Source organism: Caretta caretta, chromosome 11 (genome assembly GCF_965140235.1).
Source record: "Caretta caretta isolate rCarCar2 chromosome 11, rCarCar1.hap1, whole genome shotgun sequence".
NCBI lineage: Eukaryota > Metazoa > Chordata > Testudines > Cheloniidae > Caretta > Caretta caretta.
Window position 1 is genome coordinate 69,186,324 of NC_134216.1, and position 60,948 is coordinate 69,247,271.

General features: G+C 45.8%; 5 protein-coding genes across 5 annotated transcripts; all 5 read left to right on the forward strand.

The window, feature by feature from the left end:
- The first annotated feature begins 216 nt into the window (after window positions 1–216).
- LOC142068469 (interferon lambda-3-like) lies at window positions 217–4,724 on the forward strand. The gene is made up of 6 exons (XM_075117623.1): window positions 217–226; window positions 598–758; window positions 1,813–1,890; window positions 2,392–2,535; window positions 3,314–3,394; window positions 4,540–4,724. Exons 1-6 carry the CDS (start codon window positions 217–219, stop codon window positions 4,636–4,638), a joined length of 573 nt encoding a protein of 190 aa, XP_074973724.1. The 3' UTR covers window positions 4,639–4,724.
- A 12,462-nt stretch (window positions 4,725–17,186) lies between these two features.
- On the forward strand, window positions 17,187–19,358 carry LOC142068470 (interferon lambda-3-like). The gene is made up of 5 exons (XM_075117624.1): window positions 17,187–17,348; window positions 17,791–17,868; window positions 18,339–18,482; window positions 18,787–18,864; window positions 19,260–19,358. The coding sequence occupies exons 1-5, from the start codon at window positions 17,187–17,189 to the stop codon at window positions 19,356–19,358; spliced, it is 561 nt and encodes a 186-aa protein (XP_074973725.1).
- Window positions 19,359–24,409: 5,051 nt separating this feature from the next.
- Window positions 24,410–29,544, forward strand: LOC142068471 (interferon lambda-3-like). The gene is made up of 6 exons (XM_075117625.1): window positions 24,410–24,419; window positions 24,791–24,951; window positions 26,006–26,083; window positions 26,585–26,728; window positions 27,507–27,587; window positions 28,733–29,544. The coding sequence occupies exons 1-6, from the start codon at window positions 24,410–24,412 to the stop codon at window positions 28,829–28,831; spliced, it is 573 nt and encodes a 190-aa protein (XP_074973726.1). The 3' UTR covers window positions 28,832–29,544.
- An 11,842-nt stretch (window positions 29,545–41,386) lies between these two features.
- LOC142068472 (interferon lambda-3-like) lies at window positions 41,387–43,558 on the forward strand. Its single transcript, XM_075117626.1, has 5 exons — window positions 41,387–41,548; window positions 41,991–42,068; window positions 42,539–42,682; window positions 42,987–43,064; window positions 43,460–43,558. Exons 1-5 carry the CDS (start codon window positions 41,387–41,389, stop codon window positions 43,556–43,558), a joined length of 561 nt encoding a protein of 186 aa, XP_074973727.1.
- Window positions 43,559–48,606: 5,048 nt separating this feature from the next.
- Window positions 48,607–53,741, forward strand: LOC142068473 (interferon lambda-3-like). The gene is made up of 6 exons (XM_075117627.1): window positions 48,607–48,616; window positions 48,988–49,148; window positions 50,203–50,280; window positions 50,782–50,925; window positions 51,704–51,784; window positions 52,930–53,741. The coding sequence occupies exons 1-6, from the start codon at window positions 48,607–48,609 to the stop codon at window positions 53,026–53,028; spliced, it is 573 nt and encodes a 190-aa protein (XP_074973728.1). The 3' UTR covers window positions 53,029–53,741.
- Window positions 53,742–60,948: the final 7,207 nt, after the last annotated feature.

Here is a 60,948-nt window from a genome sequence, read left to right on the forward strand (position 1 = left end):
ACCTGCCGTACTTTCACTTTCCGGTTTCCATTGATTCCAGCCGTATTAGAGCGTGGGTTTTTCTCCTTCGACAAAAGGAAAACAAGATTTCATTTTATTTTTTCCTAAAGAGTATAAAAGCAAGAGCAATGGAAAAGAGAGGCTACATTCACAGACCAGAGGGAGGCCAAGCAACCCTGAGGAAGAAGACGAGACTAAAGCCATTTCCCAGCAAACATGCTCCAAGGTATGTGCCACGAGGTCTGGGGCGTCTGTCTAGCACATGGGTTTACTAGACTGATCTGCTGTGATCTACTCTAAAGAGTAAGGATCAAACATTATCCGTCCCTCTAAGTCTCTTACCAGTTTATTTTTTATTATTAGTGCTGGGGGCCGTAAATTAAGGGGCCTGATCTGAAAACATTTGTGAATAGAAGAGTTGAGTTTGCTCAGCTGCGATCTTTGGGGTCAAGCCACCAATGTATATATTTGATTGTAGCCCTCATCTTCCTGCACCCCTTCTTTCCCCGCCTTGTCAGACTGTCAAAAATACAGTTTATAATCCTGGTAACCTGGAAATGGAGTGATGTGTGTATTTCCCCTTTCTGATTCAATTAGGAAAAATGATGGCTTGCAAATTGCTCCTTGTCCTGACCCTATGGACAATGTCTACGGAGGCCTTTCCCAAAGGGGCTCAGAGGAAGACGTGCCACCTCTCAAAATACAAGTCCCTGCCACCCTGGGAACTGGAGACCTTCAAGAATGTCAAGGACAGATTTGTAAGTGCAAAGAAGACACATAAGTAGGACAATAATGGCAATGTGGGTGCTAGGCTGTAGTTTCAACCGCAGCCTTCTCGGCATATTACTGTGGGCAGATGAAATATGCTTCGGTAAGTTTGGGGTGTAGGGTTGCAGACGAAATAGAGAGAAGTCTCTCTGTCTGGATCTTCTTTGTTGGTGATCCCCCACCCAGTCTTAGTTAAGAAAGGGCAAAGCTCAGAATGTTCAGCTCCGGCAAGAGTCAGAGAGAGGCAGAGTCATGGACAGGGCAGGAAGGTGGGAACTGATCTAAAGCAGAATCACAGATTAGACAATAGCAAGGGGAGAATGGCATTCTTACTATTAGAAAGGAGCTAGGAGAGAAAGAAGGGGCAACCTGTCTAAGTGGGTGTTCCTGATTTGAGTCAGTCTAAGGAGGCTTGGACCTGGCCAGCTCGGATTTCTTACAGAGTCAACCGTCCTTAATCTTAAATCTCAGAAAGTTTTGAAAGGGGTTCAAACTCTGTCCTGAGTTACAATCAAACCTAGAGAATGAGACCCAGTTTTTAACTATAGGCGATCTTTCCCTTCCAAAGAAAACTGAGTCTAGTCCTTTAAACAGACAATTTGAGGAACCCAAATTCATGTCATGCCATCAAGCAGCATTAGAGAGATCAAGTCATTTATTTTTCAGTCGTGCAAACATTCCACGTTAACCAATGCTGAAGCGGAGGAAGTGCACCACTCAGATGAGTGGTCAAGAGTTAAAGGATGCCGCTTCTCAGTTAAACTCCTGCACAAATGCAGTTCACAACCTGAAACCAGCAAAGCAATATGACAAGCGCGTGTTGTTGACTTCTGTGCCATATTTGGCACCTTCTCGGGAAGAGCCAGGACTCTAGTACAGCAGCATTCTTAGGGGATCGAGGTGTTGAGTCAAATTGTGCCAGGATTTTGTACCTTTGCATGGCTGAATGGGGTTATATGATGTAACTGAGGACCGAATTTGGCACTTTCTCCCCTGCTTTGTTTCCTTTACACATTTCCCTGTGTTCTTATTTTGTGCCTCCAGGAGGACATCATGCTGTTGTCAGACCGAAAATGCAACACCAATATTTTCCACCGGAACTGGGAAGTCAAAGAGCTGTCGGTAAGAAAAACCTCTGCCAAGAGAGACAAAGTTACAAAACAGCACTTGCTTCTTTCCAAGGTTGCCGTACTGTCTCTTTCTAAGCTGGATGCTGATTTCACGTGATCCTTTTGTAGAGTAACGTGGAGAAGGAATTTATTCCCAGATGACACAGGCGTCATCTGAGGTTGGAATCCAGCCCTTTTTCTGTATCTATATATTGTATACCCTTAGGGCTGGGAAGTCAGATATTGAGATTGAGATTGATCTGAAGCACAAAATGTTGTTGGATTCCAAGGAAGGAAGGTGTAAGCAACAGAGTCCAAAGGGTCATGACTAGCAGGCTCTGTGTACTGAGTGGATTCACACCTCCCTTGCGTCGTAGGTCGTTTCCCATTGGCCACGGCTTTGGAAAGTCTCCTTAAGCAGGCCACTCCTACCTGCTGCTAACACAGACATTCCTTATCTCCCTGTCTGCAACTCCCCTGGACACACTGTTTTACCTGCACATTCTCTCCCTAGGTGCACGACAGAGTGATCCTGGTAGAGACGGAGCTGCACCTCGTTATTGACGTGCTGGAGAACTTTGGGGATCCCAGTCTGTCTGAGCAGCTTGTGAAGCCATTAGAAATCCTGAGGCTCATCAGAGAGGACTTGAAGAGCTGGGTGAGTATTGGATTGCAAATGTCTCGTGCCACAGTGGGTCTGGGAATTGTGTATTGAACTCCGAACAGCACTAATTCCTTAAGTGGATCCAGAATCTACTAATCCTTGTGCCAGTAATCGTGGACTTTGGTTTGCACATAACATAGCTGCTGTATGCCTTGCTCAGATACATCATCTAATTAGCTAATTAACTTGATTAACTAGTTAGGGACAGATGATGCTTGGCTGCTCTGCTACTGTGCAAGCAGCTATGTCCCCACTGTCGGCTTCTGGGCTGTAGTTTGGTTCCACTGCAGACACTGTGATCTCTTTCGCACAGCTACTGTTGTTTCCATGTGCCCCCCAGAACATCGCAGAGGAGGTGGGGAGGAACTGGGAGGAGGCAGACCCATGGGTGGCTGCATACACTGAGGGAGTATGCTGCACTCCTGCTCAGCTCCAGGGCATATTCAGTTTCTACTAGGTGGAGTTCCTCCCAGAGCTCCTCTGGGGAGCACAAGGCATACCTCCCCCTACACAGGGCCATTCCCACAGGCCTCAGTAAAGCCCTGAGTTAATGCTTCAAACACTTCTGAAGTTGAACAATGTAATACAAATGCTTGGTATTATTAATAGAACATGGAAGGTTAACATGGAATCCACAAGCGTAGAGAACTAGATAAACTCAATCAAACCAAGATCTGCCTTGGGCTTGTACTGAGAGGAAGGAGGCTCAGCCACTGTTCCTGAAATCTCGACTCATGTGCCAGTCTGCTTCATGGATTGATTTTCTTTTCAGGCTAGACATCAGCCTCACGGCCATCAACGCTCCCAGACACTGACTAAATGGCTCCTAAAATTCCATGCCGCCAAGAAAATGGTGAGTACATTTGGCAAACACACAAGACGAACTTCCATCACATGTTAGTGGGAACAAATCCATACAGGATCATCAGCTCCATTCCGTTCCCATGGGGCCAGTGCAGGATGGTGTCCTGTATATTGTCCAGGACCTTCAGCAGTCTAGGTGTCCTGAGACTGAATTAGTTCAGAAAGCTGGTAAATCTCTCACATCAGGAAGGGTTGTTACATCTGCTGTCAGACAGTAACAGACCAGGCATCCAGAAAACACCCTTTACCTTGTGGCCTAGTTTGGGTCCTCCCATAGGATGCAAATAGCAGAATTTCAGATAAACACGAGGCATCTGATCCTCCATTGCTCAGTACCTTGTACCTTGTGGAATCATTTATATTTGTGCAAAATGCTGCTGACTCTGAAATCCCCCCTCCCCCACACTGCTGGCAGAGCTTTACACCAACTTGCTATTCGCTTTAAAGAGGTGGAGATGCTGGGCTGGGCAATGGGAAAAGAGGCCCAGAGATCATTCATTCGTACAGATCTGCCAAAGCCCAGGCCTTCTTAGGAATCGGATCGAGACAAAGATAATACCTGTCAAGTTGACTGTTACCCCAGATCATTGTGCCTTTTGCTTCATTCAGACTCACTGCTTAATGTAATAGACTACAGCACACATTGTTATATATTTAGAATTACAGAACATTAGAGCACCGTGTAAATGAGTATTTACTTAGGTTCGAGTGTTTGTAAGGTCTTGTCTACGCAGGGACATCCAGGAAAACTAATCTGAATTAACTAAAGATATGAGTTTGAAGGGGATTAGTTAAACTGCATTAAATCCCTGTATGGATGCTGTTATTCAGAGTTAAAGCGATCTCTGGAAGTGAAGTAACCCAATTAAGACCACTTTAATTTTGAATGAGGGTGTTCACACAGGGATCTAATGCCATTAACTAACCCACTTCAAATTCACACAATTTGTTCAGATTAGCTTTCCTGGATGTCCCTGTGTAGACACTGCTCTGTTCACCCTTTTTCTGCATGCTCTGTGCTCCCTATCTATATACACCCCCTTCCATCAGGCCTTTGTGCAGTAACTTTCCCTCGCCCAGTGTGAGCCAGCCATTCTCTGTTACAATGTGTTCACTCCCTCTCTCCTGTCCCAGGAGACTCCGGGGTGCCTGGAAGCATCTGTGATCTTCAATCTCTTCCGACTCCTGAACGAAGACTTGAAGTGCACAGCCTACATGGAGTTCTGCACCTAAACGCAAAGTCTTTACACGGTCTCACCTCATGCGTCTAATCAGACACTGGAGAGCCCAGCAAATGGGAACCCTGAATCCTTCCTACAGGACACTGTATTTTAACGAGGCATGATGTTCTTTCTGACTTGGCATCTTACCACGGATACCCATCACCCATGATCTCTGAACAAAAGATTCTGATACAGCTGATCTTCAGGAAGAGATCTCTCCGACTCCAATTGCCAGTAGCTGATTGGTTGTAGGCCAATTCCTTAAGTGCAGCTAAAGTGTATGGCCTGTTCCCACAGAAATCAATGGGAGATTGGCCATTGATTTCAGTGGGATTAAAATTTGGCCCTAGAGGATAGTATTATTTATTGTATTGGTTGATTGCTACGCAAAAATATTTGCCAATAGTATGTTGTGTTGCTGTTATTTATTTTAATTTAAAGGACTAGTTTTTCCCACCGTTTGTTTGATTTACAGACTAGTGACTATTTCATTATTGTCTTAGAAAGATGCTGGAAAATGCAATAATGTTGATGCATGGAAGGTGTTGCTGTATTAGACAGATTCCGAGAATCTATTTTTGTTTTACTGGCTGACATAATGTTAAGCCATCTGATGCGATCCTTATTTAAACAAATCTGATTTGTATTTAAGTTATTTATTGTATCTATCATTTTTATGTGCATATTTATCAAATGGGCTATTTTTGTAATATTTAATGTAAAAATGGAAGATGTAAAATTAAAACTGAAATGATATAAATTGATGATTGACCCTCTACTTGCTGACTGCATTATGTTCTGATCTCATCACCTCCAAAAAGCAGAAAATAGCAAAAGTCATTAAAGGCAGGGAAGTACTTCCCGATGAGGAGAAATTGATTAGCTGGATGGTGAGAGGGGACATAACAGAGATACTTAAAATAATGAAAAGTCTAAAGTTATAGCTATCTTCCCACGATAGCAAATGCCGGGGAACTCTTGGTGGCAGGACTGACTATTATGGGGCCTTTAAATTGGGCAAAAAGCACGGACTCTAATTACTATCCTATACTTATCACAATATATGTGACACACTCTTCTAGAGTAAAATGCTGCTGTTTTAACTGGAGCCTGATTGTAACATGTATTGCTTTTTGCTTCCTTTTTATTTGTACGCATTGATATCCGTGTGAAGGTCTGGGCAAACTATTCAACTGCTCTTGCAGAGTACATCGTGGCTGCAATTTGCCCTGTTTTTGTCTGAGGGGGATAGATACTGGGGATTGGCACTCGGGAAACCTGGATTCTATTCCCAGCTCTGCCACTGACCTGCTGGAGTGGTGGATGACGTTGGGCAAGTCACGTCTCTGCTCTGTACCATCTGTAAAATGGGAATACTGATACCGAATTCCTTGGTAAAGTGCTTTGAGACCTTCCCGTAAAAACACTCTATAAGAGCTGGGTATTTTTCATATTATTATATGCACTATATAAAAAGCCTGATTCTCCGCTGCCCCAGTGCTGTTACCGCTCGTGACTTTTTCACAGGTTGCAGGATTTTAGCCAGGGCTGGAGTCTGTCTGGTGATGATGTGAGAATCTCCAACCCTCTTGGGAATTGCAGCCTGGCTTCTGATTGGCTGTCTTTCCCACTGTCTCCGGTCGTGGGGAAGAGCAGCCAATCAAGGCTGCTGCAGGAAGCAGTCAGAGGTCTCTGCCCCTTAGGTGCCAACACCATTGTCACAGGAGTGGAGGAGAGAGGAGCTCAGAGAGGCTCCACTCCCTCCTCCACTCCCTGCAACACCCATCCCTGGGAGAGGGCCGGGGAAGGGACACAGCAGCTTCAGGAGGAGCTGCGGTGAAGGAAGGAGGGGTAGAAATGATGGGGACACAGGGGGACGAGCAGAGTTGATGTGGAGAGAGGATTGAGTTGGGGACAGGGTGCCGAATGACTTGCTGGGTATGGGATGGGCAGTGGAGGGGCACAATCACCTTACAGAATAAATATGGAAGTGTTAGCAACACTATCTCACAAACGCACTGGGGGGACAGGGGAATCCAAAAGACCAACCCAAAAAACTACAGGAGAATCTTTTTTAATAAAATCTCATGATTGTTGGTCTAATTGCATGAGATTTAGATTTTGACATGATTTGTGGATCTTTGGGGATGGGCAATATTGCAACCTTGCACTTGGATTTGTTATTTACACTACTGCAAAATGGTACCAAATCAACAGTGATCACTTTTTATACCTATTCTGCATCACTTTGCATATGTGCAAATGACTATATTTATAAATGGTTCAGGAAAGCAAAGAATCAAGCCGGGACTCTTTAAATGTTGGTGAAGTATCATCATCTTCCCCACTAGGGTGAAGTTCTGGAATTAAAAGCAAAAAGTATTTTGGCTCTCAAGGACATAGTCCCAATTTGATTTAAAGTGACACTATTGCCAATCCCAAGAATTCAAAAATCATGAGTCAGGTTGCCACCAAATCACAAGATTGCCTTTAAAGTCATGAGATTGTTTTAAAAATAATACATTATGGGTTCTTTTGTAATTGCCTGCTGGTTATTGAGACTTTGGGGAGTCACATTTATAAACCTTTTCCCCCAATCATGAGGCCTAGAAATGTACTTTTATATTTTAAATCAAAGCTAAGAGGCACACGGAATCACTTGACTCCAGGAGCTGGGGTTTTAAGAATAACACCAAATATGACAAAATTCAGAAAAGACTGCAAGACATCCTGCTTTTTCCCCAGGATAGTCCCATGTTTCACGGGGGATTCATACCAGCATCTCCCAGGCTGGGAGGAGTAAGACCCAGTTGGCAACAGCAGACCAGGAGACAAAGGAGGTAGGTGCAGAGAATGGCCTTGCCATGGGGCTGGATGAGGAGGGAAGGGAGAGGCCCTGGTCCCCTGGCCGGGGCGAGCTATTTGCTGAACATAAACAGCCTACAGGCCAGCAGGGAACAGATCGGGAGACTTCACGTAAGGAATTGGTTGATGCACTTTTCCTTAGGGGTGACAAATGGCAACCTGGTGAAGGATCTGTGAGAGCTGGCGGAGGGGGTAATCACAGTGGCAGGCTGTGTGAGGCCCTGGGGGCAGTATGGGGGTTGAAGAAAGGAAGTGGGGCCCTGGGGGGAAGGGAGTTGGAAATGAGAGTGTCACAGAGGCAGGGGGTGTGGGGCCCTGGGGGCAGCATGGGGGTGGAGCCGGGGGGGGGGGGTCACAGAGGCAGTGGTATGGGGCCCCGGGGCCAGTGGGGGTGGAGCCGGGAGGGGGGGGTGGGTCACAGAGGCAGGTTCTGGAGCCTGGAAGGGAATGTGGAGCTTGAAAATGGTGGCCATCTTGGCTTATGAGAAGCTAAGTTGAGGGGGATGGGAGAGGGACTCAGGATGTTAAAGGGAGCAGGGAAGAGGGGTGAAGTCTGGCTCTGGGGTAGGGAAGGGAGCTGGGCTGTAAGGCAGGGGACTCCTGAGTGCAGTGGAGGAAGCTGCTGCATCAAGTGCTGAGGATTTGGGAGAGGAATGCCCCCACACCCACTCCCCGAAACATGCGTATCCTGCTGCTGGGATGAAGCCACATCAGCCTAGATGGGCTGAGAGTGTGGTCCTTGGAGCTGACTGGGCCTGCCCAAAGTGGCTCTGGCCCCAGCACAACCCACCAGCTCCTTGTTGCAATTCAGCTCGATCCTCTGGGGGCAGGGAGCCCCCCCCCCACATTGGCCACAGGTGCATTGTACTCACAGGGGCATGGCTTACATCCCTTCTGCTATAAGAATTTATGCTGAGCCATATCCAATACCGTGCATTCTAGGCCTAGTACTACTATGCATATGGTAAAGGGACCACGATTCGGAGAATTATGGAACTGGGTCATTGGTAGGTAGCTCACAAGCCTGCCCCCTCTGTCTCCTGGTTGGAGGAAATCAAAAGCATCTGAACACATTCCTTTGGTCTTTGGAGTGAAAACCCCATCCAGAGTCTTTAGCAGCCAATGTTTACAAATGTGATTTTTTTTTTCTCTTGACTATTACAGCTGAGTGATTAGTTCACAGCCAGGGAATTTTGCCTCTATTTCTGTTCGCAAAATTCCTGCAAACCAATAACAAACACACTTGAGAACGTTGTGACTGGAAAACATTCAACATCATTTTGTTCACCCTATGGCTTGTTAGTCAACAAAACATTACGTTTGAGCCATGCGACCTAAAACTGAGTGGCTTCTTAATAATAATACCTAACTGTTCTATCGTGTTTTTCATCAGTAAAGCTTAACATGCTTTACAAAGGACAGCACTATCATTATCCACTTTTTACAGATGGGGAAACTGAGGCACAGAGCAGTGACATGACTTGCCCAAGGTCACCCAGCAGGCCATAAGTCATATGATATGATATAGCTTCTGTCCCTGAGTAGATGAGCATAATTTATGAATCCTAGAATATCAGGGTTGGAATGGACCTCAGGAGGTCATCTAGTCCAACCCCCTGCTCAAAGCAGGACCAATCCCCAATTTTTGCCCCAGATCCCTAAATGGCCCCCTCAAGGATTGAGCTCACAACCCTGGGTTTAGTAGGCCAATGCTGAAACCACTGAGCTATCCCTCCCACATCATCAACCAGCTATCATCTGCAAACACTCTCAGAAAGTAAATTTAATGTTCACTCATTACAAATACCTGCAAGTGTGCCTGCTTAACATTTGCTTTCTCTGATCATTTATGCTATTAATTCTCAATTACACCAGTGTTTGTGGAAAGCAAACACAACAGGAGTGTGAACACAGCCAGTGTAAACGCATTTGCACAATGGCTGTTTTGATTGGCATTTTAAAAATTGATTTCTGTTCTAACAGTGGGTGTCCTTCCATTGACTTTAATGAGAGCTAGACTGGACCTCACATGCTCAGAACTGAAAGATAAAGTGTGAAAAAACAACTCTCAGACTGTTGGACAGACTGACTCAGGAGTACAACTGAGAGCTAAATGTGTATAATTTAGGTGATGGAGACATAGCTCTAGAGAGTGTTGAAGGGTATTGTTTTGTATTGTACAGCTCCGCAAAACTAGGAGCAGAAGGACAAAATTAAGAAAAGGAGAGTCAGATCTAGACAGTGGGATCTATAATACTAGGATGTAATCTGAAAGGGAAGCAGTGGAAGTCTCATACCTTGAAATACTTAGAAGTGGACCGGCCGAAGCACAGCTGATATTTAATATTTGATGAAGAGAAGCAAGCTGAAGGTCTCAATGAAGGGGTGGTTGTGCTCAGAGCAATGGGTACGGAACGTGATCTCCGTGCATGGACTCCACCTCCCCAGCCAAGTGTGGTGAGAAGCAGCAATGGTCCAGGGACTGGTGAGTGCAAATATTGACTCTTTATTGGTTTTAGCTGTATATTGGGATGTGTCTTGTTGCTGTGAGCCCATATTCACCTCCACTTTAGTAGAATGAGTTATTTTAAATGATAAAGCAATTAGTAGTGTCCAGCCATTTTAAATTGGTTGACTGACCATTTCTAACCCTCTACTGTAAACTTAGAGTAGAAATCACAATGAATATTATTGCTGCAGATCATTCGAAAGTCAGCGCAACTCTTCCATTGCTGACACCCATTGTGCATAAATGGTTGGTTCAGATAATATATCCCAACAATGCTTTCCAAGGACAGAACCCTTTGCAGCAATTCTGCAGAAAGGTTTCAAGCTCAGAAGTCATATAAATTGTCAGCAATCCCTCTTTGGACAGAGCTGTGGAAGATCAGCACAGAACCCAGAGTTTGCACAGTCATCCAGCTTTACCCAGTCGTTAGGAGCATGGCAAAGCTGGGGATTTGGCCAGCACAGTACCTTTGAGCAATCATCTGCGTATTCAGATGTATATACAGATACACCTGCGTATATTGGCATGACCAAGCTACACCTTTTGTGGTTTCTTTCCCACCAGCCAGGTCTCCCGTTGCTGGGAACCAAAGACTCAGTCTTAAACTATCTGCTAAATGTGGAATTCTTCTGAATATACCTAACTTCGGTGAGAGTAAACAGATAGAGACTCCAATTTACAATTCCATTGCCAGGTTTGGGGTATAACTTAGGCCACCTCCGCAGGTGCAGAGAGTCCTCTTGGATCGGAATGGTTCTTATTCAGCTGGGCCCGGGCATGGGGTTGGTGGTCACACAGAAAGGTTGGAGGCCCAGCAGAGCAGGGGATGGCTGCGGGATCCACTAGTACCGCCTTTCCCGACATAGAGGGGCCTGGAAGGTGTATGCATTAAGATGGTCCTTCAATAGCATGTGACAGGGTTAAAAGGAGCATCAGCAGGTTGCATTTGTCTGAAGAGGGGCTCAGCTCTCAAGAGTCTGGAAGACGCTGGACTATGGCTGCTAGGGCCGGGCACAGGGGCTCTGCTGGCTGGGTGGCTGGTTGCAGTGGCAGGAGTCGGAGCAGCAATGATTCCATTCCACAGCCGCGGGTCAGCAGGGAAGGGATTCCCTCCCTCTCTACCTCGCCGACTTCCCCAGAGCGCGCCTGTTTGCTCCAAGGCCTTGCCCATTGCCATAAGCTAAACTGCACGAGGCCTGCTTTAAACAAACTACACGTGTCTACGTAGCCTTCTGCACTGACTTCACCACTTGGGTTTAAAAATCACTGGCTAAATTAAGCCAGGACAACTTTTTCATGCAGACAAGGTGTGAATCAGTGAAATAGCGCCTCAGAGCCAAATTCTGCTCCCTTACACCCAGGCAGCCCTTCTGCAGTCAATGGCGTTGGATATCTGTGACCGGGAGCAGAATTTGAACTCAGGTCTAGATTTGGCCCAGAGTCTTTAGAGAAGCCTGACAAACCTGCTGGGCTCTGCTTAGTCTCTGAGCAGCCTGGGGCTCACGAAGACTTTAACTGCACCAGAACCGGCCAAAGATACTCTCCACTCCTACAGCTCAGTGAACTCACCCTGACTCCGTGGAAGCAGCAGTATCGGAGAGTCCCATACTTCTTCTCTACTCTAATAACACAGAAACTGGGATGGATCGTGATCTCATTTACATCGGTAGAAGCAAAATCCGGATCTGTTCCACAATGTGTTAGATCATTGCAAACAATTAAGGGCTTTTACTGTTTTCCTCTGGAGGACGTTTCTTCTAATAATGACATCACTAAGTAACCTTGTCAGTAGCTCCTCCCACACACCCCCTCCAAAAAAACCCCCAAAGACCCATGAGCCCTGTTCCAAAGCCTCTTCTCTCCTAGCCATACTTCCTAAACCAGGGGCCAAAACGAGTAGGAGAGAGACTCAGAGCCGCTACCGCATCTGCACCCCCTCCAAAGCTGTTAGGGAAATTCCAGGTTAGCAGTTATGACAGCTTTGCAGCAAGCTTTGTGCTGCCAAAGTAGGTAAAGCCGCTGAAATGGAACTGAGAATCCCAAATGCTCCAATTCTTCAAGGCAACTACAAAGAACCCAACATTTAATCTCACGATTTTTAAGACAATCGGGTGATTTTCCAAGGCTTGACTCATAATTTATAAACACCTGGGGTTGCAACACTATGAAAAGCGCTTCACTGTATCCCTTTTGAAGGGAAAGTGGGAATGTGTAAAAAGCACCACTCCAGAATCAGTTCCACTCATGGCATTGGCTAAGGCAGCGTTACCGCTTTTCAGATATCTTAAAGCCAAAAAACATGTGTGTCACCTACTATTAATGTAGCCCTTCCTGTCAGCCATAGCAATTATCCATCCTAGTATAAGGGGACTGTTGCCCCCTTACTAACATTCAGTGGGGGTGTTTTAGTTGCTAGCTCCCAGTACTAAAAAGAGGGAAGGGCCGATGGGGAATCAGGACCCTGAGACTGATAGCCCCCAGGAACAATGGGGAGAGGCCCATGCTCCAGGTCAGCCTGAATGACAGGGCGAGCAGGCTAATCAGGGAGTCAGAAGACCAGGGAGGTCCCATCCTCCGTGTGAGCTGGAATTGCCTGGGTCAGACAGAGTGGGGCCGAGCTGAGGAGAAAGCAGGGAAAGTTAGGGGGAATCCTCTGTGTTTTAAATCTTTTTATCACCCTGTAAACTTACCTTCCATCCTGATTTTGCACGTGTGATTCTTTTACTTTTTCTTTATAAATAAAGTGTTTCTTTTAAGAACCTGAATGATTTCAGTTTCCTGAAGACAAAGGGTGTGGTCTGTGCTTCCATTGCTAAGGCAATTGGTTGGTATGTTAGTCTCAAGCTTCCCCAGGAAAGGGGGTGAAGGGAATTGGGGGGATATTTTGGGGGGATAAGGATTCCAAGTGACCCTTCCCTGAATTTTTGTGTAAATCACTTGGTGGAGGCAGCAGTACTGTCCAAGGACAAGGAAAGGAATTTGTACCTGGGGGGAAGTTTTAACCTAAGCTGGTAAAATATAATCTTAGGGGGTCTTTCATGCAGGTCCCCATAGCTGTACCCCAGAGTTCAGAGTTGGGGGGGGAACCTTGACAGGCTCTCTCGCAAACATGCTTTCCAGACTTAGGTTCAGATCCTGTTCGCCTGACTCATGCAACTAGACTTTGATGTGACTTGCATAAGAGGAGCAGAATTTTCCCTTAATGGAAAGTATTAGCGTTCTATAGTGGCCTTAAAATGGAAGTGTTCTTCTCCCACCCCCACTCCTTTGCTATACAGCTGCACGCGTCTGCTTTGTGTCACCTACTGGCTTGGGAACTGAACTAGAACGCAGGAGGTTTGGGTTAATTCCCAGCTCCACCAGTGGGTTGGTGGGTGACCTTAGCCACATCAATTCCCTCACCATGCCTCAGTTTCCCCATCTGTAACATAGAGATGATCCTGACCTCCTCTGTCTAGCGCTTTGAGATCCAAAGATGAAAGTGCTAGATAAGAGCTAGGTACTATTATTGCTAGTTGCTTCTAAAGCTATCATAGCCACAATAGGCAATTAACAATCCTGAATTATTAAACAACACCCCCAAAAAGTTCTTTAAAATGTCTTGTGAAATAATAGCTGCACCCGAATGGGTTGAAAATTTCTTTTGAACATTTCACTTCTTGAATACCATTAATCCATTTCTCCTTCTTGAATAGGTTGCCTGCGTAGCTGGACTTCGGAAGCAATATGTTGATGTAACTCAACCAGTTTCATTTTTGCTTCATTAGCTCCTAACCTGATGGAAGCAAGGCGTACGTCAGAGTCCTGTGTTGATACATGCAGTCGAATTGGATGCAGTGTATTGTTTGGTCTGCTAATAGTGTCCAATGCAGTTTACTTTCGTCGGTGTCAGAAAGCTGCTTTTCAAACATCAGGAAACATCTCTCTTTTGTCAGTTACCTCAAAGGGTGCCACTGGCAGAACCCAGTTACCTTTGAATTATTTGGGCTAAGAATTGTTTCCATATAGTTGTGGATTTTCCTGTTACTCTGAATAAGAAGCCCTGATCTAATACATGGCAAGCAGCACAAATACACACAGGTTTCCTTTTATTCATTAGAAACTTTGTGTGCAAATCATGCACATCCTACAATGGCACAGGTAGCAACAGGAATTTAAACACCTGTGTTGACATAACTGATAACTACGCCTGCCAGTTACCTGGTTATGCTTAACACTTATTCTCTCAGACGAGAGAGAGAGAGAGAGAGAGAGAGAATAATGCATAAAAGATAAACAGGAATCAGGGCTAATAAAAGGAAGTTGACAGAGTATACAGAGACTTAGGCATGGTGGAGCTGGTTAGCTTTGGGTCTGCAGTGCTTTCATAGCCTGAATACCACTGAAGTCAACGGGTGTTTTGTCTGAGTAAGTAGTGGCAGACAGGGCCCTTTAAAGGTGAATCAAAGGGTTTTTCTACCTTCCAAAACCTGAGTGTAGTCATTCAAGAGTCTGTTTCCTAGAAAGGAGTGAGCTGCTTCCTGTGTTACTAGAGCTCTTTCATCTACTCAAATGCAAGCCCCTGATATCAAAGTCTTTTCACAACTAGTATGTTGTACTTCTTTGACTATTGTGGTATACCGGTATGGTTAAAAGGAATGCAGATGTCTTATACCGCCAATAGCTCTGCCTGTTCAGGGAGAGACATAACTATTCCGGTATCAGGCACTGTTATGCTGACATAACTGCACCCACACTTTGTTGAACTGGTATAATGGTATCAATAAGGTGCCACTAGTACTCCTTTTCTTTTTGTATCAATTAAAAAAATCATAGTCGGGCCTGGGCAACACTTGAAAATCATACCATTCTACGTACTGGCAGGTAAGCAAAGGAGAAACAACATTTAAAATATCTTTATTTTATGTGGTGTAGCTTTGTATTTCAGAGACATGTTTGGGTCACATTTAAATGAGGCAAGGGAGCATGAGATCTGTTACTTTAAAAGTTGTCTGGCTCTATTCCTCAGACTATGTCTGAATAATGGAGATCAGCCTTGACCGAGGCAAGGAAACGACAGTAGAATACAGGCATTTTCTACAGCAGAAAGATCAGAACAAAAGGCTGGAAACAGATCATAACACACATACGAGAACAGTGTGAGGTCTAGGGATGGCAGGTGGGGGAAGCGGAGGACTGCAAAGAGCTGCGCCTAGGAAAGGAGACACTCAAACATGTACTCTTCATTAATCCAAGCAAAGCTTTGCTCCTATTACTGCCATCCATGTCTCTCCCCCTCACGTGTGTTCAACAATCCCATTGTGCCAAGGCTCCATTTAAACTGTAAACTTATCGAGGGGACTGCCTTTATTTTGTGTACAAAGGCCCTGATCCTGACTGGGGCCTCTGTGCACGAGTGGAATAAATGCTACTGCAGCTAACTGGTAATGCTAGAGTACAGAAGACCTCCACAGAGACGGTATGTTCTTGGCTTTTGTGGTGAAAAGTAAAACAGATGGGATGGATAAACAAATACCCACCCAGCCCGAAATTACTGCATGTCGGCCTTTACTGTAGTCGTCAGTGCACATCTGTGATGTGTCTAGACATTAAAGGCCAGTCCTGGTTTGCTGTGAGTAACCAGGATCTGCAGGAGATTGGTGAGCAGGTTCCAACCCACCTGCTCACTTTACATTTTCGAGGCTATATCTGCAAGGAAGAGGACTTTAAAAACAAAAGGGGCTGAGATTCTTCTCTACGCTGGACCCCAAAGGGCTTTGCAATTCAGCAAAGGCCACGTCTACATACACACCTACTCTAGGCAGGGAACTCCTGCATAGTTCACTTGTGATGGCACAGTGTTTTCTTCACCTGGAAATCCCTCAGTACTCGAGCTCACCTGTAATAACTGCCTCACTTTTGCTTTCCCTTTCCAAACACTTAGCTGCTCTTTGCTGGGTGACAGCAGAGCTGGGTTTTTCTGCCCTAGACTAAAGCAAAATGAGGTTTCATGTACTTTTTCTTAACCAGAAAGAGCCTTTTGGTATAAAAGCAAGAGCAATGGAGAAGAAAAACCACATTCAGAGCCAAGAGAGAGGCAAAGCAGCCCGGAGACACAAGAGGCAACTAAAGCAACGTCCCAGCAAATACACGGAAAGGTAAGGGTGACTCGCCTGCAGCCTCTCCTTACGACACAATTTCTCTTTATTGAGGGCTTCTGTTGTGCTCTATGGTAGACAGCAAGGAATGAATGTTGTACAAGCAAAGGGCGTTACACCTGTAATGTATTATTAATGGCTGAATATTTAAACAAAAAACGCTCTGATTCATGAATAGTTTCCTGGAGAAAATGGGAGTTCAAGTTGCTATGATTTGTAGCATGTTTTCGTTTTGTGTCTGGAGAATTGTTGGGTACTTGTGAAAAGTGTTTGCCTACCGCCAAAACTTTGACAAATGACATTTCATACAAAAATGTGCATGGATTAAAAATAGTTCAGTCATCAAATTATGGAGCAGAAACAATGTCATGGGATTTAGGAGCCCAGCAACAAAATATACAATGACTATCAAATTGCAAAAAGACAAAAAACGGTCAGTAGCCTGAAAATTATTGATCAGAACTATTTGGCAAGTGGCAGATATATATTTGCATAAAATTAGGATTAGTTCACACTTTGCTGTACTAAAAGAAGTAGGATCAATTTGTAACAAATGCTATCGGATGACGTATCCTGCTCCACTGACTAGCTACTTCATTCTTTGACTACACAGTGTACAAGTATTTACAACAGCTGACATCTGAAGAGTGGTCTGAAAAGAACTGATAATTCTGCTGAATCTCAATATGTTGTTTTCTTCTTTTTCTGAAAACTGTCACGTCTGTCAGCTGTTTAATTTAACAGCCAATCAAATGAACTGGTTGGCTTGAGGAAGACATGAGAAATGGTAACAATTCTTTTACTTCCCAGTCCCCTATAGGAAGCCACCGAACTCAGCTGGGCATTTCACTGATTCTGATGTGTCCCCAGCTGCCTCCTGCAGTAGCTTTAACAATGTTTTAAGAAACAGTAAAAAGAAAATTTAGAGCTAGGTTTGTCTCCAGTGCAGGCCTAGCTTATGAGACACCATCCAACCCGCTGGCTGGTAAGCCAGGCAACCTGGCATGTCAGTCATGTATCTCTCCCGTTCTGTCTCCATTAGGGAAAATGGTGAACGTAGGCTACAAAGTTCTCTTTGCTCTGGCCATCTGGACGATGACTACAGAGGCCTTTCCCAAAGGCGCTGAGAGGACAAAATGCCACCTCACAAAATACAAGTCCCTGCCACCTCGGGAACTGGAGGCCTTCAAGAAAGCCAAGGACAAATTTGTAAGTGTGAAGAACACACCCTGGGCAATAACAGCACTGTGAGCCCTGGGCTGTAATCTGAAGAGCAGCCCTCTCTGCGTGTCCCTTTGGACTCAGGGAAGAAGCTCAAAACCAATTATCAAGAAGGATTTGGTTTTACATTTCTCCCAGCTCTAGCACCCTGCTGGCAAGCTCCAGGGCTCTAGCACAGCGTCTGCTGAACCCAGGTCCTCTCCTCACTGGAGTAGGATGACAAAGCACAGTTTAAAGTTCGTCATGAGTATCTCTGTCATATCCCTTGAGGATACCAGCCCGAGAGATACAAGGGAGACATCTGATACCAGCATCTCTTCTCCCTGCATCACCACTGGGATTGCATGGATAGAACTGAGGGAAGAACTAGTACAGGTTTGTTCCTGCTCCTACATACATATGGGTCTCTGTTCTTTCCTTCTGCCTCCAGGAGGACATGATGCTGTTGTCAGACCGAAAATGCAGCACCAGGATTTTCCACCGGAACTGGGAAGTCCAAGAGCTGTCGGTACGAAAAATCTCAGTCAAGGGGTACAAGAAGGTCACATGCTAGCAGATGCTTCTCTCCTCACATGTGCCCCCTCTGAATCTGATCTCACTTAGCCCTATGCTAATCTGACACGTGGCACTCTGACCATTGACTTGGAAGTCACTGATTGAGTCAGGAGCATGTCTGATCTGACTGTGGCTCTTTCTCAGTGTAAATAAGGGTCACCCCTCACCTTCAGTTCAGGTGTCTTCTCACTGGCTATAAACTGGTGTCAAGAAAGGCGTGTGGAGATGAAGCTGTTTGCAGTCCAGAGTGATTTCAATATTTCATTTACTGACAAATCAATAAAGCCCTGAGTGGCTTCGGAAAATCTCCTGTTTCAACCTAGTCTAACCACCCCTACGCATGAGAATTTCTAGTCCTGTATCTGCACAGCTGTGTATATTTCTCCCACAGACACTGTCTTACCTACGAGTTTCTCTCCCCAGGAGCACGATAGAGTCATCCTGGTAGAGAAGGAGCTGGACTTTACCATTAACGTGCTGGAGAACATTGAGGACACCAGTCTGTCCAAGCTGCTCTCAAGGCCTCTAGAAATCCTGACGCAAATCAGAGGGGACCTGAGGGGCTGCGTGAGTATTCAGTGACAGATTTCTCTTTCAGTGCCAGATGTGAATCTCTTCAAGGAGAACCCTTAGGAATTTCCCAAATGGGTTGCTTTACCTTGTACCCACAAATACTTGCATGTGGCCCTTGCTTTGGGCCCATCCTTACATAGGACATTGAAAGCGGGGGTAGTTGATATGATATGCACAAGGGTAGCCGCCTAGACTATGTCAGGGCAACAACTGCTCTGCGCCTGGAGAGAAAGGGCTTTGGTCCACTGTCGGCTGAAATCTCTGGGCACCAACCAGTCTGTATCAATTTTGTTTTCAGACCAGAGAAACTCATTCTCATCGACACTCCAGGAGGCTGAACAATTGGCTCCAAAATTTCCATGAGAGCAAAGAGACGGTGAGTAGTCAGTCGAGACAATGAGGAAAGGGAACTTCCATACAAATTAGAGAAGGAACTAGGTTCCCATCCCAGAGGCCAGGGTGGATTTCTACAATCTATTCTCTGGTGCCTTGTCCAGCCTGTTTCAATAATCCCAGAACTGTAGCTGTGCACAAATCTAGCAGATCTCAATAAAAAAACCCTGTTGTGTCTGCTGCTACAGTGACTGTCTGTAACAAGATTATACCACCAGGGATTTTGACCCTCTGCAATAAATCAGGCTTTTTAGGAAATGCGGGAGGAGGGGTGAAGCAGGGAGATTTCTATCCTTATTATCTCTTCGTTTTTAAGAATGGTGGCTTTAATTTAGCCGCATTCACACTTCCTGTTGTAAATAGTCTCTCATTTCCCAGGAAACACCTGGCTGCCTGGAAGCATCTGTGATCCTCAATCTCTTCCGACTGCTGAACGAAGACTTGAGATGCGCAGCCTACAGGGAGCTCTGTGTGTAGCCATCTGGTCTCTGCAGTGCCCGTGTCCACATCTACTTAGAGACCGGAGAGTCCCGAGCCTGAGAGCACTGCATACATATTGGGAGAAGACATGGGTCAACCAGGAACATTCATCTTCTCCCTCTGGCTTCTGATCATAGGTCCCCAAGCAAACTGATTCCATCCTTTTATACCAAAGAATTACACAACAGTTGGCCTCCAGGTTGCTCCAACTTCCAGCTGGTGCAGCACTCTAGACTCCTTACAGAAGATTAATTGTAGGACCATTTTTCATCACAGTTGGAATTTAGGATTTCAATAGGATTTGGCCTCTGGGGATATTATTTATTGAATGTAATTGTATTGTCACTATATGAATGCATTTTAGCCAAGGGAACAGATCCAAAAATATTGGAAACATTTCATAAGCTTTAATTTAAAACAACAAAACAACGCACTCCAGTTCTAGGATTTACATACTAGTCACAGCTTCAGATCTCTTAGAAACAACCTCAGGAAATGCATTCTTACTGTAAATATCCTCGGCAGATGTATTTATACAGAGTATATTTTTATCTTGCTGATTCTTTATGTATTATAACCTGACTAAGAAGGGTAATTGATTTGTATAACTTCCAGACTTGAACCAAAGTGTTCTTTATTATGGATCAGCTATTTATTATTTATGTATTTATCTATTACTAAGATTATGCCTTTTTATTTATAATTGTGAACCAATAAAATTGTTTTCCCAGGCTTTGGCATTCCTGTCTTTCAATTAAAAGCATTTTGTTAACAGAAAATTGGGTGCACTGTAGTAATAATACCCAGCTCCTGCAGAGTGCTGTGCAGCAGTAGATCCCACAGTGCTTTACAAAGGAAGTCCTTCTCATTATTCCTGATTTTACAGATGGGGAACTAAGGCACAGAGAGGCAAAGTGACTTGTCCAGATCACTCAGCAGGCCAGTGGCAGAGCCAAGGATGTTGAGAGCCGGTCTTACACTCTAGCCTCTAGGCCACACTGCCTCCCTCTTACATTGCAAAGCTGCTTGCTTTTGGATCACCCTCACTGCATTTCCAAACGGGCAACTAAAGGCCAAAGAGAGCTGTGAATCTTGTCTTTCTCCTTCCTTTTGGCATTACCATTAGAGCTAGACAAATGTTCCCTGGGGAGTCCTGACCACATAGCTGGTACAGGAGAACATGACTTGTTGTCAGGAGTAAACTAAAAACAGAAACAGAAGGAAAACAGCAAGAAAGGTTGCAGACAGAAGGAACACAGCAAGAAAGGTTGCAGGATCTCATCAACATGCCACTCTTCAATGCCCCAGTAAACATCTGCTTTGACAAACCTTCACAATGGACAGGCTGGAAACAATATTTTGCAAGATTTCACATTGCTACCAAGGTCCATAAAGAAACTGGAGATATGCAGGTATCTTCTTTCATGTATGCTGTGGAGACACAGGCAGAGCATATCTCTAAATCCTTTTCATTTTTACTGAAGACAGTCACAAACATGACTATGCAAGCGTTCTAGCTAGCTTTGATACATTCTTTATACATCAGAGATAAGTGGTTTATGAAAACTAGAGAATTCAAGAGCCATGGGAAAATGTTGACTGTTTCATAAGAGTTCTGCATACTCTGGCTGAAAACAATGATTATGGGAATGCAAAACATGAAAATAGACAGGCTAGTTATTGCAGTAACTGATTAAAAACCTTTGGCAGCAGCTACCATTGAAAGATTGAATTTTAGCCACAGCTATTCAAGTAACAAAGCCATCAGAGCTGGTGAGACAGGGAAACCAAGAGCAACTCTCAGAACTTCAAAAGCAAAAACTAGCTTAGAAGCTGTTAACAGATGCAGCATGAATATTAAAAGTTATTCCCAAAGAGCTTCCTGACAGATTCAGCCTACGTCAACAAGGGACAGGGACAGATTCTGCCTACGTCAACAAGGTGTGGAAAAAGTCATAGTCCAAGAGATGATGCATGTCCAACCAGAGATACACGGTGTACTAAATGCACAAAATATAGACATTTTGCACCTGTTTGCTGCACCAAAGCAGTCAGGGAGCTGACTCATTTTACAGACAATTAAGAGCCATTCTTTCTGGGATCTATCACTTGTGATGATATAGAGCCTGCTTGGACAGTGAAAGTGAATATTTATGGCAAGACTGTTGACTTTAAAATTAACTCAGGAACTGACATTGCAATCATCTCAGAGGGGACCTACGAGCACCTTCAACCCCTCACGGAGTTAAAGTCACCAGACACAGCTCTCAACTAGCCCTGGAGGTATTCAGAACTGGATGGGCCAGTTCGCCACAGAAATAACTTACGAAGACCAAAGCTATGCATTCACAGTCCATGTGATCAAAGGATCAAAGACCAGTAACCTCCTCAGCCACAGCATGGCAGCCATGTGGGCCTAGTGAAGAAAAGTAGAAGAACTCAATGAAGGATTTGATAACCCAAGGCAGAAGTGAAGGAAATCTGGGGGAAGTGAGTGCACCCATGATTCTCTATGCTGGTGGAGGTGTTCAGGGGTAGGAAGACTCAGCTGGGTCAGGGACTGCCCTGCCAGGGGCACAGAGAAAATTCCCTTGCAGCAGAACCAGCCAGGTGGCAGGAAGTGCTTAGAAGCTCTGCAGTGAGCCCAGGGAAGAGGCTTAGAGAGAGCAGAGCTGAGACACTGGGAGCCTGGCAAGAGGCTGAGTCAAAGGCCCACGACAGGGCCAGGTAGGAAGCGGTCCAGGGAGGTCACAAGGAGTCTGCGCAGTCAGGCCTTGGCTGCCTATCCAGGGATAGCAGAACCCAGGGCGAGGGAAGGCCTGTGCCCCCCTAGCAGCCCTCTCAGGAAGGTGGAATGGACGAGTCTGGTGTCAGATCGAAGGCCCAAGGTAAGGGTGACAGGGAAGTGTGTGTTTGACCGTTCGTTTATTCCAGAAGGGGTGGGGCTCTATGTTACCCGGGCAGAGGCCATGTCACAGGAAGCAGCAGACCACGGCACCACCAGAGCTGCTATCAGTGGGGGCCCAAAGGAGAGGTGAGCTTGCTGTGCTATGCCTAATGAGTAGGGGGGGGGGTGCACTGGCCAGGAAGTAGTGTTGCCAACCCTCCAGGATTTTCCTGATGTCATCTGATGAATCCTCCAGGAATATGTCCAGTCAAACTTGGCAACCCTACCAGCAAGTCACTCTCTTACACAGGCCTGGTTCCATGAAGCAGCCAGGAGAGCCCATGCCCAGCGGCCCAGCTGGAACTGACAGCAGCAAAAAGCTAACAAGATGGCCGAGCTGGTTCTAGTCACAGCAGCATAAATTCTAGTATCAGTTGAATCAGCTCAGCCTGGCCCTCAGAACTGGGACAGCTGGTCACCTACCTGAGCAGCAGAGACGGCTGGAGAGTTAGTAAAACAACAAAAAGTCAAAGGCAGAAAAGGAGGAAAGATCACTAACTCTTCCACCAGCCCCATGTTCACACAGAGTCTTGGATTCAGAGTTCATATGCCATCAAAGCGTAGGTTGCATCAGGGTTGATCTCAGGCCCACCTCATTGTTAACCTCCGTTCCAGTTATCAGATCTGATGGCCTCCTAGATTTCTCTTTGATCCATTTCATCTACAGCCCCAACTAGATGCAGCCAGAAACAGTCCGAGATGTGACTGGTATGAAAGAACAACAGAAGAGGCTGTAAGGCGGAAGAGAGAAGAATTCTGCAGAGTCTTTGTCAACCAGCTTCTCTACCGAACAGGCCCATGCACTCACAGCTCAGCTGCAACGATTCCTTACGAGGTCTGGACGAAGGAAAGGGTGCGAGTTCCCTCACCACAGTGGTTTGAACGGTTACAACCAAAGATACATGTGCTAGTTCCTAACTACAGCCACTCCTCATGCTGAACGCCAGAGTATCCTTGCCCTAGGGGCGAGTCAGGCCGAGGCCTTGGCCTGCCCTTGGTAAGCCATCCCTTTTTGGAGGGAAATTAATATTGGCTTCTAGGTCCCAGTCCCACTGGCCACAGTTCAGGCTTGTTGCTGGTGCTTTAACTGGGAGTCTCTGTGAGTTGTCTTCCTATTGGCCACCTGTCGGAGCCTCTGTTGCAAGCTACCTGCTTACAAACCCCTCTTGACACACGGTCCTTATTTATGTCGGTGCCTCTGAGAGCACACAGCCCCTCCCCAGTGGCGAAAAGGAGTCCTTCTCTAGACCAGTGCCCTGGGTCTGGAGTACCTTGGAAAGCTGCTACCACCGTGCCTCCCCCCTCCAGTCTCTGCTGTTCCCCCCAGGCTGTATCGCACTATTTCTGCAGCTCCCGCTCACCTCCTGCCAGCCCCAGCCTGCTCCCCTGCCACACTCCCATTCAGCCTGGCCCAGCGCTCAGACAGCCTGTGGCTGGCTCTTCCCCCCTGGACCATCGCCAAAAGTGCTTCCCAGGTTTTCCTTCCCCCAGCCCTTGCTTCCCAGGTAAATCACAAACGTGGATCCTTAACCTGGATGTTATCAAGACTGCGAGGGAAGGCTCCCTCCTGGGAACAGTCCCTCTCTGCCCATTGTGAGAGTACTGAGACCACTGTCCTTTCGCCCTTCGCTCATCAGTGATGACTCGCAGAGTCACTCCTGAGGGCGGGGGAAAAAATGAATGAAAGGGCTGCTCGGTGGATCATTACGGTAACACAGCAAATCCGGAAACTGGGCAATGCTAAGATTAGAAACAGAACTCGCCTACTCTAGGCAGGGAAACCTTGCATCATTTTGTCATGATGTCATGCAGAGTTTCCCTCACCTGGGAATCCCTGGTAGTGGCACACGCAGCTCAGGAGGGCAGAGGGTTATGAGCTAGATGCACCTGCCGTACTTTCATTTTCCGGTTTCCATTGATTCCAGCCGTATTAGAGCGTGGGTTTTTCTCCTTCGACAAAAGGAAAACAAGATTTCATTTTATTTTTTCCTAAAGAGTATAAAAGCAAGAGCAATGGAAAAGAGAGGCTACATTCACAGACCAGAGGGAGGCCAAGCAACCCTGAGGAAGAAGACGAGACTAAAGCCATTTCCCAGCAAACATGCTCCAAGGTATGTGCCACGAGGTCTGGGGCGTCTGTCTAGCACATGGGCTTACTCGACTGATCTGCTGTGATCTACTCTAAAGAGTAAGGATCAAACATTATCCGTCCCCCTAAGTCTCTTACCAGTTTATTTTTTATTATTAGTGCTGGGGGCCGTAAATTAAGGGGCCTGATCTGAAAACATTTGTGAATAGAAGAGTTGAGTTTGCTCAGCTGCGATCTTTGGGGTCAAGCCACCAATGTATATATTTGATTGTAGCCCTCATCTTCCTGCACCCCTTCTTTCCCCGCCTTGTCAGACTGTCAAAAATACAGTTTATAATCCTGGTAACCTGGAAATGGAGTGATGTGTGTATTTCCCCTTTCTGATTCAATTAGGAAAAATGATGGCTTGCAAATTGCTCCTTGTCCTGACCCTATGGACAATGTCTACGGAGGCCTTTCCCAAAGGGGCTCAGAGGAAGACGTGCCACCTCTCAAAATACAAGTCCCTGCCACCCTGGGAACTGGAGACCTTCAAGAATGTCAAGGACAGATTTGTAAGTGCAAAGAAGACACATAAGTAGGGCAATAATGGCAATGTGGGTGCTAGGCTGTAGTTTCAACCGCAGCCTTCTCGGCATATTACTGTGGGCAGATGAAATATGCTTCGGTAAGTTTGGGGTGTAGGGTTGCAGACGAAATAGAGAGAAGTCTCTCTGTCTGGATCTTCTTTGTTGGTGATCCCCCACCCAGTCTTAGTTAAGAAAGGGCAAAGCTCAGAATGTTCAGCTCCGGCAAGAGTCAGAGAGAGGCAGAGTCATGGACAGGGCAGGAAGGTGGGAACTGATCTAAAGCAGAATCACAGATTAGACAATAGCAAGGGGAGAATGGCATTCTTACTATTAGAAAGGAGCTAGGAGAGAAAGAAGGGGCAACCTGTCTAAGTGGGTGTTCCTGATTTGAGTCAGTCTAAGGAGGCTTGGACCTGGCCAGCTCGGATTTCTTACAGAGTCAACCGTCCTTAATCTTAAATCTCAGAAAGTTTTGAAAGGGGTTCAAACTCTGTCCTGAGTTACAATCAAACCTAGAGAATGAGACCCAGTTTTTAACTATAGGCGATCTTTCCCTTCCAAAGAAAACTGAGTCTAGTCCTTTAAACAGACAATTTGAGGAACCCAAATTCATGTCATGCCATCAAGCAGCATTAGAGAGATCAAGTCATTTATTTTTCAGTCGTGCAAACATTCCACGTTAACCAATGCTGAAGCGGAGGAAGTGCACCACTCAGATGAGTGGTCAAGAGTTAAAGGATGCCGCTTCTCAGTTAAACTCCTGCACAAATGCAGTTCACAACCTGAAACCAGCAAAGCAATATGACAAGCGCGTGTTGTTGACTTCTGTGCCATATTTGGCACCTTCTCGGGAAGAGCCAGGACTCTAGTACAGCAGCATTCTTAGGGGATCGAGGTGTTGAGTCAAATTGTGCCAGGATTTTGTACCTTTGCATGGCTGAATGGGGTTATATGATGTAACTGAGGACCGAATTTGGCACTTTCTCCCCTGCTTTGTTTCCTTTACACATTTCCCTGTGTTCTTATTTTGTGCCTCCAGGAGGACATCATGCTGTTGTCAGACCGAAAATGCAACACCAATATTTTCCACCGGAACTGGGAAGTCAAAGAGCTGTCGGTAAGAAAAACCTCTGCCAAGAGAGACAAAGTTACAAAACAGCACTTGCTTCTTTCCAAGGTTGCCGTACTGTCTCTTTCTAAGCTGGATGCTGATTTCACGTGATCCTTTTGTAGAGTAACGTGGAGAAGGAATTTATTCCCAGATGACACAGGCGTCATCTGAGGTTGGAATCCAGCCCTTTTTCTGTATCTATATATTGTATACCCTTAGGGCTGGGAAGTCAGATATTGAGTTTGAGATTGATCTGAAGCACAAAATGTTGTTGGATTCCAAGGAAGGAAGGTGTAAGCAACAGAGTCCAAAGGGTCATGACTAGCAGGCTCTGTGTACTGAGTGGATTCACACCTCCCTTGCGTCGTAGGTCGTTTCCCATTGGCCACGGCTTTGGAAAGTCTCCTTAAGCAGGCCACTCCTACCTGCTGCTAACACAGACATTCCTTATCTCCCTGTCTGCAACTCCCCTGGACACACTGTTTTACCTGCACATTCTCTCCCTAGGTGCACGACAGAGTGATCCTGGTAGAGACGGAGCTGCACCTCGTTATTGACGTACTGGAGAACTTTGGGGATCCCAGTCTGTCTGAGCAGCTTGTGAAGCCATTAGAAATCCTGAGGCTCATCAGAGAGGACTTGAAGAGCTGGGTGAGTATTGGATTGCAAATGTCTCGTGCCACAGTGGGTCTGGGAATTGTGTATTGAACTCCGAACAGCACTAATTCCTTAAGTGGATCCAGAATCTACTAATCCTTGTGCCAGTAATCGTGGACTTTGGTTTGCACATAACATAGCTGCTGTATGCCTTGCTCAGATACATCATCTAATTAGCTAATTAACTTGATTAACTAGTTAGGGACAGATGATGCTTGGCTGCTCTGCTACTGTGCAAGCAGCTATGTCCCCACTGTCGGCTTCTGGGCTGTAGTTTGGTTCCACTGCAGACACTGTGATCTCTTTCGCACAGCTACTGTTGTTTCCATGTGCCCCCCAGAACATCGCAGAGGAGGTGGGGAGGAACTGGGAGGAGGCAGACCCATGGGTGGCTGCATACACTGAGGGAGTATGCTGCACTCCTGCTCAGCTCCAGGGCATATTCAGTTTCTACTAGGTGGAGTTCCTCCCAGAGCTCCTCTGGGGAGCACAAGGCATACCTCCCCCTACACAGGGCCATTCCCACAGGCCTCAGTAAAGCCCTGAGTTAATGCTTCAAACACTTCTGAAGTTGAACAATGTAATACAAATGCTTGGTATTATTAATAGAACATGGAAGGTTAACATGGAATCCACAAGCGTAGAGAACTAGATAAACTCAATCAAACCAAGATCTGCCTTGGGCTTGTACTGAGAGGAAGGAGGCTCAGCCACTGTTCCTGAAATCTCGACTCATGTGCCAGTCTGCTTCATGGATTGATTTTCTTTTCAGGCTAGACATCAGCCTCACGGCCATCAACGCTCCCAGACACTGACTAAATGGCTCCTAAAATTCCATGCCGCCAAGAAAATGGTGAGTACATTTGGCAAACACACAAGACGAACTTCCATCACATGTTAGTGGGAACAAATCCATACAGGATCATCAGCTCCATTCCGTTCCCATGGGGCCAGTGCAGGATGGTGTCCTGTATATTGTCCAGGACCTTCAGCAGTCTAGGTGTCCTGAGACTGAATTAGTTCAGAAAGCTGGTAAATCTCTCACATCAGGAAGGGTTGTTACATCTGCTGTCAGACAGTAACAGACCAGGCATCCAGAAAACACCCTTTACCTTGTGGCCTAGTTTGGGTCCTCCCATAGGATGCAAATAGCAGAATTTCAGATAAACACGAGGCATCTGATCCTCCATTGCTCAGTACCTTGTACCTTGTGGAATCATTTATATTTGTGCAAAATGCTGCTGACTCTGAAATCCCCCCTCCCCCACACTGCTGGCAGAGCTTTACACCAACTTGCTATTCGCTTTAAAGAGGTGGAGATGCTGGGCTGGGCAATGGGAAAAGAGGCCCAGAGATCATTCATTCGTACAGATCTGCCAAAGCCCAGGCCTTCTTAGGAATCGGATCGAGACAAAGATAATACCTGTCAAGTTGACTGTTACCCCAGATCATTGTGCCTTTTGCTTCATTCAGACTCACTGCTTAATGTAATAGACTACAGCACACATTGTTATATATTTAGAATTACAGAACATTAGAGCACCGTGTAAATGAGTATTTACTTAGGTTCGAGTGTTTGTAAGGTCTTGTCTACGCAGGGACATCCAGGAAAACTAATCTGAATTAACTAAAGATGTGAGTTTGAAGGGGATTAGTTAAACTGCATTAAATCCCTGTATGGATGCTGTTATTCAGAGTTAAAGCGATCTCTGGAAGTGAAGTAACCCAATTAAGACCACTTTAATTTTGAATGAGGGTGTTCACACAGGGATCTAATGCCATTAACTAACCCACTTCAAATTCACACAGTTTGTTCAGATTAGCTTTCCTGGATGTCCCTGTGTAGACACTGCTCTGTTCACCCTTTTTCTGCATGCTCTGTGCTCCCTATCTATATACACCCCCTTCCATCAGGCCTTTGTGCAGTAACTTTCCCTCGCCCAGTGTGAGCCAGCCATTCTCTGTTACAATGTGTTCACTCCCTCTCTCCTGTCCCAGGAGACTCCGGGGTGCCTGGAAGCATCTGTGATCTTCAATCTCTTCCGACTCCTGAACGAAGACTTGAAGTGCACAGCCTACATGGAGTTCTGCACCTAAACGCAAAGTCTTTACACGGTCTCACCTCATGCGTCTAATCAGACACTGGAGAGCCCAGCAAATGGGAACCCTGAATCCTTCCTACAGGACACTGTATTTTAACCAGGCATGATGTTCTTTCTGACTTGGCATCTTACCACGGATACCCATCACCCATGATCTCTGAACAAAAGATTCTGATACAGCTGATCTTCAGGAAGAGATCTCTCCGACTCCAATTGCCAGTAGCTGATTGGTTGTAGGCCAATTCCTTAAGTGCAGCTAAAGTGTATGGCCTGTTCCCACAGAAATCAATGGGAGATTGGCCATTGATTTCAGTGGGATTAAAATTTGGCCCTAGAGGATAGTATTATTTATTGTATTGGTTGATTGCTACGCAAAAATATTTGCCAATAGTATGTTGTGTTGCTGTTATTTATTTTAATTTAAAGGACTAGTTTTTCCCACCGTTTGTTTGATTTACAGACTAGTGACTATTTCATTATTGTCTTAGAAAGATGCTGGAAAATGCAATAATGTTGATGCATGGAAGGTGTTGCTGTATTAGACAGATTCCGAGAATCTATTTTTGTTTTACTGGCTGACATAATGTTAAGCCATCTGATGCGATCCTTATTTAAACAAATCTGATTTGTATTTAAGTTATTTATTGTATCTATCATTTTTATGTGCATATTTATCAAATGGGCTATTTTTGTAATATTTAATGTAAAAATGGAAGATGTAAAATTAAAACTGAAATGATATAAATTGATGATTGACCCTCTACTTGCTGACTGCATTATGTTCTGATCTCATCACCTCCAAAAAGCAGAAAATAGCAAAAGTCATTAAAGGCAGGGAAGTACTTCCCGATGAGGAGAAATTGATTAGCTGGATGGTGAGAGGGGACATAACAGAGATACTTAAAATAATGAAAAGTCTAAAGTTATAGCTATCTTCCCACGATAGCAAATCCCGGGGAACTCTTGGTGGCAGGACTGACTATTATGGGGCCTTTAAATTGGGCAAAAAGCACGGACTCTAATTACTATCCTATACTTATCACAATATATGTGACACACTCTTCTAGAGTAAAATGCTGCTGTTTTAACTGGAGCCTGATTGTAACATGTATTGCTTTTTGCTTCCTTTTTATTTGTACGCATTGATATCCGTGTGAAGGTCTGGGCAAACTATTCAACTGCTCTTGCAGAGTACATCGTGGCTGCAATTTGCCCTGTTTTTGTCTGAGGGGGATAGATACTGGGGATTGGCACTCGGGAAACCTGGATTCTATTCCCAGCTCTGCCACTGACCTGCTGGAGTGGTGGATGACGTTGGGCAAGTCACGTCTCTGCTCTGTACCATCTGTAAAATGGGAATACTGATACCGAATTCCTTGGTAAAGTGCTTTGAGACCTTCCCGTAAAAACACTCTATAAGAGCTGGGTATTTTTCATATTATTATATGCACTATATAAAAAGCCTGATTCTCCGCTGCCCCAGTGCTGTTACCGCTCGTGACTTTTTCACAGGTTGCAGGATTTTAGCCAGGGCTGGAGTCTGTCTGGTGATGATGTGAGAATCTCCAACCCTCTTGGGAATTGCAGCCTGGCTTCTGATTGGCTGTCTTTCCCACTGTCTCCGGTCGTGGGGAAGAGCAGCCAATCAAGGCTGCTGCAGGAAGCAGTCAGAGGTCTCTGCCCCTTAGGTGCCAACACCATTGTCACAGGAGTGGAGGAGAGAGGAGCTCAGAGAGGCTCCACTCCCTCCTCCACTCCCTGCAACACCCATCCCTGGGAGAGGGCCGGGGAAGGGACACAGCAGCTTCAGGAGGAGCTGCGGTGAAGGAAGGAGGGGTAGAAATGATGGGGACACAGGGGAACGAGCAGAGTTGATGTGGAGAGAGGATTGAGTTGGGGACAGGGTGCCGAATGACTTGCTGGGTATGGGATGGGCAGTGGAGGGGCACAATCACCTTACAGAATAAATATGGAAGTGTTAGCAACACTATCTCACAAACGCACTGGGGGGACAGGGGAATCCAAAAGACCAACCCAAAAAACTACAGGAGAATCTTTTTTAATAAAATCTCATGATTGTTGGTCTAATTGCATGAGATTTAGATTTTGACATGATTTGTGGATCTTTGGGGATGGGCAATATTGCAACCTTGCACTTGGATTTGTTATTTACACTACTGCAAAATGGTACCAAATCAACAGTGATCACTTTTTATACCTATTCTGCATCACTTTGCATATGTGCAAATGACTATATTTATAAATGGTTCAGGAAAGCAAAGAATCAAGCCGGGACTCTTTAAATGTTGGTGAAGTATCATCATCTTCCCCACTAGGGTGAAGTTCTGGAATTAAAAGCAAAAAGTATTTTGGCTCTCAAGGACATAGTCCCAATTTGATTTAAAGTGACACTATTGCCAATCCCAAGAATTCAAAAATCATGAGTCAGGTTGCCACCAAATCACAAGATTGCCTTTAAAGTCATGAGATTGTTTTAAAAATAATACATTATGGGTTCTTTTGTAATTGCCTGCTGGTTATTGAGACTTTGGGGAGTCACATTTATAAACCTTTTCCCCCAATCATGAGGCCTAGAAATGTACTTTTATATTTTAAATCAAAGCTAAGAGGCACACGGAATCACTTGACTCCAGGAGCTGGGGTTTTAAGAATAACACCAAATATGACAAAATTCAGAAAAGACTGCAAGACATCCTGCTTTTTCCCCAGGATAGTCCCATGTTTCACGGGGGATTCATACCAGCATCTCCCAGGCTGGGAGGAGTAAGACCCAGTTGGCAACAGCAGCCCAGGAGACAAAGGAGGTAGGTGCAGAGAATGGCCTTGCCATGGGGCTGGATGAGGAGGGAAGGGAGAGGCCCTGGTCCCCTGGCCGGGGCGAGCTATTTGCTGAACATAAACAGCCTACAGGCCAGCAGGGAACAGATCGGGAGACTTCACGTAAGGAATTGGTTGATGCACTTTTCCTTAGGGGTGATAAATGGCAACCTGGTGAAGGATCTGTGAGAGCTGGCGGAGGGGGTAATCACAGTGGCAGGCTGTGTGAGGCCCTGGGGGCAGTATGGGGGTTGAAGAAAGGAAGTGGGGCCCTGGGGGGAAGGGAGTTGGAAATGAGAGTGTCACAGAGGCAGGGGGTGTGGGGCCCTGGGGGCAGCATGGGGGTGGAGCCGGGGGGGGGGGGTCACAGAGGCAGTGGTATGGGGCCCCGGGGCCAGTGGGGGTGGAGCCGGGAGGGGGGGGGTGGGTCACAGAGGCAGGTTCTGGAGCCTGGAAGGGAATGTGGAGCTTGAAAATGGTGGCCATCTTGGCTTATGAGAAGCTAAGTTGAGGGGGATGGGAGAGGGACTCAGGATGTTAAAGGGAGCAGGGAAGAGGGGTGAAGTCTGGCTCTGGGGTAGGGAAGGGAGCTGGGCTGTAAGGCAGGGGACTCCTGAGTGCAGTGGAGGAAGCTGCTGCATCAAGTGCTGAGGATTTGGGAGAGGAATGCCCCCACACCCACTCCCCGAAACATGCGTATCCTGCTGCTGGGATGAAGCCACATCAGCCTAGATGGGCTGAGAGTGTGGTCCTTGGAGCTGACTGGGCCTGCCCAAAGTGGCTCTGGCCCCAGCACAACCCACCAGCTCCTTGTTGCAATTCAGCTCGATCCTCTGGGGGCAGGGAGGCCCCCCCCCACACACATTGGCCACAGGTGCATTGTACTCACAGGGGCATGGCTTACATCCCTTCTGCTATAAGAATTTATGCTGAGCCATATCCAATACCGTGCATTCTAGGCCTAGTACTACTATGCATATGGTAAAGGGACCACGATTCGGAGAATTATGGAACTGGGTCATTGGTAGGTAGCTCACAAGCCTGCCCCCTCTGTCTCCTGGTTGGAGGAAATCAAAAGCATCTGAACACATTCCTTTGGTCTTTGGAGTGAAAACCCCATCCAGAGTCTTTAGCAGCCAATGTTTACAAATGTGATTTTTTTTTTCTCTTGACTATTACAGCTGAGTGATTAGTTCACAGCCAGGGAATTTTGCCTCTATTTCTGTTCGCAAAATTCCTGCAAACCAATAACAAACACACTTGAGAACGTTGTGACTGGAAAACATTCAACATCATTTTGTTCACCCTATGGCTTGTTAGTCAACAAAACATTACGTTTGAGCCATGCGACCTAAAACTGAGTGGCTTCTTAATAATAATACCTAACTGTTCTATAGTGTTTTTCATCAGTAAAGCTTAACATGCTTTACAAAGGACAGCACTATCATTATCCACTTTTTACAGATGGGGAAACTGAGGCACAGAGCAGTGACATGACTTGCCCAAGGTCACCCAGCAGGCCATAAGTCATATGATATGATATAGCTTCTGTCCCTGAGTAGATGAGCATAATTTATGAATCCTAGAATATCAGGGTTGGAATGGACCTCAGGAGGTCATCTAGTCCAACCCCCTGCTCAAAGCAGGACCAATCCCCAATTTTTGCCCCAGATCCCTAAATGGCCCCCTCAAGGATTGAGCTCACAACCCTGGGTTTAGTAGGCCAATGCTGAAACCACTGAGCTATCCCTCCCACATCATCAACCAGCTATCATCTGCAAACACTCTCAGAAAGTAAATTTAATGTTCACTCATTACAAATACCTGCAAGTGTGCCTGCTTAACATTTGCTTTCTCTGATCATTTATGCTATTAATTCTCAATTACACCAGTGTTTGTGGAAAGCAAACACAACAGGAGTGTGAACACAGCCAGTGTAAACGCATTTGCACAATGGCTGTTTTGATTGGCATTTTAAAAATTGATTTCTGTTCTAACAGTGGGTGTCCTTCCATTGACTTTAATGAGAACTAGACTGGACCTCACATGCTCAGAACTGAAAGATAAAGTGTGAAAAAACAACTCTCAGACTGTTGGACAGACTGACTCAGGAGTACAACTGAGAGCTAAATGTGTATAATTTAGGTGATGGAGACATAGCTCTAGAGAGTGTTGAAGGGTATTGTTTTGTATTGTACAGCTCCGCAAAACTAGGAGCAGAAGGACAAAATTAAGAAAAGGAGAGTCAGATCTAGACAGTGGGATCTATAATACTAGGATGTAATCTGAAAGGGAAGCAGTGGAAGTCTCATACCTTGAAATACTTAGAAGTGGACCGGCCGAAGCACAGCTGATATTTAATATTTGATGAAGAGAAGCAAGCTGAAGGTCTCAATGAAGGGGTGGTTGTGCTCAGAGCAATGGGTACGGAACGTGATCTCCGTGCATGGACTCCACCTCCCCAGCCAAGTGTGGTGAGAAGCAGCAATGGTCCAGGGACTGGTGAGTGCAAATATTGACTCTTTATTGGTTTTAACTGTATATTGGGATGTGTCTTGTTGCTGTGAGCCCATATTCACCTCCACTTTAGTAGAATGAGTTATTTTAAATGATAAAGCAATTAGTAGTGTCCAGCCATTTTAAATTGGTTGACTGACCATTTCTAACCCTCTACTGTAAACTTAGAGTAGAAATCACAATGAATATTATTGCTGCAGATCATTCGAAAGTCAGCGCAACTCTTCCATTGCTGACACCCATTGTGCATAAATGGTTGGTTCAGATAATATATCCCAACAATGCTTTCCAAGGACAGAACCCTTTGCAGCAATTCTGCAGAAAGGTTTCAAGCTCAGAAGTCATATAAATTGTCAGCAATCCCTCTTTGGACAGAGCTGTGGAAGATCAGCACAGAACCCAGAGTTTGCACAGTCATCCAGCTTTACCCAGTCGTTAGGAGCATGGCAAAGCTGGGGATTTGGCCAGCACAGTACCTTTGAGCAATCATCTGCGTATTCAGATGTATATACAGATACACCTGCGTATATTGGCATGACCAAGCTACACCTTTTGTGGTTTCTTTCCCACCAGCCAGGTCTCCCGTTGCTGGGAACCAAAGACTCAGTCTTAAACTATCTGCTAAATGTGGAATTCTTCTGAATATACCTAACTTCGGTGAGAGTAAACAGATAGAGACTCCAATTTACAATTCCATTGCCAGGTTTGGGGTATAACTTAGGCCACCTCCGCAGGTGCAGAGAGTCCTCTTGGATCGGAATGGTTCTTATTCAGCTGGGCCCGGGCATGGGGTTGGTGGTCACACAGAAAGGTTGGAGGCCCAGCAGAGCAGGGGATGGCTGCGGGATCCACTAGTACCGCCTTTCCCGACATAGAGGGGCCTGGAAGGTGTATGCATTAAGATGGTCCTTCAATAGCATGTGACAGGGTTAAAAGGAGCATCAGCAGGTTGCATTTGTCTGAAGAGGGGCTCAGCTCTCGACAGTCTGGAAGACGCTGGACTATGGCTGCTAGGGCCGGGCACAGGGGCTCTGCTGGCTGGGTGGCTGGTTGCAGTGGCAGGAGTCGGAGCAGCAATGATTCCATTCCACAGCCGCGGGTCAGCAGGGAAGGGATTCCCTCCCTCTCTACCTCGCCGACTTCCCCAGAGCGCGCCTGTTTGCTCCAAGGCCTTGCCCATTGCCATAAGCTAAACTGCACGAGGCCTGCTTTAAACAAACTACACGTGTCTACGTAGCCTTCTGCACTGACTTCACCACTTGGGTTTAAAAATCACTGGCTAAATTAAGCCAGGACAACTTTTTCATGCAGACAAGGTGTGAATCAGTGAAATAGCGCCTCAGAGCCAAATTCTGCTCCCTTACACCCAGGCAGCCCTTCTGCAGTCAATGGCGTTGGATATCTGTGACCGGGAGCAGAATTTGAACTCAGGTCTAGATTTGGCCCAGAGTCTTTAGAGAAGCCTGACAAACCTGCTGGGCTCTGCTTAGTCTCTGAGCAGCCTGGGGCTCACGAAGACTTTAACTGCACCAGAACCGGCCAAAGATACTCTCCACTCCTACAGCTCAGTGAACTCACCCTGACTCCGTGGAAGCAGCAGTATCGGAGAGTCCCATACTTCTTCTCTACTCTAATAACACAGAAACTGGGATGGATCGTGATCTCATTTACATCGGTAGAAGCAAAATCCGGATCTGTTCCACAATGTGTTAGATCATTGCAAACAATTAAGGGCTTTTACTGTTTTCCTCTGGAGGACGTTTCTTCTAATAATGACATCACTAAGTAACCTTGTCAGTAGCTCCTCCCACACACCCCCTCCAAAAAAAACCCCAAAGACCCATGAGCCCTGTTCCAAAGCCTCTTCTCTCCTAGCCATACTTCCTAAACCAGGGGCCAAAATGAGTAGGAGAGAGACTCAGAGCCGCTACCGCATCTGCACCCCCTCCAAAGCTGTTAGGGAAATTCCAGGTTAGCAGTTATGACAGCTTTGCAGCAAGCTTTGTGCTGCCAAAGTAGGTAAAGCCGCTGAAATGGAACTGAGAATCCCAAATGCTCCAATTCTTCAAGGCAACTACAAAGAACCCAACATTTAATCTCACGATTTTTAAGACAATCGGGTGATTTTCCAAGGCTTGACTCATAATTTATAAACACCTGGGGTTGCAACACTATGAAAAGCGCTTCACTGTATCCCTTTTGAAGGGAAAGTGGGAATGTGCAAAAAGCACCACTCCAGAATCAGTTCCACTCATGGCATTGGCTAAGGCAGCGTTACCGCTTTTCAGATATCTTAAAGCCAAAAAACTTGTGTGTCACCTACTATTAATGTAGCCCTTCCTGTCAGCCATAGCAATTATCCATCCTAGTATAAGGGGACTGTTGCCCCCTTACTAACATTCAGTGGGGGTGTTTTAGTTGCTAGCTCCCAGTACTAAAAAGAGGGAAGGGTCGATGGGGAATCAGGACCCTGAGACTGATAGCCCCCAGGAACAATGGGGAGAGGCCCATGCTCCAGGTCAGCCTGAATGACAGGGCGAGCAGGCTAATCAGGGAGTCAGAAGGCCAGGGAGGTCCCATCCTCCGTGTGAGCTGGAATTGCCTGGGTCAGACAGAATGGGGCCGAGCTGAGGAGAAAGCAGGGGAAGTTAGGGGGAATCCTCTGTGTTTTAAATCTTTTTATCACCCTGTAAACATACTTTCCATCCTGATTTTGCACGTGTGATTCTTTTACTTTTTCTTTATAAATAAAGTGCTTCTTTTAAGAACCTGAATGATTTCAGTTTCCTGAAGACAAAGGGTGTGGTCTGTGCTTCCATTGCTAAGGCAATTGGTTGGTATGTTAGTCTCAAGCTTCCCCAAGAAAGGGGGTGAAGGGAATTGGGGGGATATTTTGGGGGGATAAGGATTCCAAGTGACCCTTCCCTGAATTTTTGTGTAAATCACTTGGTGGAGGCAGCAGTACTGTCCAAGGACAAGGAAAGGAATTTGTACCTGGGGGGAAGTTTTAACCTAAGCTGGTAAAATATAATCTTAGGGGGTCTTTCATGCAGGTCCCCACAGCTGTACCCCAGAGTTCAGAGTTGGGGGGGGAACCTTGACAGGCTCTCTCGCAAACATGCTTTCCAGACTTAGGTTCAGATCCTGTTCGCCTGACTCATGCAACTAGACTTTGATGTGACTTGCATAAGAGGAGCAGAATTTTCCCTTAATGGAAAGTATTAGCGTTCTATAGTGGCCTTAAAATGGAAGTGTTCTTCTCCCACCCCCACTCCTTTGCTATACAGCTGCACGCGTCTGCTTTGTGTCACCTACTGGCTTGGGAACTGAACTAGAACGCAGGAGGTTTGGGTTAATTCCCAGCTCCACCAGTGGGTTGGTGGGTGACCTTAGCCACATCAATTCCCTCACCATGCCTCAGTTTCCCCATCTGTAACATAGAGATGATCCTGACCTCCTCTGTCTAGCGCTTTGAGATCCAAAGATGAAAGTGCTAGATAAGAGCTAGGTACTATTATTGCTAGTTGCTTCTAAAGCTATCATAGCCACAATAGGCAATTAACAATCCTGAATTATTAAACAACACCCCCAAAAAGTTCTTTAAAATGTCTTGTGAAATAATAGCTGCACCCGAATGGGTTGAAAATTTCTTTTGAACATTTCACTTCTTGAATACCATTAATCCATTTCTCCTTCTTGAATAGGTTGCCTGCGTAGCTGGACTTCGGAAGCAATATGTTGATGTAACTCAACCAGTTTCATTTTTGCTTCATTAGCTCCTAACCTGATGGTAGCAAGGCATACGTCAGAGTCCTGTGTTGATACATGCAGTCGAATTGGATGCAGTGTATTGATTGGTCTGCTAATAGTGTCCAATGCAGTTTACTTTCGTCGGTGTCAGAAAGCTGCTTTTCAAACATCAGGAAACATCTCTCTTTTGTCAGTTACCTCAAAGGGTGCCACTGGCAGAACCCAGTTATCTTTGAATTATTTGGGCTAAGAATTGTTTCCATATAGTTGTGGATTTTCCTGTTACTCTGAATAAGAAGCCCTGATCTAATACATGGCAAGCAGCACAAATACACACAGGTTTCCTTTTATTCATTAGAAACTTTGTGTGCAAATCATGCACATCCTACAATGGCACAGGTAGCAACAGGAATTTAAACACCTGTGTTGACATAACTGATAACTATGCCTGCCAGTTACCTGGTTATGCTTAACACTTATTCTCTCAGATGAGAGAGAGAGAGAGAGAGAGAGAGAGAATAATGCATAAAAGATAAACAGGAATCAGGGCTAATAAAAGGAAGTTGACAGAGTATACAGAGACTTAGGCATGGTGGAGCTGGTTAGCTTTGGGTCTGCAGTGCTTTCATAGCCTGAATACCACTGAAGTCAACGGGTGTTTTGTCTGAGTAAGTAGTGGCAGACAGGGCCCTTTAAAGGTGAATCAAAGGGTTTTTCTACCTTCCAAAACCTGAGTGTAGTCATTCAAGAGTCTGTTTCCTAGAAAGGAGTGAGCTGCTTCCTGTGTTACTAGAGCTCTTTGATCTACTCAAATGCAAGCCCCTGATATCAAAGTCTTTTCACAACTAGTATGTTGTACTTCTTTGACTATTGTGGTATACAGGTATGGTTAAAAGGAATGCAGATGTCTTATACCGCCAATAGCTCTGCCTGTTCAGGGAGAGACATAACTATTCCGGTATCAGGCACTGTTATGCTGACATAACTGCACCCACACTTTGTTGAACTGGTATAATGGTATCAATAAGGTGCCACTAGTACTCCTTTTCTTTTTGTATCAATTAAAAAAATCATAGTCGGGCCTGGGCAACACTTGAAAATCATACCATTCTACGTACTGGCAGGTAAGCAAAGGAGAAACAACATTTAAAATATCTTTATTTTATGTGGTGTAGCTTTGTATTTCAGAGACATGTTTGGGTCACATTTAAATGAGGCAAGGGAGCATGAGATCTGTTACTTTAAAAGTTGTCTGGCTCTATTCCTCAGACTATGTCTGAATAATGGAGATCAGCCTTGACCGAGGCAAGGAAACGACAGTAGAATACAGGCATTTTCTACAGCAGAAAGATCAGAACAAAAGGCTGGAAACAGATCATAACACACATACGAGAACAGTGTGAGGTCTAGGGATGGCAGGTGGGGGAAGCGGAGGACTGCAAAGAGCTGCGCCTAGGAAAGGAGACACTCAAACATGTACTCTTCATTAATCCAAGCAAAGCTTTGCTCCTATTACTGCCATCCATGTCTCTCCCCCTCACGTGTGTTCAACAATCCCATTGTGCCAAGGCTCCATTTAGACTGTAAACTTATCGAGGGGACTGCCTTTATTTTGTGTACAAAGGCCCTGATCCTGACTGGGGCCTCTGTGCACGAGTGGAATAAATGCTACTGCAGCTAACTGGTAATGCTAGAGTACAGAAGACCTCCACAGAGACGGTATGTTCTTGGCTTTTGTGGTGAAAAGTAAAACAGATGGGATGGATAAACAAATACCCACCCAGCCCGAAATTACTGCATGTCGGCCTTTACTGTAGTCGTCAGTGCACATCTGTGATGTGTCTAGACATTAAAGGCCAGTCCTGGTTTGCTGTGAGTAACCAGGATCTGCAGGAGATTGGTGAGCAGGTTCCAACCCACCTGCTCACTTTACATTTTCGAGGCTATATCTGCAAGGAAGAGGACTTTAAAAACAAAAGGGGCTGAGATTCTTCTCTACGCTGGACCCCAAAGGGCTTTGCAATTCAGCAAAGGCCACGTCTACATACACACCTACTCTAGGCAGGGAACTCCTGCATAGTTCACTTGTGATGGCACAGTGTTTTCTTCACCTGGAAATCCCTCAGTACTCGAGCTCACCTGTAATAACTGCCTCACTTTTGCTTTCCCTTTCCAAACACTTAGCTGCTCTTTGCTGGGTGACAGCAGAGCTGGGTTTTTCTGCCCTAGACTAAAGCAAAATGAGGTTTCATGTAATTTTTCTTAACCAGAAAGAGCCTTTTGGTATAAAAGCAAGAGCAATGGAGAAGAAAAACCACATTCAGAGCCAAGAGAGAGGCAAAGCAGCCCGGAGACACAAGAGGCAACTAAAGCAACGTCCCAGCAAATACACGGAAAGGTAAGGGTGACTCGCCTGCAGCCTCTCCTTACGACACAATTTCTCTTTATTGAGGGCTTCTGTTGTGCTCTATGGTAGACAGCAAGGAATGAATGTTGTACAAGCAAAGGGCGTTACACCTGTAATGTATTATTAATGGCTGAATATTTAAACAAAAAACGCTCTGATTCATGAATAGTTTCCTGGAGAAAATGGGAGTTCAAGTTGCTATGATTTGTAGCATGTTTTCGTTTTGTGTCTGGAGAATTGTTGGGTACTTGTGAAAAGTGTTTGCCTACCGCCAAAACTTTGACAAATGACATTTCATACAAAAATGTGCATGGATTAAAAATAGTTCAGTCATCAAATTATGGAGCAGAAACAATGTCATGGGATTTAGGAGCCCAGCAACAAAATATACAATGACTATCAAATTGCAAAAAGACAAAAAACGGTCAGTAGCCTGAAAATTATTGATCAGAACTATTTGGCAAGTGGCAGATATATATTTGCATAAAATTAGAATTAGTTCACACTTTGCTGTACTAAAAGAAGTAGGATCAATTTGTAACAAATGCTATCGGATGACGTATCCTGCTCCACTGACTAGCTACTTCATTCTTTGACTACACAGTGTACAAGTATTTACAACAGCTGACATCTGAAGAGTGGTCTGAAAAGAACTGATAATTCTGCTGAATCTCAATATGTTGTTTTCTTCTTTTTCTGAAAACTGTCACGTCTGTCAGCTGTTTAATTTAACAGCCAATCAAATGAACTGGTTGGCTTGAGGAAGACATGAGAAATGGTAACAATTCTTTTACTTCCCAGTCCCCTATAGGAAGCCACCGAACTCAGCTGGGCATTTCACTGATTCTGATGTGTCCCCAGCTGCCTCCTGCAGTAGCTTTAACAATGTTTTAAGAAACAGTAAAAAGAAAATTTAGAGCTAGGTTTGTCTCCAGTGCAGGCCTAGCTTATGAGACACCATCCAACCCGCTGGCTGGTAAGCCAGGCAACCTGGCATGTCAGTCATGTATCTCTCCCGTTCTGTCTCCGTTAGGGAAAATGGTGAACGTAGGCTACAAAGTTCTCTTTGCTCTGGCCATCTGGACGATGACTACAGAGGCCTTTCCCAAAGGCGCTGAGAGGACAAAATGCCACCTCACAAAATACAAGTCCCTGCCACCTCGGGAACTGGAGGCCTTCAAGAAAGCCAAGGACAAATTTGTAAGTGTGAAGAACACACCCTGGGCAATAACAGCACTGTGAGCCCTGGGCTGTAATCTGAAGAGCAGCCCTCTCTGCGTGTCCCTTTGGACTCAGGGAAGAAGCTCAAAACCAATTATCAAGAAGGATTTGGTTTTACATTTCTCCCAGCTCTAGCACCCTGCTGGCAAGCTCCAGGGCTCTAGCACAGCGTCTGCTGAACCCAGGTCCTCTCCTCACTGGAGTAGGATGACAAAGCACAGTTTAAAGTTTGTCATGAGTATCTCTGTCATATCCCTTGAGGATACCAGCCCGAGAGATACAAGGGAGACATCTGATACCAGCATCTCTTCTCCCTGCATCACCACTGGGATTGCATGGATAGAACTGAGGGAAGAACTAGTACAGGTTTGTTCCTGCTCCTACATACATATGGGTCTCTGTTCTTTCCTTCTGCCTCCAGGAGGACATGATGCTGTTGTCAGACCGAAAATGCAGCACCAGGATTTTCCACCGGAACTGGGAAGTCCAAGAGCTGTCGGTACGAAAAATCTCAGTCAAGGGGTACAAGAAGGTCACATGCTAGCAGATGCTTCTCTCCTCACATGTGCCCCCTCTGAATCTGATCTCACTTAGCCCTATGCTAATCTGACACATGGCACTCTGACCATTGACTTGGAAGTCACTGATTGAGTCAGGAGCATATCTGATCTGACTGTGGCTCTTTCTCAGTGTAAATAAGGGTCACCCCTCACCTTCAGTTCAGGTGTCTTCTCACTGGCTATAAACTGGTGTCAAGAAAGGCGTGTGGAGATGAAGCTGTTTGCAGTCCAGAGTGATTTCAATATTTCATTTACTGACAAATCAATAAAGCCCTGAGTGGCTTCGGAAAATCTCCTGTTTCAACCTAGTGTAACCACCCCTACGCATGAGAATTTCTAGTCCTGTATCTGCACAGCTGTGTATATTTCTCCCACAGACACTGTCTTACCTACGAGTTTCTCTCCCCAGGAGCACGATAGAGTCATCCTGGTAGAGAAGGAGCTGGACTTTACCATTAACGTGCTGGAGAACATTGAGGACACCAGTCTGTCCAAGCTGCTCTCAAGGCCTCTAGAAATCCTGACGCAAATCAGAGGGGACCTGAGGGGCTGCGTGAGTATTCAGTGACAGATTTCTCTTTCAGTGCCAGATGTGAATCTCTTCAAGGAGAACCCTTAGGAATTTCCCAAATGGGTTGCTTTACCTTGTACCCACAAATACTTGCATGTGGCCCTTGCTTTGGGCCCATCCTTACATAGGACATTGAAAGCGGGGGTAGTTGATATGATATGCACAAGGGTAGCCGCCTAGACTATGTCAGGGCAACAACTGCTCTGCGCCTGGAGAGAAAGGGCTTTGGTCCACTGTCGGCTGAAATCTCTGGGCACCAACCAGTCTGTATCAATTTTGTTTTCAGACCAGAGAAACTCATTCTCATCGACACTCCAGGAGGCTGAACAATTGGCTCCAAAATTTCCATGAGAGCAAAGAGACGGTGAGTAGTCAGTCGAGACAATGAGGAAAGGGAACTTCCATACAAATTAGAGAAGGAACTAGGTTCCCATCCCAGAGGCCAGGGTGGATTTCTACAGTCTATTCTCTGGTGCCTTGTCCAGCCTGTTTCAATAATCCCAGAACTGTAGCTGTGCACAAATCTAGCAGATCTCAATAAAAAAACCCTGTTGTGTCTGCTGCTACAGTGACTGTCTGTAACAAGATTATACCACCAGGGATTTTGACCCTCTGCAATAAATCAGGCTTTTTAGGAAATGCGGGAGGAGGGGTGAAGCAGGGAGATTTCTATCCTTATTATCTCTTCGTTTTTAAGAATGGTGGCTTTAATTTAGCCGCATTCACACTTCCTGTTGTAAATAGTCTCTCATTTCCCAGGAAACACCTGGCTGCCTGGAAGCATCTGTGATCCTCAATCTCTTCCGACTGCTGAATGAAGACTTGAGATGCGCAGCCTACAGGGAGCTCTGTGTGTAGCCATCTGGTCTCTGCAGTGCCCGTGTCCACATCTACTTAGAGACCGGAGAGTCCCTAGCCTGAGAGCACTGCATACATATTGGGAGAAGACATGGGTCAACCAGGAACATTCATCTTCTCCCTCTGGCTTCTGATCATAGGTCCCCAAGCAAACTGATTCCATCCTTTTATACCAAAGAATTACACAACAGTTGGCCTCCAGGTTGCTCCAACTTCCAGCTGGTGCAGCACTCTAGACTCCTTACAGAAGATTAATTGTAGGACCATTTTTCATCACAGTTGGAATTTAGGATTTCAATAGGATTTGGCCTCTGGGGATATTATTTATTGAATGTAATTGTATTGTCACTATATGAATGCATTTTAGCCAAGGGAACAGATCCAAAAATATTGGAAACATTTCATAAGCTTTAATTTAAAACAACAAAACAACGCACTCCAGTTCTAGGATTTACATACTAGTCACAGCTTCAGATCTCTTAGAAACAACCTCAGGAAATGCATTCTTACTGTAAATATCCTCGGCAGATGTATTTATACAGAGTATATTTTTATCTTGCTGATTCTTTATGTATTATAACCTGACTAAGAAGGGTAATTGATTTGTATAACTTCCAGACTTGAACCAAAGTGTTCTTTATTATGGATCAGCTATTTATTATTTATGTATTTATCTATTACTAAGATTATGCCTTTTTATTTATAATTGTGAACCAATAAAATTGTTTTCCCAGGCTTTGGCATTCCTGTCTTTCAATTAAAAGCATTTTGTTAACAGAAAATTGGGTGCACTGTAGTAATAATACCCAGCTCCTGCAGAGTGCTGTGCAGCAGTAGATCCCACAGTGCTTTACAAAGGAAGTCCTTCTCATTATTCCTGATTTTACAGATGGGGAACTAAGGCACAGAGAGGCAAAGTGACTTGTCCAGATCACTCAGCAGGCCAGTGGCAGAGCCAAGGATGTTGAGAGCCGGTCTTACACTCTAGCCTCTAGGCCACACTGCCTCCCTCTTACATTGCAAAGCTGCTTGCTTTTGGATCACCCTCACTGCATTTCCAAACGGGCAACTAAAGGCCAAAGAGAGCTGTGAATCTTGTCTTTCTCCTTCCTTTTGGCATTACCATTAGAGCTAGACAAATGTTCCCTGGGGAGTCCTGACCACATAGCTGGTACAGGAGAACATGACTTGTTGTCAGGAGTAAACTAAAAACAGAAACAGAAGGAAAACAGCAAGAAAGGTTGCAGACAGAAGGAACACAGCAAGAAAGGTTGCAGGATCTCATCAACATGCCACTCTTCAATGCCCCAGAGAACATCCGCTTTGACAAACCTTCACAATGGACAGGCTGGAAACAATATTTTGCAAGATTTCACATTGCTACCAAGGTCCATAAAGAAACTGGAGATATGCAGGTATCTTCTTTCAGGTATGCTGTGGAGACACAGGCAGAGCATATCTCTAAATCCTTTTCATTTTTACTGAAGACAGTCACAAACATGACTATGCAAGAGTTCTAGCTAGCTTTGATACATTATTTAGTTTTCATAAACCACTTATCTCTGATGTATAGAGAATTCAAGAGCCATGGGAAAATGTTGACTGTTTCATAAGAGTTCTGCATACTCTGGCTGAAAACAATGATTATGGGAATGCAAAACATGAAAATAGACAGGCTAGTTATTGCAGTAACTGATTAAAAAGCTTTCGCAGCAGCTACCATTGAAAGATTGAATTTTAGCCACAGCTATTCAAGTAACAAAGCCATCAGAGCTGGTGAGACAGGGAAACCAAGAGCAACTCTCAGAACTTCAAAAGCAAAAACTAGCTTAGAAGCTGTTAACAGATGCAGGATGAATAGTAAAAGTTATTCCCAAAGAGCTTCCTGACAGATTCAGCCTACGTCAACAAGGGACAGGGACAGATTCTGCCTACGTCAACAAGGTGTGGAAAAAGTCATAGTCCAAGAGATGATGCATGTCCAACCAGAGATACACGGTGTACTAAATGCACAAAATATAGACATTTTGCACCTGTTTGCTGCACCAAAGCAGTCAGGGAGCTGACTCATATTACAGACAATTAAGAGCCATTCTTTCTGGGATCTATCACTTGTGATGATATAGAGCCTGCTTGGACAGTGAAAGTGAATATTTATGGCAAGACTGTTGACTTTAAAATTAACTCAGGAACTGACATTGCAATCATCTCAGAGGGGACCTACGAGCACCTTCAACCCCTCACGGAGTTAAAGTCACCAGACACAGCTCTCAACTAGCCCTGGAGGTATTCAGAACTGGATGGGCCAGTTCGCCACAGAAATAACTTACGAAGACCAAAGCTATGCATTCACAGTCCATGTGATCAAAGGATCAAAGACCAGTAACCTCCTCAGCCACAGCATGGCAGCCATGTGGGCCTAGTGAAGAAAAGTAGAAGAACTCAATGAAGGATTTGATAACCCAAGGCAGAAGTGAAGGAAATCTGGGGGAAGTGAGTGCACCCATGATTCTCTATGCTGGTGGAGGTGTTCAGGGGTAGGAAGACTCAGCTGGGTCAGGGACTGCCCTGCCAGGGGCACCGAGAAAATTCCCTTGCAGCAGAACCAGCCAGGTGGCAGGAAGTGCTTAGAAGCTCTGCAGTGAGCCCAGGGAAGAGGCTTAGAGAGAGCAGAGCTGAGACACTGGGAGCCTGGCAAGAGGCTGAGTCAAAGGCCCACGACAGGGCCAGGTAGGAAGCGGTCCAGGGAGGTCACAAGGAGTCTGCGCAGTCAGGCCTTGGCTGCCTATCCAGGGATAGCAGAACCCAGGGCGAGGGAAGGCCTGTGCCCCCCTAGCAGCCCTCTCAGGAAGGTGGAATGGACGAGTCTGGTGTCAGATCGAAGGCCCAAGGTAAGGGTGACAGGGAAGTGTGTGTTTGACCGTTGGTTTATGCCAGAAGGGGTGGGGCTCTATGTTACCCGGGCAGAGGCCATGTCACAGGAAGCAGCAGACCACGGCACCACCAGAGCTGCTATCAGTGGGGGCCCAAAGGAGAGGTGAGCTTGCTGTGCTATGCCTAATGAGTAGCAGGGGTGCACTGGCCAGGAAGTAGTGTTGCCAACCCTCCAGGATTTTCCTGATGTCATCTGATGAATCCTCCAGGAATATGTCCAGTCAAAGTTGGCAACCCTACCAGCAAGTCACTCTCTTACACAGGCCTGGTTCCATGAAGCAGCCAGGAGAGCCCATGCCCAGCGGCCCAGCTGGAACTGACAGCAGCAAAAAGCTAACAAGTTGGCCGAGCTGGTTCTAGTCACAGCAGCATAAATTCTAGTATCAGTTGAATCAGCTCAGCCTGGCCCTCAGAACTGGGACAGCTGGTCACCTACCTGAGCAGCAGAGACGGCTGGAGAGTTAGTAAAACAACAAAAAGTCAAAGGCAGAAAAGGAGGAAAGATCACTAACTCTTCCACCAGCCCCATCTTCACACAGAGTCTTGGATTCAGAGTTCATATGCCATCAAAGCATAGGTTGCATCAGGGTTGATCTCAGGCCCACCTCATTGTTAACCTCCGTTCCAGTTATCAGATCTGATGGCCTCCTAGATTTCTCTTTGATCCATTTCATCTACAGCCCCAACTAGATGCAGCCAGAAACAGTCCGAGATGTGACTGGTATGAAAGAACAACAGAAGAGGCTGTAAGGCGGAAGAGAGAAGAATTCTGCAGAGTCTTTGTCAACCAGCTTCTCTACCGAACAGGCCCATGCACTCACAGCTCAGCTGCAACGATTCCTTACGAGGTCTGGACGAAGGAAAGGGTGCGAGTTCCCTCACCACAGTGGTTTGAACGGTTACAACCAAAGATACATGTGCTAGTTCCTAACTACAGCCACTCCTCATGCTGAACGCCAGAGTATCCTTGCCCTAGGGGCGAGTCAGGCCGAGGCCTTGGCCTGCCCTTGGTAAGCCATCCCTTTTTGGAGGGAAATTAATATTGGCTTCTAGGTCCCAGTCCCACTGGCCACAGTTCAGGCTTGTTGCTGGTGCTTTAACTGGGAGTCTCTGTGAGTTGTCTTCCTATTGGCCACCTGTCGGAGCCTCTGTTGCAAGCTACCTGCTTACAAACCCCTCTTGACACACGGTCCTTATTTATGTCGGTGCCTCTGAGAGCACACAGCCCCTCCCCAGTGGCGAAAAGGAGTCCTTCTCTAGACCAGTGCCCTGGGTCTGGAGTACCTTGGAAAGCTGCTACCTCCGTGCCTCCCCCCTCCAGTCTCTGCTGTTCCCCCCAGGCTGTATCGCACTATTTCTGCAGCTCCCGCTCACCTCCTGCCAGCCCCAGCCTGCTCCCCTGCCACACTCCCATTCAGCCTGGCCCAGCGCTCAGACAGCCTGTGGCTGGCTCTTCCCCCCTGGACCATCGCCAAAAGTGCTTCCCAGGTTTTCCTTCCCCCAGCCCTTGCTTCCCAGGTAAATCACAAACGTGGATCCTTAACCTGGATGTTATCAAGACTGCGAGGGAAGGCTCCCTCCTGGGAACAGTCCCTCTCTGCCCATTGTGAGAGTACTGAGACCACTGTCCTTTCGCCCTTCGCTCATCAGTGATGACTCGCAGAGTCACTCCTGAGGGCGGGGGAAAAAATGAATGAAAGGGCTGCTCGGTGGATCATTACGGTAACACAGCAAATCCGGAAACTGGGCAATGCTAAGATTAGAAACAGAACTCGCCTACTCTAGGCAGGGAAACCTTGCATCATTTTGTCATGATGTCATGCAGAGTTTCCCTCACCTGGGAATCCCTGGTAGTGGCACACGCAGCTCAGGAGGGCAGAGGGTTATGAGCTAGATGCACCTGCCGTACTTTCACTTTCCGGTTTCCATTGATTCCAGCCGTATTAGAGCGTGGGTTTTTCTCCTTCGACAAAAGGAAAACAAGATTTCATTTTATTTTTTCCTAAAGAGTATAAAAGCAAGAGCAATGGAAAAGAGAGGCTACATTCACAGACCAGAGGGAGGCCAAGCAACCCTGAGGAAGAAGACGAGACTAAAGCCATTTCCCAGCAAACATGCTCCAAGGTATGTGCCACGAGGTCTGGGGCGTCTGTCTAGCACATGGGCTTACTCGACTGATCTGCTGTGATCTACTCTAAAGAGTAAGGATCAAACATTATCCGTCCCCCTAAGTCTCTTACCAGTTTATTTTTTATTATTAGTGCTGGGGGCCGTAAATTAAGGGGCCTGATCTGAAAACATTTGTGAATAGAAGAGTTGAGTTTGCTCAGCTGCGATCTTTGGGGTCAAGCCACCAATGTATATATTTGATTGTAGCCCTCATCTTCCTGCACCCCTTCTTTCCCCGCCTTGTCAGACTGTCAAAAATACAGTTTATAATCCTGGTAACCTGGAAATGGAGTGATGTGTGTATTTCCCCTTTCTGATTCAATTAGGAAAAATGATGGCTTGCAAATTGCTCCTTGTCCTGACCCTATGGACAATGTCTACGGAGGCCTTTCCCAAAGGGGCTCAGAGGAAGACGTGCCACCTCTCAAAATACAAGTCCCTGCCACCCTGGGAACTGGAGACCTTCAAGAATGTCAAGGACAGATTTGTAAGTGCAAAGAAGACACATAAGTAGGGCAATAATGGCAATGTGGGTGCTAGGCTGTAGTTTCAACCGCAGCCTTCTCGGCATATTACTGTGGGCAGATGAAATATGCTTCGGTAAGTTTGGGGTGTAGGGTTGCAGACGAAATAGAGAGAAGTCTCTCTGTCTGGATCTTCTTTGTTGGTGATCCCCCACCCAGTCTTAGTTAAGAAAGGGCAAAGCTCAGAATGTTCAGCTCCGGCAAGAGTCAGAGAGAGGCAGAGTCATGGACAGGGCAGGAAGGTGGGAACTGATCTAAAGCAGAATCACAGATTAGACAATAGCAAGGGGAGAATGGCATTCTTACTATTAGAAAGGAGCTAGGAGAGAAAGAAGGGGCAACCTGTCTAAGTGGGTGTTCCTGATTCGAGTCAGTCTAAGGAGGTTAGGGCCTGGCCAGCTCGGATTTCTTACAGAGTCAACCGTTCTTAATCTTAAATCTCAGAAAGTTTTGAAAGGCGTTCAAACTCTCTCCTGAGTTACAATCAAACCTAGAGAATGAGACCCAGTTTTTAACTATAGGCGATCTTTTCCTTCCAAAGAAAACTGAGTCTAGTCCTTTAAACAGACAATTTGAGGAACCCAAATTCATGTCATGCCATCAAGCAGCATTAGAGAGATCAAGTCATTTATTTTTCAGTCGTGCAAACATTCCACGTTAACCAATGCTGAAGCGGAGGAAGTGCACCACTCAGATGAGTGGTCAAGAGTTAAAGGATGCCGCTTCTCAGTTAAACTCCTGCACAAATGCAGTTCACAACCTGAAACCAGCAAAGCAATATGACAAGCGCGTGTTGTTGACTTCTGTGCCATATTTGGCACCTTCTCGGGAAGAGCCAGGACTCTAGTACAGCAGCATTCTTAGGGGATCGAGGTGTTGAGTCAAATTGTGCCAGGATTTTGTACCTTTGCATGGCTGAATGGGGTTATATGATGTAACTGAGGACCGAATTTGGCACTTTCTCCCCTGCTTTGTTTCCTTTACACATTTCCCTGTGTTCTTATTTTGTGCCTCCAGGAGGACATCATGCTGTTGTCAGACCGAAAATGCAACACCAATATTTTCCACCGGAACTGGGAAGTCAAAGAGCTGTCGGTAAGAAAGACCTCTGCCAAGAGAGACAAAGTTACAAAACAGCACTTGCTTCTTTCCAAGGTTGCCGTACTGTCTCTTTCTAAGCTGGATGCTGATTTCACGTGATCCTTTTGTAGAGTAACATGGAGAAGGAATTTATTCCCAGATGACACAGGCGTCATCTGAGGTTGGAATCCAGCCCTTTTTCTGTATCTAAATATTGTATACACTTAGGGCTGGGAAGTCAGATATTGAGATTGAGAGTGATCTGAAGCACAAAATGTTGTTGGATTCCAAGGAAGGAAGGTGTAAGCAACAGAGTCCAAAGGGTCATGACTAGCAGGCTCTGTGTACTGAGTGGATTCACACCTCCCTTGCGTCGTAGGTCGTTTCCCATTGGCCACGGCTTTGGAAAGTCTCCTGAAGCAGGCCACTCCTACCTGCTGCTAACACAAACATTCCTTATCTCCCTGTCTGCAACTCCCCTGGACACACTGTTTTACCTGCACATTCTCTCCCTAGGTGCACGACAGAGTGATCCTGGTAGAGACGGAGCTGCACCTCGTTATTGACGTGCTGGAGAACTTTGGGGATCCCAGTCTGTCTGAGCAGCTTGTGAAGCCATTAGAAATCCTGAGGCACATCAGAGAGGACTTGAAGAGCTGGGTGAGTATTGGACTGCAAATGTCTCGTGCCACAGTGGGTCTGGGAATTGTGTATTGAACTCCGAACAGCACTAATTCCTTAAGTGGATCCAGAATCTACTAATCCTTGTGCCAGTAATCGTGGACTTTGGTTTGCACATAACATAGTTGCTGTATGCCTTGCTCAGATACATCATCTAATTAGCTAATTAACTTGATTAACTAGTTAGGGACAGATGATGCCTGGCTGCTCTGCTACTGTGCAAGCAGCTATGTCCCCACTGTCGGCTTCTGGGCTGTAGTTTGGTTCCACTGCAGACACTGTGATCTCTTTCGCACAGCTACTGTTGTTTCCATGTGCCCCCCAGAACATCGCAGTGGAGGTGGGGAGGAACTGGGAGGAGGCAGACCCATGGGTGGCTGCATACACTGAGGGAGTATGCTGTACTCCTGCTCAGCTCCAGGGCATATTCAGTTTCTACTAGGTGGAGTTCCTCCCAGAGCTCCTCTGGGGAGCACAAGGCATACCTCCCCCTACACAGGGCCATTCCCACAGGCCTCAGTAAAGCCCTGAGTTAATGCTTCAAACACTTCTGAAGTTGAACAATGTAATACAAATGCTTGGTATTATTAATAGAACATGGAAGGTTAACATGGAATCCACAAGCGTAGAGAACTAGATAAACTCAATCAAACCAAGATCTGCCTTGGGCTTGTACTGAGAGGAAGGAGGCTCAGCCACTGTTCCTGAAATCTCGACTCATGTGCCAGTCTGCTTCATGGATTGATTTTCTTTTCAGGCTAGACATCAGCCTCACGGCCATCAACGCTCCCAGACACTGACTAAATGGCTCCTAAAATTCCATGCCGCCAAGAAAATGGTGAGTACATTTGGCAAACACACAAGACGAACTTCCATCACATGTTAGTGGGAACAAATCCATACAGGATCATCAGCTCCATTCCGTTCCCATGGGGCCAGTGCAGGATGGTGTCCTGTATATTGTCCAGGACCTTCAGCAGTCTAGGTGTCCTGAGACTGAATTAGTTCAGAAAGCTGGTAAATCTCTCACATCAGGAAGGGTTGTTACATCTGCTGTCAGACAGTAACAGACCAGGCATCCAGAAAACACCCTTTACCTTGTGGCCTAGTTTGGGTCCTCCCATAGGATGCAAATAGCAGAATTTCAGATAAACACGAGGCATCTGATCCTCCATTGCTCAGTACCTTGTACCTTGTGGAATCATTTATATTTGTGCAAAATGCTGCTGACTCTGAAATCCCCCCTCCCTCACACTGCTGGCAGAGCTTTACACCAACTTGCTATTCGCTTTAAAGAGGTGGAGATGCTGGGCTGGGCAATGGGAAAAGAGGCCCAGAGATCATTCATTCGTACAGATCTGCCAAAGCCCAGGCCTTCTTAGGAATCGGATCGAGACAAAGATAATACCTGTCAAGTTGACTGTTACCCCAGATCATTGTGCCTTTTGCTTCATTCAGACTCACTGCTTAATGTAATAGACTACAGCACACATTGTTATATATTTAGAATTACAGAACATTAGAGCACCGTGTAAATGAGTATTTACTTAGGTTCGAGTGTTTGTAAGGTCTTGTCTACGCAGGGACATCCAGGAAAACTAATCTGAATTAACTAAAGATGTGAGTTTGAAGGGGATTAGTTAAACTGCATTAAATCCCTGTATGGATGCTGTTATTCAGAGTTAAAGCGATCTCTGGAAGTGAAGTAACCCAATTAAGACCACTTTAATTTTGAATGAGGGTGTTCACACAGGGATCTAATGCCATTAACTAACCCACTTCAAATTCACACAGTTTGTTCAGATTAGCTTTCCTGGATGTCCCTGTGTAGACACTGCTCTGTTCACCCTTTTTCTGCATGCTCTGTGCTCCCTATCTATATACACCCCCTTCCATCAGGCCTTTGTGCAGTAACTTTCCCTCGCCCAGTGTGAGCCAGCCATTCTCTGTTACAATGTGTTCACTCCCTCTCTCCTGTCCCAGGAGACTCCGGGGTGCCTGGAAGCATCTGTGATCTTCAATCTCTTCCGACTCCTGAACGAAGACTTGAAGTGCGCAGCCTACATGGAGTTCTGCACCTAAACGCAAAGTTTTTACACTGTCTCACCTCATGCGTCTAACCAGACACTGGAGAGCCCAGCAAATGGGAACCCTGAATCCTTCCTACAGGATACTGTATTTTAACCAGGCACAATGCTCTTTCTGACTTGGCATCTTACCACGGATACCCATCACCCATGATCTCTGAACAAAAGACTCCGATACAGCTGATCTTCAGGAAGAGATCTCTCCAACTCCAATTGCCAGTACCTGATTGGTTGTAGGCCAATTCCTTAAGTGCAGCTAAAGTGTAAGGCCTGTTCCCACAGAAATCAATGGGAGATTGGCCATTGATTTCAGTGGGATTAAAATTTGGCCCTAGAGGATAGTATTATTTATTGTATTGGTTGATTGCTACGCAAAAATATTTGCCAATAGTATGTTGTGTTGCTGTTATTTATTTTAATTTAAAGGACTAGTTTTTCCCACCGTTTGTTTGATTTACAGACTAGTGACTATTTCATTATTGTCTTAGAAAGATGCTGGAAAATGCAATAATGTTGATGCATGGAAGGTGTTGCTGTATTAGACAGATTCCGAGAATCTATTTTTGTTTTACTGGCTGACATAATGTTAAGCCATCTGATGCGATCCTTATTTAAACAAATCTGATTTGTATTTAAGTTATTTATTGTATCTATCATTTTTATGTGCATATTTATCAAATGGGCTATTTTTGTAATATTTAATGTAAAAATGGAAGATGTAAAATTAAAACTGAAATGATATAAATTGATGATTGACCCTCTACTTGCTGACTGCATTATGTTCTGATCTCATCACCTCCAAAAAGCAGAAAATAGCAAAAGTCATTAAAGGCAGGGAAGTACTTCCCGATGAGGAGAAATTGATTAGCTGGATGGTGAGAGGGGACATAACAGAGATACTTAAAATAATGAAAAGTCTAAAGTTATAGCTATCTTCCCACGATAGCAAATCCCGGGGAACTCTTGGTGGCAGGACTGACTATTATGGGGCCTTTAAATTGGGCAAAAAGCACGGACTCTAATTACTATCCTATACTTATCACAATATATGTGACACACTCTTCTAGAGTAAAATGCTGCTGTTTTAACTGGAGCCTGATTGTAACATGTATTGCTTTTTGCTTCCTTTTTATTTGTACGCATTGATATCCGTGTGAAGGTCTGGGCAAACTATTCAACTGCTCTTGCAGAGTACATCGTGGCTGCAATTTGCCCTGTTTTTGTCTGAGGGGGATAGATACTGGGGATTGGCACTCGGGAAACCTGGATTCTATTCCCAGCTCTGCCACTGACCTGCTGGAGTGGTGGATGACGTTGGGCAAGTCACGTCTCTGCTCTGTACCATCTGTAAAATGGGAATACTGATACCGAATTCCTTGGTAAAGTGCTTTGAGACCTTCCCGTAAAAACACTCTATAAGAGCTGGGTATTTTTCATATTATTATATGCACTATATAAAAAGCCTGATTCTCCGCTGCCCCAGTGCTGTTACCGCTCGTGACTTTTTCACAGGTTGCAGGATTTTAGCCAGGGCTGGAGTCTGTCTGGTGATGATGTGAGAATCTCCAACCCTCTTGGGAATTGCAGCCTGGCTTCTGATTGGCTGTCTTTCCCACTGTCTCCGGTCGTGGGGAAGAGCAGCCAATCAAGGCTGCTGCAGGAAGCAGTCAGAGGTCTCTGCCCCTTAGGTGCCAACACCATTGTCACAGGAGTGGAGGAGAGAGGAGCTCAGAGAGGCTCCACTCCCTCCTCCACTCCCTGCAACACCCATCCCTGGGAGAGGGCCGGGGAAGGGACACAGCAGCTTCAGGAGGAGCTGCGGTGAAGGAAGGAGGGGTAGAAATGATGGGGACACAGGGGGACGAGCAGAGTTGATGTGGAGAGAGGATTGAGTTGGGGACAGGGTGCCGAATGACTTGCTGGGTATGGGATGGGCAGTGGAGGGGCACAATCACCTTACAGAATAAATATGGAAGTGTTAGCAACACTATCTCACAAACGCACTGGGGGGACAGGGGAATCCAAAAGACCAACCCAAAAAACTACAGGAGAATCTTTTTTAATAAAATCTCATGATTGTTGGTCTAATTGCATGAGATTTAGATTTTGACATGATTTGTGGATCTTTGGGGATGGGCAATATTGCAACCTTGCACTTGGATTTGTTATTTACACTACTGCAAAATGGTACCAAATCAACAGTGATCACTTTTTATACCTATTCTGCATCACTTTGCATATGTGCAAATGACTATATTTATAAATGGTTCAGGAAAGCAAAGAATCAAGCCGGGACTCTTTAAATGTTGGTGAAGTATCATCATCTTCCCCACTAGGGTGAAGTTCTGGAATTAAAAGCAAAAAGTATTTTGGCTCTCAAGGACATAGTCCCAATTTGATTTAAAGTGACACTATTGCCAATCCCAAGAATTCAAAAATCATGAGTCAGGTTGCCACCAAATCACAAGATTGCCTTTAAAGTCATGAGATTGTTTTAAAAATAATACATTATGGGTTCTTTTGTAATTGCCTGCTGGTTATTGAGACTTTGGGGAGTCACATTTATAAACCTTTTCCCCCAATCATGAGGCCTAGAAATGTACTTTTATATTTTAAATCAAAGCTAAGAGTCACACGGAATCACTTGACTCCAGGAGCTGGGGTTTTAAGAATAACACCAAATATGACAAAATTCAGAAAAGACTGCAAGACATCCTGCTTTTTCCCCAGGATAGTCCCATGTTTCACGGGGGATTCATACCAGCATCTCCCAGGCTGGGAGGAGTAAGACCCAGTTGGCAACAGCAGCCCAGGAGACAAAGGAGGTAGGTGCAGAGAATGGCCTTGCCATGGGGCTGGATGAGGAGGGAAGGGAGAGGCCCTGGTCCCCTGGCCGGGGCGAGCTATTTGCTGAACATAAACAGCCTACAGGCCAGCAGGGAACAGATCGGGAGACTTCACGTAAGGAATTGGTTGATGCACTTTTCCTTAGGGGTGACAAATGGCAACCTGGTGAAGGATCTGTGAGAGCTGGCGGAGGGGGTAATCACAGTGGCAGGCTGTGTGAGGCCCTGGGGGCAGTATGGGGGTTGAAGAAAGGAAGTGGGGCCCTGGGGGGAAGGGAGTTGGAAATGAGAGTGTCACAGAGGCAGGGGGTGTGGGGCCCTGGGGGCAGCATGGGGGTGGAGCCGGGGGGGGGGGTCACAGAGGCAGTGGTATGGGGCCCCGGGGCCAGTGGGGGTGGAGCCGGGAGGGGGGGGTGGGTCACAGAGGCAGGTTCTGGAGCCTGGAAGGGAATGTGGAGCTTGAAAATGGTGGCCATCTTGGCTTATGAGAAGCTAAGTTGAGGGGGATGGGAGAGGGACTCAGGATGTTAAAGGGAGCAGGGAAGAGGGGTGAAGTCTGGCTCTGGGGTAGGGAAGGGAGCTGGGCTGTAAGGCAGGGGACTCCTGAGTGCAGTGGAGGAAGCTGCTGCATCAAGTGCTGAGGATTTGGGAGAGGAATGCCCCCACACCCACTCCCCGAAACATGCGTATCCTGCTGCTGGGATGAAGCCACATCAGCCTAGATGGGCTGAGAGTGTGGTCCTTGGAGCTGACTGGGCCTGCCCAAAGTGGCTCTGGCCCCAGCACAACCCACCAGCTCCTTGTTGCAATTCAGCTCGATCCTCTGGGGGCAGGGAGCCCCCCCCCCACATTGGCCACAGGTGCATTGTACTCACAGGGGCATGGCTTACATCCCTTCTGCTATAAGAATTTATGCTGAGCCATATCCAATACCGTGCATTCTAGGCCTAGTACTACTATGCATATGGTAAAGGGACCACGATTCGGAGAATTATGGAACTGGGTCATTGGTAGGTAGCTCACAAGCCTGCCCCCTCTGTCTCCTGGTTGGAGGAAATCAAAAGCATCTGAACACATTCCTTTGGTCTTTGGAGTGAAAACCCCATCCAGAGTCTTTAGCAGCCAATGTTTACAAATGTGATTTTTTTTTTCTCTTGACTATTACAGCTGAGTGATTAGTTCACAGCCAGGGAATTTTGCCTCTATTTCTGTTCGCAAAATTCCTGCAAACCAATAACAAACACACTTGAGAACGTTGTGACTGGAAAACATTCAACATCATTTTGTTCACCCTATGGCTTGTTAGTCAACAAAACATTACGTTTGAGCCATGCGACCTAAAACTGAGTGGCTTCTTAATAATAATACCTAACTGTTCTATCGTGTTTTTCATCAGTAAAGCTTAACATGCTTTACAAAGGACAGCACTATCATTATCCACTTTTTACAGATGGGGAAACTGAGGCACAGAGCAGTGACATGACTTGCCCAAGGTCACCCAGCAGGCCATAAGTCATATGATATGATATAGCTTCTGTCCCTGAGTAGATGAGCATAATTTATGAATCCTAGAATATCAGGGTTGGAATGGACCTCAGGAGGTCATCTAGTCCAACCCCCTGCTCAAAGCAGGACCAATCCCCAATTTTTGCCCCAGATCCCTAAATGGCCCCCTCAAGGATTGAGCTCACAACCCTGGGTTTAGTAGGCCAATGCTGAAACCACTGAGCTATCCCTCCCACATCATCAACCAGCTATCATCTGCAAACACTCTCAGAAAGTAAATTTAATGTTCACTCATTACAAATACCTGCAAGTGTGCCTGCTTAACATTTGCTTTCTCTGATCATTTATGCTATTAATTCTCAATTACACCAGTGTTTGTGGAAAGCAAACACAACAGGAGTGTGAACACAGCCAGTGTAAACGCATTTGCACAATGGCTGTTTTGATTGGCATTTTAAAAATTGATTTCTGTTCTAACAGTGGGTGTCCTTCCATTGACTTTAATGAGAGCTAGACTGGACCTCACATGCTCAGAACTGAAAGATAAAGTGTGAAAAAACAACTCTCAGACTGTTGGACAGACTGACTCAGGAGTACAACTGAGAGCTAAATGTGTATAATTTAGGTGATGGAGACATAGCTCTAGAGAGTGTTGAAGGGTATTGTTTTGTATTGTACAGCTCCGCAAAACTAGGAGCAGAAGGACAAAATTAAGAAAAGGAGAGTCAGATCTAGACAGTGGGATCTATAATACTAGGATGTAATCTGAAAGGGAAGCAGTGGAAGTCTCATACCTTGAAATACTTAGAAGTGGACCGGCCGAAGCACAGCTGATATTTAATATTTGATGAAGAGAAGCAAGCTGAAGGTCTCAATGAAGGGGTGGTTGTGCTCAGAGCAATGGGTACGGAACGTGATCTCCGTGCATGGACTCCACCTCCCCAGCCAAGTGTGGTGAGAAGCAGCAATGGTCCAGGGACTGGTGAGTGCAAATATTGACTCTTTATTGGTTTTAGCTGTATATTGGGATGTGTCTTGTTGCTGTGAGCCCATATTCACCTCCACTTTAGTAGAATGAGTTATTTTAAATGATAAAGCAATTAGTAGTGTCCAGCCATTTTAAATTGGTTGACTGACCATTTCTAACCCTCTACTGTAAACTTAGAGTAGAAATCACAATGAATATTATTGCTGCAGATCATTCGAAAGTCAGCGCAACTCTTCCATTGCTGACACCCATTGTGCATAAATGGTTGGTTCAGATAATATATCCCAACAATGCTTTCCAAGGACAGAACCCTTTGCAGCAATTCTGCAGAAAGGTTTCAAGCTCAGAAGTCATATAAATTGTCAGCAATCCCTCTTTGGACAGAGCTGTGGAAGATCAGCACAGAACCCAGAGTTTGCACAGTCATCCAGCTTTACCCAGTCGTTAGGAGCATGGCAAAGCTGGGGATTTGGCCAGCACAGTACCTTTGAGCAATCATCTGCGTATTCAGATGTATATACAGATACACCTGCGTATATTGGCATGACCAAGCTACACCTTTTGTGGTTTCTTTCCCACCAGCCAGGTCTCCCGTTGCTGGGAACCAAAGACTCAGTCTTAAACTATCTGCTAAATGTGGAATTCTTCTGAATATACCTAACTTCGGTGAGAGTAAACAGATAGAGACTCCAATTTACAATTCCATTGCCAGGTTTGGGGTATAACTTAGGCCACCTCCGCAGGTGCAGAGAGTCCTCTTGGATCGGAATGGTTCTTATTCAGCTGGGCCCGGGCATGGGGTTGGTGGTCACACAGAAAGGTTGGAGGCCCAGCAGAGCAGGGGATGGCTGCGGGATCCACTAGTACCGCCTTTCCCGACATAGAGGGGCCTGGAAGGTGTATGCATTAAGATGGTCCTTCAATAGCATGTGACAGGGTTAAAAGGAGCATCAGCAGGTTGCATTTGTCTGAAGAGGGGCTCAGCTCTCAAGAGTCTGGAAGACGCTGGACTATGGCTGCTAGGGCCGGGCACAGGGGCTCTGCTGGCTGGGTGGCTGGTTGCAGTGGCAGGAGTCGGAGCAGCAATGATTCCATTCCACAGCCGCGGGTCAGCAGGGAAGGGATTCCCTCCCTCTCTACCTCGCCGACTTCCCCAGAGCGCGCCTGTTTGCTCCAAGGCCTTGCCCATTGCCATAAGCTAAACTGCACGAGGCCTGCTTTAAACAAACTACACGTGTCTACGTAGCCTTCTGCACTGACTTCACCACTTGGGTTTAAAAATCACTGGCTAAATTAAGCCAGGACAACTTTTTCATGCAGACAAGGTGTGAATCAGTGAAATAGCGCCTCAGAGCCAAATTCTGCTCCCTTACACCCAGGCAGCCCTTCTGCAGTCAATGGCGTTGGATATCTGTGACCGGGAGCAGAATTTGAACTCAGGTCTAGATTTGGCCCAGAGTCTTTAGAGAAGCCTGACAAACCTGCTGGGCTCTGCTTAGTCTCTGAGCAGCCTGGGGCTCACGAAGACTTTAACTGCACCAGAACCGGCCAAAGATACTCTCCACTCCTACAGCTCAGTGAACTCACCCTGACTCCGTGGAAGCAGCAGTATCGGAGAGTCCCATACTTCTTCTCTACTCTAATAACACAGAAACTGGGATGGATCGTGATCTCATTTACATCGGTAGAAGCAAAATCCGGATCTGTTCCACAATGTGTTAGATCATTGCAAACAATTAAGGGCTTTTACTGTTTTCCTCTGGAGGACGTTTCTTCTAATAATGACATCACTAAGTAACCTTGTCAGTAGCTCCTCCCACACACCCCCTCCAAAAAAACCCCCAAAGACCCATGAGCCCTGTTCCAAAGCCTCTTCTCTCCTAGCCATACTTCCTAAACCAGGGGCCAAAACGAGTAGGAGAGAGACTCAGAGCCGCTACCGCATCTGCACCCCCTCCAAAGCTGTTAGGGAAATTCCAGGTTAGCAGTTATGACAGCTTTGCAGCAAGCTTTGTGCTGCCAAAGTAGGTAAAGCCGCTGAAATGGAACTGAGAATCCCAAATGCTCCAATTCTTCAAGGCAACTACAAAGAACCCAACATTTAATCTCACGATTTTTAAGACAATCGGGTGATTTTCCAAGGCTTGACTCATAATTTATAAACACCTGGGGTTGCAACACTATGAAAAGCGCTTCACTGTATCCCTTTTGAAGGGAAAGTGGGAATGTGTAAAAAGCACCACTCCAGAATCAGTTCCACTCATGGCATTGGCTAAGGCAGCGTTACCGCTTTTCAGATATCTTAAAGCCAAAAAACATGTGTGTCACCTACTATTAATGTAGCCCTTCCTGTCAGCCATAGCAATTATCCATCCTAGTATAAGGGGACTGTTGCCCCCTTACTAACATTCAGTGGGGGTGTTTTAGTTGCTAGCTCCCAGTACTAAAAAGAGGGAAGGGCCGATGGGGAATCAGGACCCTGAGACTGATAGCCCCCAGGAACAATGGGGAGAGGCCCATGCTCCAGGTCAGCCTGAATGACAGGGCGAGCAGGCTAATCAGGGAGTCAGAAGAC

Coding starts and splice junctions, on each gene's coding strand:
- LOC142068469 (XM_075117623.1), top strand. Junction 1,891..2,391: donor GGGAAGTCAAAGAGCTGTCG/GTAAGAAAAACC, acceptor TTCTCTCCCTAG/GTGCACGACAGAGTGATCCT. Junction 3,395..4,539: donor TCCATGCCGCCAAGAAAATG/GTGAGTACATTT, acceptor CTCCTGTCCCAG/GAGACTCCGGGGTGCCTGGA.
- LOC142068470 (XM_075117624.1), top strand. CDS start 17,187: ATGGTGAACGTAGGCTACAAAGTTCTCTTTGCTCTGGCCATCTGGACG. Junction 17,349..17,790: donor AGAAAGCCAAGGACAAATTT/GTAAGTGTGAAG, acceptor TTCTGCCTCCAG/GAGGACATGATGCTGTTGTC. Junction 18,483..18,786: donor GAGGGGACCTGAGGGGCTGC/GTGAGTATTCAG, acceptor TTTTGTTTTCAG/ACCAGAGAAACTCATTCTCA.
- LOC142068471 (XM_075117625.1), top strand. Junction 24,952..26,005: donor AGAATGTCAAGGACAGATTT/GTAAGTGCAAAG, acceptor TTGTGCCTCCAG/GAGGACATCATGCTGTTGTC. Junction 26,729..27,506: donor GAGAGGACTTGAAGAGCTGG/GTGAGTATTGGA, acceptor TTTTCTTTTCAG/GCTAGACATCAGCCTCACGG.
- LOC142068472 (XM_075117626.1), top strand. CDS start 41,387: ATGGTGAACGTAGGCTACAAAGTTCTCTTTGCTCTGGCCATCTGGACG. Junction 42,683..42,986: donor GAGGGGACCTGAGGGGCTGC/GTGAGTATTCAG, acceptor TTTTGTTTTCAG/ACCAGAGAAACTCATTCTCA. Junction 43,065..43,459: donor TCCATGAGAGCAAAGAGACG/GTGAGTAGTCAG, acceptor CTCATTTCCCAG/GAAACACCTGGCTGCCTGGA.
- LOC142068473 (XM_075117627.1), top strand. Junction 49,149..50,202: donor AGAATGTCAAGGACAGATTT/GTAAGTGCAAAG, acceptor TTGTGCCTCCAG/GAGGACATCATGCTGTTGTC. Junction 51,785..52,929: donor TCCATGCCGCCAAGAAAATG/GTGAGTACATTT, acceptor CTCCTGTCCCAG/GAGACTCCGGGGTGCCTGGA.